Raw genomic sequence first — 72089 nt, forward strand, 5'->3', positions numbered from 1 at the left:
AGACACCATACCTCTATTCTGGGTCTGTGGCATGCCTTCCAGCTCATGGCAATTCTACGTTTGGCCAAAATGTAGGCCAAGTCTTTGAGTTTGCACACGTGTTACAGATTGTGTGGTCTGGTAAATCCTCCCACCATACATGCCCACACGGATTACACTTCTAGTTTAATTCCCTTCTCGGATAGACATTGTTTGGCTTCCTCCCAGAATTTGCTCACCTCTGGGCATGCCCAGAACATGTGAATCATCCCCGCGTCCACCTCCCCACACTTGGGACATTTCTGTTTTTCTCTGCTCCCAAATCTGGCAATATTCCTGTGGGTCATATATGCCTTGTGAGTTACATATAGCTGTATCTGTTGCAGCTTTGCATTCCTGGACACTTTTTTATGGTGCTCTCTGTGCTCTTTCCCATTGCCCATCCTGCATTGGTGCTCCCGCATCCTCCTCCCAGTCCTGTCTCAGCTGGGGCAACTCCTTACCCACCCTAGACATTACCAGTTTGTAGATCCTAGATACCTCATGCCCTCCTTCCAAAATATCATATAATGTTTCTATTGCGGTGTCTGGTTGTTCTGCTAGTGCTATTTCGGACCATGTCTCTTTCATCCATTTAACCATTCTGGTTTAGGTGATGTATTGCCCTGGGTGAACCCCAGTTTCCACGACTAGTTTTTGGAAATCCACTACTTCCCCTTCTTGCCATATATCCCCCAGGGTTGCTACTCCCACTGTCTCCCAATGTTTATGGATCCCCTTCCTTAATTGCTCGTCCACCCCGCATAGCGCCACTAGTGGCGCCTGCGGGGACCATGGGGTCGGGTTTCCCATGACTCGGCACGCTTTGTGCCATGTCTGCCAGCCCAGTTCCAGCAATCTTGATTGCCCTTTTAACTCTGATTTGGGTAGCCATACCATTTCTTTCAAGAAATACGGGTCACATTCGTCTTTTAGCAATCTAGATTCTGCTGTCGCTTCCTCCAACAGCCATCTAGCGACGTATTGTACTTGCCCAGCCAAATGGTATATCTCGAAGTTCGGTAGGTTTATTCCCCCTCTGTCATATGTGTTCTGTAGTTTCCATAAGGCAATTCTGTTTCTGGTGTTTTGCCACAGGAAATCTCTACATATGCTCTGGAGTTTGATAAAAAAGCGTCTGGCAGCATGTGTGGAATGTTTACAAAAAAGTGTAGGTGCCTGGGCAAGACCAACATTTTCAGCAAAGCCGCTCTCCCCACCATGGCTAGTGGGAGCTTCGCCCAAAACCCCATGCTGTTTCTTATTTTCTCTATCGCTTTTTCCATGTTATGTTTATGTTCGTCTCCTGTCGTGTGATATATATTGATCCGCAGGTATCTAAACGTCCTGGTCTCTCAGGCTATCTGCAAGACTGGTACATTTTCCTATGGGACTCCTCTGTATCTTCCAAGGGGAACAAGCAAGATTTTTTGTGGTTGACAGTTATGCCGGAGAGTGTCACGTAACGCTCCATCACCTCCAAGATATATTGCAAGTTTTCTTCAGGGTATCGCAGGTACAGTAGCACGTCATCTGCGTATAATGAAATCAAGTGCGATACTCCCTTCGTGTGGACCCCTATCTCTTCATATTGTTGTCTTAAGTAGATCGCTAGGGGTTCCAGTGCTAGGATGTACAGCATCGGGGACCATGGGCAGCCCTGTCTCGTGCCCCTGCTGAGTTGACATTTGCTCCCATTTTAACCCTAGCTAGCGGGGAGCTAGCGGGGAGCTATATACTAGTTTCACCCACCTTAGATTCCCAGGTCCCATTCCGTATTCCTTCAAGGCTGCCATCAGCCATGGCCATTTTACAGAATCGAAGGCTCTCACTGCATCTAGCGAGACTATTGCTATTTCAGTTGGGTCACACTCCGCCTGTTCTATGACGCGGTGGGGCCTCCTGTGGTTATCAGATATGCTTCTGCCTGGGACATATCCATTTTGATCGGGGTGTATGAGTTTATTTATCACCCTTTTAAGTCTATTCGCTAGCACCGCTGTGAGTATTTTACTTTCCTGATCTAACATGGATAACGGTGTGTATGACCCACAATCTGTGCTAGGCTTATTAGGTTTTAAGAGCAGAATAATTATCGCCTCCCTCAGGTATTCAGGCAGTCTCCCTTTATCAAAAGCCTCGTTTAGCATTCCTAGTAGTGAGGAGAGCACCTCCTGCCCATATATTTTGTAGAATTCACTCGGGAGCCTGTCTGTTCTGGGGGCTTTGCAGGTGGGCAGGCTTTTGACCACTGTCTCTATTTCCTCTATTGTGATAGGGGCATCTAGGTTCTCCCTTTCTTCTGCACTCAATTTAGATAGACCTATATCCTCTAACATCTCCTGAGTCTCCTGCTCTGCCTTCTCCCCAACATCTTCATATAGGTGTTGGTAGAATTTGAGGAATCCTTCATTTACACTCTCCTGGGTGTTCCGCCATTCGCCTGTTTCTCCCTGTATCTCTCTGATTGCTGTTCTGGGCGACTCGTTTTGTATAGACATGTTAGCAGCCTCCCCAGTTTGTCTCCCCATGCATGTTGTCTCTCAAAGTATTTTTTGTAATTCAGGTTGCATAGCCTTTCCCAGAGCCTGCCACATTCTTGTTGTAATTGGCTCATGGTCTCAGCCCCCTCCTGTGTGGTACTCCCTCTTTGCATGATTGTTTCTATTTTCCTTTCTGTCTCTTGTAATTTCTGCGTTATGCCCCTTTGGAGTCCTTTGGACTTAGATATGGCCGCTCCCCTCACCACCACCTTAAAAGCCTCCCACTGAGTACCCTCCGATTCCACACTGCCAGTGTTGTTCTTGAAATATTCGATTATCTCTTCCCTTAGGTCCTCTCGGAATGCAATGTCTTTCAGCGCTTCGGCTCCGAGCCTCCACGTTGGGATCTTGGCTCTGGGCGGCTGGTGTTGCTACGCCAAAACCAGGGGGGAGTGGTCTGATAATATTCTCGCTTTATATTCTGATCCCATCTTCTCCCCAATGAGTTCCGGAGTGATGATCACATAGTCCAGTCTTGTGTATAGCTTTTGTGGGGCGGCGTAATGCGAGAAGTGCCTATCATGCAGTTGTTGATGCCTCCATATGTCTTCCAATCGGAAATCTCTCATCGGGGCCTGTAGGGCCCTAGCTGTGGGAGTATATCTGTTTAATTTTGTGTCTGATCTGTCCATTTTGGGATCTAGCGTGCAGTTGAAGTCCCCCCCCATATGACCGCACCCTCCATGTGGGGGATGAGTTTGTTGCATAGTGTCTTGTAGTAGGCCACTGGGTCCTGATTTGGGGCGTATGTGTTTATGATGTGCAGTTCTCTGTTTTCAAGCAACCCACGCACTATCACCATCCTTCCGTCTGGCTCCACTATGGTTTGCAACATTTGGAAGGGTACATGTGGCGCCACCCAGGTAAGCACTCCCCTGACATATGCTAAATATGTTGCCCCAATGGGGATCCCTCTACATTTTTCCTTTATCACCTTCTGTTTCTCCTTTGTGAGGTGGGTATCTTGCAATAAGGCTATGTCTATTTTTTGCCTTCTCCGGTACATCATTACCTTATTCCTCTTCAAATAACTATTGAGCCCCCTGACATTCCAGGTCACTATTTTGAGGTCTCCCATTTTCGTCCATATCCCACCTAGTCCCTGTCTCCCCTTGTCCTTGTCTCTTCTGTACTTCTGCGCGGGTATAAGCTCACTCTCCAACTAATTCCTCTACAAACCCCTCAACACCTCCCCACAACCCTCCCTCCCCATCCCCAACTGTTGCCCAGCTCCGTCCCTGGATCTCAGGCTTTCCCACATTTAGTTTTATCCTGGCTATGCCGGTATTAGGTACAGAGCAGGGTGTTGCCTCTCTATAGGCAACCGCATCTAACTATCTGTTGGGGTATGATTGTGGGTTCTCAGTGTCTCCTATATTTATGCTTCTATGCGCTAGCCCGCCCATGTTTTAACATCATCTGCCAGTTATTGTTTATGCATATGTTTGTAGCCCGCCTCTCGCAGTCGTCTTTTCACTGTCCCGTAGTTTAGCTGTCGTCTCTGCACCTGGAATGTATAATCCGGGTATGCTGTTATAGATGCTGAAGCTCTCTGTATTGTCCCCCCCCTTCCTGAAGTGTTCTAGGATTTTCTCTCTGTCTCTATAGTTCAGTATCTTGGCAATAATTGGCCTCGGGGGTTATCCAGGTGCAGGCCTCTTAGTTAGTGCCCGGTGTGCTCTTTCCACCACGAACCCTTGGGTCAAAGCTCCTCCGGTAATTTCTTGCAGCAGCATGGTTTCCACATAGTCTGTGGGGTTTGCCCCCTCCTTGCCTTCAGGCAGCCCTACAATACAAATGTTATTTCTTTGGGCCCGCCCTTCGGGCTCCTCAGCCCTGTTTTCCAGGTTGTTCACTTGTTGGCGCAACGTGTGGCTCTCCTATGCGTGCGTTGTGCAGGCAGTTGTATTTGATTTGACTTTCTTCTCCAGCTCCCCCGTGCGTTCAGCTATCTTCCGCAGGTCTTGTCGCCATAGATTCACATCCATTTGTACTGCATCGATTTTGAATTCGAGTGATGTTTTTAGGGTGGCCATGGTTGCCTCCAGTTTGGATTCCCATGAGGCCTTCAGGTCTGCGATTGCGTCCAAGATCTGTTGGTCGCTGAATTCGGGTGTAGCCTCAGGCAGCGTGTTTTTTCCTTTGCTTCTGGCACCTTCCGCTGTTTGCGGCGTCTTGGCATAGTCTTCTATGGTGGGTTGCTTCCCTTTAGATTTAGGCAGTTTGGATGCCATCGCCACGACTTCAGGTTTTTCTGCCTTAGATGGTTTATGCCTGAAGGTCCAGCCCGCTAATGGCTATCCCCTGGTGCAGCTCTGCAGTCTGTATTTGGAGATGCTTGGTTAGGTCTGCCGTCAGTCGTGTTCTCCGCTTCTTTAAAGAGTGCCTCCTCTTGAAGATGTTCATGTTTGCCCTCCTCTTGTCTTGCTGGGTGTGGTTCCTTGCCCCGCTAGCCATTGCTATTCCATTCCTGGGGGGGCCTTTATTCTGTTGCTTGCATCACTTTTCCCTTCCAATGCCAGGCCCTCTTCGTGTGGTAGCTGGGGAAGGCCCAAATGTGTCCGAGGCTCAGGACCTACTTTCTTGCATGCTCCTCTTTACATGCCATAGTTTGACTATCTAGCCATTCCAGGACCTGGCCTCCTGTGGTGTCCCTTCTTCTTCCGGTTGTCGTGTCCCAGGAGCAGTATCGCCCACTTTGTTCCTCGGGATCCAGTGTGCGTTGTGATGGAGTGTGCTTGGAGGTGTTAAGAGTTATCGACTGCCTCTGGTTATTCCGCTATTTAGTTACTCTCCCACTCGAGATTTTTTAGGGCTGGGGAAGTCGGAGAGGTGAAATGAAGCCCCCTGGTATCAGTGGGGCCCATGTGCCCCGATGCATCTGTTTGGGGAGCCAGCCCTGTCCACCCCTTGAGCTGGTTCTGCTCATATTTTATTGAGGGGCCGCTTACCCTGGTATGCTTATATTGTTTCGTTGTGCGGTCTAGATTCCTCTGGGATGTTAGGTTCAGGGTCACTGGGCCCAAGGATGTGCCTCTCTCCTTGCGCAATGGGGAAGAGAGGCCACGTTGCCTGCTATTTCGTGCCGTTATTTCTACATCGATGAAGGATTGGCAGCAGGCCTCAATTCTTCTGTCTGGATGTTTCCACGCGGATCCCAGACAAGACCTGTTGCATTGTGTGGAGCACTATGCTTAGGGTCCAAGTTCCCAGCTCTGTGGGGGCAGACCCACTCTCTCACGTATCAGGCCTCCCTCATGGGCTGCCTGCTTTGGTTTCACAGTGGCCCCATCTCACCTCCACCAGGGTGGGCTGCGTTGCTTCCAGGTGCCTGGGGCTTTGGGTCCTCTGGAATCCCTCTATTTTTTATTTGCTTTTCATGCGTTTATACAGTGTGAGGGGCCTTCGGCATCCTCTCGTCATTCTCCATCCACGCCTCTGTGCCAGTCTCATTCGATCCCTCCGTGGTCTTCCGTTTTCCGCTTAGTTGCACCGTTTCTGGAGGGCTCGGGATCACTGAGTGCTTCAGGTGTTGATTTCTCAGTGTCTCTCTCTGCGATCGCAGTGTTGGTAGGTCTGCGCCACTCATAATAAGTACAAAATCTTACCTTATTATGTACTCTTTCTGACAATCAGTGCGGAAAACAAAGCAATGGTCTGACACCCTGGACACAAACGAGCACTAACCAGCTAGTTGCGAACGGGCAGGTGCGAACGTGCCAGAGGGCTGATAAAATGCGAGCTGCAACTACAAATACAAAGGGAAATGTAGTTCCACGCTGCAGTCTTCATCAATTGACTAAGTCAATAAAATCAGTTTTTGGGCTGTCTTCATCAATCTTCTTCCACCATTCCCTCTGATTTTTGTATCTGTTGAGGAATAAAAGAAACACTACTCATCATATTTGTTAAATAATCATGCATTTCATCCCCTAATGTTCTCGCTATACTATGAGCATCAGTTTTTACTCGAGTCAGAAGAGCAAGAGGTACTCTCATACGGCATCCATTCACCAACTCATGAGGAGTTAGGTGGTGATCTGAACCAGGCTGGTGTCCGAGGGCAAACAAAGCAAGGGGTAGGCAATGCAGCCATCCCTTCTTCAGAACAATTTTAATTTTTGCTATCCTTTCTTTGAGAATTTCATTTAACCTCTCACAGACACCATTCACCTGTGGGTAATAGGCGGAGGAAAACTCGTGTTTATTTATTTATTTGTCATGCTCATTTCATAATAAGAGTCAGTTTACTACAAGTACCAAAGCATGTATACGTCAAGACAATGTAGCAGAGTTATTAATATTTGTGAAAAATAACATTCAGAAACAGCAATGTACACAACACATTCAAGGGATGTTTCTTTAATAATAACAGGTTCATTTAGAAATAACAAAGTACACTGAGGACCACTTCATAGTAACAGTCCATTTACTTTATTAAAGTACAAGCCCATATAGTCAAGGGAAATTCTTGGGTCAGTGTTGTTTTTACCTGAAAATAACATTACAAAAACGCACTGGGTAAATGGGGAATGCTACTCTTGCTTTGATGATTTAATTGCCTGCATCGACTTGTCACTATTCTGTGCTGCTTTTGTCTTGACTTTCTTGTGACTCTCTGTCCAACAAAACCATGCAGCGAGCAATCGTGACACTGTTCTTGCAATCCACTGTCCCCACACCTGATTTACATGAGCTTAGTGCTCTGTGATTGGCGAATGCTAAAATGGGCTATTATGGCTATTATGGGGCCAATGACAGCATACAGACAGACTCAGCACGAAAGGTGTATTTTGCTGTACAACCTGCAGTAATTCGGATTCTTCCCATGTGAATTAAGGTGTGTGGTGTGTCACTCTTTCTGTGGAACGACAAAGAGAATTGTCACAGGCCGACTCTCCCAATTCTGCTTTGAGAGTAGATGTTTCACTTGTGCAGTAAGCAATTTTTGGGCATATCAATGCGCAGAATCGGATTACCATAGTAAATAATCTTGGACCTAGTAACCGGACTGAGTCAAAGAATATGGCAAAGTGCTACTTTATTATCAATTCTATAAAGTAGGGCAATCTATTGAACAACTAAATGCAGTTCACGCACTCACGATTACATTTTAGGTACACAAAGACTTTATACCTCAATGTGCGTCAGCTATAATGTCATCATATGTGGCAGATAATAAAACCTATCGGACAAGAGGATTGGTTATGGAAACATGTCTACTTATAGAGCCTATAAGTGTTAGTAACTTAATTGGCTTCCCATTGTCTGTCAGGCAAGCCTCGATCTTCCCTCTAAGTACTTATACTAGAGATTGTAGCAGCATAACAGTAGTGTATTGGCTCATGCAACATTGTATTCTCATTGCTGCATAGGCCCTCATGATAGGTTGGCATCTTCTCCCAACCTTGGACCGACTGTTCCTTAAGACTTTTTCCGGTGCATTTCTCTTTGGAGAGCAGAGGTAGGTTCCCCTTTATTATGATCGGAGGATTCGTTCTCGGACTCTACTGCAAAGGAGAACTGGACAGCACAATTAGTCAGGAGTTTAGTTTTGCGTGTGCAGTTTAAATTTTCTTTCTCCCTTGCGAGATGAGCACTGGTAGGGACGTTCACTACAGAAGCATTACTGGTTGACGCATTGGCCAAGGCTTCACCAGCAATAGGTTGTTTGAAAGAACTTTACTTCCCTTTTGAGAACTTTTGATGTCTGTATACATTCTGGCTTGTAATATAACATTCTGCTTTTTCCTGGCAAACCAAGCAACAGAATCAGCCGCTGGATGTTGGTCAAGTGGAAGGGAGGTCGGCACAGTGGTGGATTGGTTCAGAGAAGGGGAACAGACCTTAGAGACAGATTGTGATGACAGTAATTCCATGCTTGCTCCAATCTTCTCTATAGAGTAAGTATGAGCTTGAAGAGGTCTGTAATGCTGTCAAGATTCCAGTATGGTTATTGATAACTTGTTCCTGGCTTTTCAATTGAGATGAAATAGCCTCAGATTTGGTAAGAAGTTGTAATAATAGATTTGCAAGGAGCCCAAACATCGTTTCAGAGTCACCACTTAAATTGCTTGTGTTGCCAGCAGTAGATAGATTTAGGGAGTCTGTTTTTTTCTGGAATGTCTTTAGGAGATATGATAGAATTTTTCAAAAGCTCTGGCATATCTAAGTTGCTAAAAGTAGTGCATTCACTATGCTCATTTGCGGTGTGCTGTCAAAGAAAGACTTAATTTTCAACATCACCTTTTTGCATTTGAAATTCTTAAACTATACCAACAAGTCAATGGGCCTCATTACGAGTCAGGCGGTAACCGCGGCTGTAAAACTGCCTGGTTACCGCCGGACTCGTATTACCATTCCGCCTCTGTGATTCCCGGAATTACCGGGGCATTACAACCCCGGTTTTCCAGGAATCACGGAGGCGGAATGGTGTTAATCCCCATTTCCATTGAGTCCTATGGGACTCGATGGGAATGAGGATCATGGAAACACAGGCAGCATCTCGTAATGCTGCCGGTGTTTCCTCGTCCGCCTGCAGGCGGCGGGCGGTGTTAAACCCGCCAGGTCAGACCTGGCGGGAACATCACCTCCCGTCTGCAGGAGTCGGGATCAGGCGGTCCGGAAACAACGGTGGCGGCGGGAGGAGGCCCAATGTTTTTTTTTAACTTACGAATAGTCCGGCAGACTTTTCCAGGTGCAGCCAGGTAACATTTTGTATCTGGCCTCCTCACATATTTAACCAACCCTCCAGGAATCTAAGAAGGCTACAGAATTGGTCTTTCATGGCAATCCCTCGCTGATTGCCTCGAGTGAAAGAGTGACTAGTGGAAGTGTTAAAAATTCACAACATTTTAGCCATGAGCTTGCTGCTCGGTCACAGGTCCTCACTTTGAAAACCAGCCTGAGGCCTGCAATTTATTATCTAAAATATTTTGGAACCAAGGGAGATAGGTCTCATGAACCATCGGCATGATCAGTCATAAGTTTGTTTTGGTAATGCTTCATCCAATTAATGAGAGGAAGTTACTCACAGGAGCTGTGAGCCCAAGGCATTGTGGATTATTTGTTGTTGTACAATTGTGAAACCCAACACAAACTAATCAAAATAAGTTGCATATCAAATCGCCATAGTTTGTTTACCATTGGTCTGGTGTATTATCAAGGTCTGGTGTCTCAGCGTCACCATGACAATGTAACACTAAAAGGACAGCATTTGATGGGCGCTGCTGATTTCTTTCTTGATTCTTGCAATACATGCTCATTTACCCTCTTAAAGATGTTGGCACAAAAAATAACATTTGAAAATAACAACGTTAAAATACATAAGAGCACAAATATGTCCTACAGCACCACCTCATCCCAGCCACATTATGACCGTATTCCCCAGGTCTGCGCGCATTAGGACCCTTGTGATGTGATTTGAGAAGGAGAATGCTTTCATGGGTGGTGTCACAAATTGAGAATAGACCCGAGAAAACTCTCTCAACCCCATTGCTCTAGATACTTCATATTGAGTGCAGAATCTGTCCTGCCCACTTGAGTCTAGCGCCATATGCAGAGGTAAGGTGAAGGATAGAGGAAAGCAACAATAAATCTAGTGCCAGTGTGCAAATATGCATGAAGGACAGTCGGAGTAGGGGGCCGGGGGGAATTTTGCTTTAATTACTAGCAGGCTGCATCGAAAGGCCCAGTATCCATGCCACACTTTACAGAGTTCTCACGTTTTTCATGGCAATGCACGATAAGGCCATGTACCCATCCCCTTTTGCATTCTGGGACTTATAGTTCCCCATCTTTATATGGTTAACAACTACAAATCCGAGAACTGCACACAAAAACAGAGTTGGCTGTTTTTCACAACATGCACAGCCAAAGTAAGAGATGTTGCAAAGTGTGTTTACTCAGTGCAGCAGAAACTTTACCAACTAAACCAACAACACATGCTGCCGGGCCAGGCTGAATCAATACATTTCTACTCCTGCAGGCCGAGTGGTTGCTAAGGATGGATCAGAGACATAGATGGTGTCAAGAGACTCGTTGATCCTCATCTTGTATTGTTTGGGTTTGAAAGAGAAGAGGATGAATGGAGAAAAGTACAGGGCTTGGCCCCACACCTATTGCCTGCCGCCCGAGCGCTTCAAACAATAAAATGGAAATCCGCCGCAATCCCTTCCGAAAAAGAATGTGTCAACGTGGAAATGAACATGTGCACCATGGAGAAAATAACGGCATCATTACATGGTAAATCGACACAATGCGATTCTATATGGGCAGATTTCCTGAACAAATACGCACCCGACGTAGCGCCCGGGGAAGACATTACCCAAGCTTAGTTTAAAATACATACACTCACAGCGAAGTAATAACACTTTCTCAGACCCTAACAATACATACCGGATGATTCAGAGAAAGACCAAAGAAATTGAATGAAAGACATAGGAGCGCCCCCCAACATAGGAGACCCCAGATAAACCAAAACACCAAGTAAAAACACGTTGACATATAGAATCAAGAATGAATGCGCAGACCCACGCCACTACAGTGAGTTATAGACCTAGCCCGGGGGGGGGAGAGGGAGGGGGAAGGGGGAACGGACAGAAGGGGAACGAGAGAAGAAACTTGTTGTGTTCTGTCAAACTTAATTGCTAGATCGAACTGTGAAAGCATGAAACTATGTTATGGTACCATTAGGGACAATACTTTCCTGTTCTCTCACTGTTTAATTCTTAATTTCTTGTTTATTTGTCATTTTTGATGCACAGATAAGCACAGAGAATTGTTTTTTTTTGTATGTAAAAATCAATAAAACCAAATAAAAAATAAAACATGTATGCTAACTTTCAAATAAATGAGCCACATCAAAATACCTTTGTTCTGGATTGAGCATACATTTCATGTGCGGCACAAATCTATGAACGGAAGCCTCAGGTATGCTTGCAGAGCCAGTCAACTTTTTTTCAGCTCTTCTTTGTATGCACTCAGTGGGGTATTCAATCAAAGGCACAGGCTTTGAGCACAATTTGGGCAGAGTCGGCTGGTCTTTGGCCAGACTACTGAGCATAGAAAAAGAGTGATCACAGCAGCGAAACTGCGTTTGATAATGTGGCTGGCCTCTCTTTCTCTCTGCTCGTGTCTTCAAAACAAGGCACCCTGGGTAGACTCCACATCCCACAGTGCGAGAGCTGGACTGCACAGCACTTGCTTACTGGAGCCTCTCCAAATCAAATTGAAAAGCTCTCTTAATCGCTGCAGGCCCTCATACGGTAAACCAGTATAAAGAAGGTGAGGGTGATTATGGTTCAATGAAGTGGCTCATGATATTTATACTGGTATACCGGTGCACTGTTACATCCCTAATTCACTGACACAAACACTTCACATACGCTCTCTACACTTTCTCGCTTAACAACACTTGTTCACTTTCATGCACACTGACATCACAGTACCACTTACACTCACTATTCAATACCTCACCTGCTCCAGAAATTGCCTCCAAACTCTTCTTCTCCTTCCTTCCTCCTGCTGGTGTCTTCCTCTACCACCTCCTTCTCCTGCAACCTCACCTGAACAACCCACGACTTGCTGCTTACTGTGATCAGTCTTATTCCTCTCCATACCTCCTTATTTGCTCTTTCCCCCTGGACAAACTGGCTCTGTCTTCTCCACCTGGGGGAGGTCAAATTACAGAAGGTTTCAAACATTGGTCCAAGCCCTGCCCCCTTTCTCCACACAGGGCTACAGTGTAGCAGAGATGTTGGCCTCAGCTGTACCATGTACAAGTTTGGGTTAGGGAATTAGCTTCTCCTAAGGTAATCATCTTTGGGGAGCCACTTTGGCTTTATTTTCATTTCCAGTCAGTCTAAGGCAGCCACAGTGGTTCATCGTACGTGTGCCATGGCTTATATTTGCTGTGTAGCTTTGACTAAAGCCATGTAGAAGCTTCAGCTCCTCATGTATGAGCAGTGTCACTTTACAGACAGGGGAGTTTGTGCATTGTATATGTACTTTAAATTTTGATTGATAGTCTAAAGTAGGGCTTGACTCTGGTGTGTATGGAGTCTGGTGCTCTCTTCTTTGTCTCTCTCTTCCCAACTGGATTTGTCTGGGGCATTGATGGGTTGTTGTCCTGAAAGTGGTATCCCCTCTCATTGCTAGGTGCTATGGCATCTAAAAAAAGGTAGAGAGATCTTACCAAGTATTTCTGCTTACCTAGTATTTCTGTTCTGAAGTATGGTGTGACGAAAACTGGTACTACACAGATATAAGCTGGCACTTGGGGGAATGGAAACTGGGGCCCACTCAAATACCATCATTCCCATCTGGGGTAGAACTGGCAGTGATTTACTCCTTGGAAGGCCTTCCACAAGAGGCTTAGATGAGTTACCACACCTTCTTGATAAATTCAACAGCCTCATTATAAGTTTGGCGGTAGGCTGCTGTCAAAATTGTGAAAAATGCTAGCACCCGCGAATGGGCAATTACTGGGTCATTACGGCCTTGCCAGACCCGGTATTTTCCCATTTGCGGGCGCTGGAATGAATACTGCTCAATGGGAATGGGGAGGTTGGATGCACCGGCACCATTCAGAATGGTGCCGGTGCATGCGACATGCTCTGCTCGCGGGTGACGGAACGCCCGCCAGGTCAGACCTGGCTGGCAGAAAGGCACCCGCGAGCAGAACTCATAGTTTGCTGGTCCTGGAACTATGGTACCGTCAAGCTTACCAGTACCATAGTTCCCGAACCGGCAAACTTGTAATAACCCCCAATGTATGACTTATATCACCATAGTGAAATTATTTTTCTGTTTAAAAATCTATAAAAGTATGCAGCACAGGCACTAGAAGGGCAATTAGAGAAGGCAGGAAGTGGGTGTTGGGTTTGCTGGAGGGAACATACTAAGATAGTGAACTAAGTGGAGTAAGCTCGAGTGGAGGCATGAACACAGTATTTAAGATGCAGTATTATTTGTAGAGGTTGTTAAGCTTGGTTTGGAAGCGGCTTTCTTTCCTGCATGAAGGATGCTGCTGTTCTATTTGTATGTGCTGTGCATAACTTTGTAAGCAGGGTAGTACTGCCCTGTTTGTGTATATGTACTGAAAGTCTCTGTGCTGGTTGATGGATCACTGTTTCCTTGTTGAGTCCTATGCTTTGTACATGGGGTGTTGCTTTGCTGTTTATCTAAAAGGGTTGTGCTCTTTGCAGGTAGTACTGCATTGTATTGAGAAGTGTGACCTACTCTGTTTGCATCTATGGAACTGCCACTCTGCATGTACTATTCTGAAACTATGTTTGAATGATTTGTATCGTGCTGCGTTTGCATGTTGGGTAAGACATTTTCATCTGCAGCCCTGCTTCTGTTAATGTTTTGTCACAGCTGGTGCAAAGAATACTGCAAATTCCAGAGATGATTCAAAGGTTTTTAGTAAAGCTTTTGGCATGTTGCTAGAGCCATCCTGCTCTCTGTCTCTCTGTCTCTCTGTCTCTCTGTCTCTCTGTATCTCTCTCTCTCTCTCTCTCTCTCTCTCTCTAACACTTTCTCTTTCTCTCTCTCTCTCTCTCTCTCTCTCCCACTCTCTCTTCCATCTTAATGAAGAGTTTTCCACCGTACCGCATGTGTTAATTTTTCATCAGTCAGAAGATAGAGACTATTGACCACTTCTGTCTATTATATTATTTAGATGGCTGGTCACGTGAGCCTAAAGGCAATTTTGCTATCTCTCTCTCTAGCCTCAGTCAGGGACTTCAAAGACTCACTCTACTCTATCAGTTGGTTGGTGTTTACCAGGTAATCTGTGATGGACTTCAGACATTCTATGCAACATAGTCTGTATAAGATGTATAGGCAAGAAATTATTTTTAAATATTTGTATATGAATGTGGTGATCAGATACATGTTGCCAAGTTGAGCAATCTGATGGTATGGATAAGTGTTTGATACTGAACGTATATGTATTTTTTAATATCTATATATATAAAACAAAGTCGTGTTTGTTTGTGGGTTTGTATGTGGCGTTCCTAATGACGTAACTCCCCATGAACGGTGAGATCTGGTGTCATGAATTTTGCATGGCATATTCTTCATTTAATTGCTGAATTATTTTGTATTAAGTATTTCCTGCTCGGTACTTTATTCCATTCCTGAGATAATTCATCTTTTTGGCTTTTCGGCTTTGTTTTTCAGCATTACGTTTTCTGGTGTTAGACTGCCATCTATAGGTCATTTGTAGAACGTGATCATCAGCATGCATCGAAGCTGAAACGTGATCAATACCTGATTAATTTCTATCGCAAAATGTTGTAAAGGACAGGTACTTCACCCTCATGACATCAAATGGAATTTTGCTACAATTTGAAGATGACATAGTTTAACCCTTTAAGTGCCAAGGACGAGGTATCTCGTCCTTGACAGTGCACACGCAGTGCCAAGGACGAGATAGCTCGTCCTTTTCGGCACCTTGTTTTGAGCGATCCCTGCAAAGCAGGGATCGCTCAAAACTGTAATCCAACCCCCGGGCTATGTGAGGGGGAGGTCCCCCCTCACTGCCAGGGGGCTGGATTACCTTCAGTTTCACGTCGGCGTGCGTAACGCACGTCGGCGTGAAACTCAAAGTAAATTCCCTGCAGCAGCCATTTTCGGCTGCTGCGGGGAAGAGAGAAGGTAAGAGACCTTCTTTGTCCGCCTCGATCTCCAGCTGTATTTCAAGCCGGAGATCGAGGCAGGTATCGTTGGAAAGGGGAGATTCTCCCCTTTCCAATGATACCCATTGTGTGGCATTGCTGCCCGCGGATCGGCGCAGGGCGCGCGATCCGCGGGCAGCAATGCCAGTGGATCAATGAAGATCCATTTGTGACGCAGGGGGAGGGGGGGCTGCTTACTAGGTAAGCGGCCCCTCTCCCCCAGTGGCCCCAAGGCATGGGGCAACAGTGCCAGAGACCCCTGGGGGCAGATAATCACTGCCCCCAGGGGTGAAAATAAAAAAAAAAACACCAAAAAAAAATCGAGGGATGGAGGGAGGTGGGAGGGGTTTTGGGGCCTTGGGGTCCACTGGACCACCAGGGATGGAACAAAAGTGGTGTCCCTGGAAAGGGGACTTTCTCCCCTTTCCAAGGACACCACATATGAGGCATTGCTGCCCGCGGATCGGGCGCAGGGCGCGCGATCCGCAGGCAGCAATGCCAGTGGATCAATGAAGATCCATTTGTGACGCAGGGGGAGGGTGGGCTGCTTACTAAGGGGCGTGTTTCGATGGGTGCGTCGAGCAAAATGTGCAGAAAAAGCGGTTTTTTCCCCACATTTCGGACTTTGCAGGGGTGTCTGGGTAAAAAAATCTGGGGCGATGTGCGCAAATCATACCTCTGCGGATTCCCACGGGTGTCCTCCTTTCTGAAATGCATGGGGTTCCCTGTTTTCCTCGGTGGCTTGGACACCCGAGGCCCATATCTGTACGTTGTGCCGGTCGGCAGAATGTCTGAGATTTCCCTCTGAAAACAGACTTGGGGTTACTTGTGTTTTAGGCTTGCCCCTTGGCGGCGAGGTAGGTGCACCCACACATGTGAGGTACCGTTTTCATCGGGACACCTGTGGGAACACGTGACGGTAGGCCATGTGTTGTTGGGGGCGTGTTTCGATGGGTGCGTCGAGCGAAATGTGCGGAAAAAGCGTTTTTTTCCCCACATTTCGGACTTTGCAGGGGTGTCTGGGTAAAAAAATCTGGGGCGATGTGCGCAAATCATACCTCTGCGGATTCCCACGGGTGTCCTCTTTTCGGAAATGCATGGGGTTCCCTGTTTTCCTTGCTGGCTTGGACACCCGAGGCCCATATCTGTACGTTGTGCCGGTCGGCAGAATGTCTGAGATTTCCCTCTGAAAACAGACTTGGGGTTACTTGTGTTTTAGGCTTTCCCCTTGGCGGCCAGGTAGGTGCACCCACACATGTGAGGTACCGTTTTCATCGGGACACCTGTGGGAACGCGTGACGGTAGGCCATGTGTTGTTGGGGGCGTGTTTCGATGGGTGCGTTGAGCAAAATGTGCGGAAAAAGCGTTTTTTTCCCCACATTTCGGACTTTGCAGGGGTGTCTGGGTAAAACAATCTGGGGCGATGTGTGCAAATCATACCTCTGCGGATTCCCACGGGTGTCCTCTTTTCGGAAATGCATGGGGTTCCCTGTTTTCCTTGGTGGCTTGGACACCCGAGGCCCATATCTGTACGTTGTGCCGGTCGGCAGAATGTCTGAGATTTCCCTCTGAAAACAGACTTGGGGTTACTTGTGTTTTAGGCTTTCCCCTTGGCGGCCAGGTAGGTGCACCCACACATGTAAGGTACCATTTTCATCGGGACACCTGTGGGAACACGTGACGGTAGGCCATGTGTTGTTGGGGGCGTGTTTCGATGGGTGAGCCGAGCGAAATGTGCGGAAATTGCGTATTTTTTCCCACATTTCGGACTTTGCGGGGGTGTCTGGGTAATACATTCTGGGGCGATTTGGGCATATCATACCTCTGCGCATTCCCACGGGTGTCCTCTTTTCGGAAATGCATGGGGTTCCCTGTTTTCCTTGGTGGCTTGGACACCCGAGGCCCATATCTGTATGATGTGAGAGTGTGACATTTCCGGTGTGAAAACAGACTTGGGGTTACTTGTGTTTTCGGCTTTCTCCTTGGCGACCAGGTAGGTGCACCCACACATGTGAGGTACCGTTTTCATCAGGACACCTGTGGGAATGCGGGACGGTAGGCCATGTGTTGTTGGGGGCGTGTTTCGATGGGTGAGTTGAGCAAAATGTGCGGAAAAGGCGTATTTTTTCCCACATTTCGGACTTTGCGGGGGTGTCTGGGTAATAAATTCTGGGGCGATTTGGGCATATCATACCTCTGCGGATTCCCACAGGTGTCCTCTTTTCGGAAATGCATGGGGTTCCCTGTTTTCCTCGGTGGCTTGGACACCCAAGGCCCATATCTGTACGTTGTGCCGGTCGGCAGAATGTCTGAGATTTCCCTCTGAAAACAGACTTGGGGTTACTTGTGTTTTAGGCTTTCTCCTTGGCGGCCAGGTAGGTGCACCCACACATGTGAGGTACCGTTTTCATCGGGACACCTGTGGGAGCGCGTGACGGTAGACCATGTGTTGTTGGGGGCGTGTTTCGATGGGTGCATCGAGCGAAATGTGCAGAAAAAGCGTTTTTTTCCCGACATTTCGGACTTTGAGGGGCTGTGTGGATAAAAAATTCTGGGGCGATGTGTGCAAATCATACCTCTGCGGATTCCCACAGGTGTCCTCTTTTCGGAAATGCATGGGGTTCCCTGTTTTCCTCGGTGGCTTGGACACCCGAGGCCCATATCTGTACGTTGTGCCGGTCGGCAGAATGTCTGAGATTTCGCTCTGAAAACAGACTTGGGGTTACTTGTGTTTTAGGCTTTCCCCTTGGCGGCCAGGTAGGTGCACCCACACATGTGGGGTACTGTTTTCATCGGGACACCTGTGGGAACGCGTGACGGTAGGCCATGTGTTGTTGGGGGTGTGTTTCGATGGGTGCGTCGAGCGAAATGTGCGGAAAAAGCGTTTTTTTCCCCACATTTCGGACTTTGCAGGGGTGTCTGGGTAAAGAAATCTGGGGCGATGTGCGCAAATCATACCTCTGCGGATTCCCACGGGTGTCCTCTTTTCGGAAATGCATGGGGTTCCCTGTTTTCCTCGGTGGCTTGGACACCCGAGGCCCATATCTGTACGTTGTGCCGGTCGGCAGAATGTCTGAGATTTCCCTCTGAAAACAGACTTGGGGTTACTTGTGTTTTAGGCTTTCCCCTTGGTGGCCAGGTAGGTGCACCCACACATGTGAGGTACCATTTTCATCGGGACACCTGTGGGAACGCGTGACGGTAGGCCATGTAATGTTGGGGGCGTGTTTCGATGGGTGAGCCGAGCGAAATGTGCGGAAAAGGCGTATTTTTTCCCCACATTTCGGACTTTGCGGGGGTGTCTGGGTAATAAATTCTGGGGCGATTTGGGCATATCATACCTCTGCGGATTCCCACGGGTGTACCCTTTTCGGAACTGCATGGGGTTCCCTGTTTTCCTTGGTGGCTTGGACACCCGAGGCCCATATCTGTATGATGTGAGAGTGTGACATTTCCGGTGTGAAAACAGACTTGGGGTTACTTGTGTTTTCGGCTTTCCCCTTGGCGACCAGGTAGGTGCACCCACACATGTGAGGTACCGTTTTCATCAGGACACCTGTGGGAATGCGGGACGGTAGGCCATGTGTTGTTGGGGGCGTGTTTCGATGGGTGAGCCGAGCGAAATGTGCGGAAAAGGCGTATTTTTTCCCCACATTTCGGACTTTGCGGGGGTGTCTGGGTAATAAATTCTGGGGCGATTTGGGCATATCATACCTCTGCGGATTCCCACGGGTGTACCCTTTTCGGAACTGCATGGGGTTCCCTGTTTTCCTCGGTGGCTTGGACACCCGAGGCCCATATCTGTACGTTGTGCCGGTCGGCAGAATGTCTGAGATTTCCCTCTGAAAACAGACTTGGGGTTACTTGTGTTTTAGGCTTTCCCCTTGGCGGCCAGGTAGGTGCACCCACACATGTGAGGTACCGTTTTAATCGGGACACCTGTGGGAACGCGTGACGGTAGACCATGTGTTGTTGGGGTCGTGTTTCGATGGGTGCATCGAGCGAAATGTGCAGAAAAAGTGTTTTTTTCCCAACATTTTGGACTTTGCGGGGCTGTCTGGGTAAAAAATTCTGGGGCGATGTGCGCAAATCATACCTCTGCGGATTCCCACGGGTGTCCTCTTTTCGGAAATGCATGGGGTTCCCTGTTTTCCTCGGTGGCTTGGACACCCGAGGCCCATATCTGTACGTTGTGCCGGTCGGCAGAATGTCTGAGATTTCGCTCTGAAAACAGATTTGGGGTTACTTGTGTTTTAGGCTTTCCCCTTGGCGGCCAGGTAGGTGCACCCACACATGTGGGGTACCGTTTTCATCGGGACACCTGTGGGAACGCGGGACGGTAGGCCATGTGTTGTGTTTGTGTGGTTTTAATAACGTTTTGACCCATTTGCTGGTGCCCTTTTTCTCACAACCCTTTCTTTTCCCAAATGTGACCTACATTTAGTCGCTGCTTTAGCCACCATACACTTTTGTAACCTGCACAAGTCACCTACCCTTGAAAAGGTCTGCCTGTGCTCTTTCAAAAAATGTATGGCTGCCGTTCCTCACCACATTGGTTTTCCCAATTTACACATGCTAAGTGCGTCTGGTCAGGCCGTGAGCATAAAACTCCTGTGTACCATAGCTCAGTGTTTGGCTTGTGGTATTGCTTGATTTGTAAAAACACTACAAAAATGGTATGCTCTCCTAACTGCAAGAGTCGGGGGAATGTAGCGGAGCATTGCTTTTCTCAAAATTCATAGAAGCCATTGCCGTACCAAGCCAACCATGTCCAACACATAGCTTTTTTTTCAGTCATTTTCCCGCTTTTCCCCCATTCGATGGCAGTTTCCCTTACCTAGTTGTTGCCTGACCTATGCAAATCACCCCTTCCTAAACTTGGAATTTTGTCTACTTTTCAGAAATATATGCCTTTCTGTCCTCCAATTTGGCTTTCCTGCCCTTTTCTTCCATTCCGTCCATGCATGTCCAATTGGCAAAAATGGCAAAAATCGCCTACCTCCCACAAAACGGTTGATAACCCCATCAAAATAATTTTTTTCCATTTCCACTCAACCTGTTCCTGAAAGCCAACACATTGGGGAACTCAGCACAGCAAACCATTTGTTCCTAGCTCTTACAAGGAAAAAACCACAGGCTTCTTTGTACATCATTTTATTGGCATTTTTTGAAAAAACCCGAAATGTTCGCACTTTTTTCTTATTTTCTCTCACCCCCCTACAGCAACCTGGGATTCCTGGGTGGCGTTACGACCGCATACATGTGGGAAAAAAGGAGCCAATTTTGGCCGAGATATCTCATGTAACAAAAAAGTTACAAGCCATTGAATGGCCACATACCAAAATCACCAAAAAAGGCTCTGGCACTGGGGAGAAATACCCATGGCACTTAAAGGGTTAAATGACTGGATGCCTGTATACTTGAATTTCCATCGGAAAAAAATAAACAATCAATCTCTTTATGTAAGCTCAAAAAGCAATGAGCCAATCGTGGTGTGGGCTTCCCAGATAAAAAAAATATAATTTGCCTTTTGTTTTACGACACGCACAGTTAGGGTTCACTCCTATTAATCCTAATGTGCCCAGTTAGCTTCTTTTGGAGAGAGCAATGGTTTCCCCCTACACTCTTGCATATTGCCCCAATATCAAGAGAATAGATTGTTTACCAGTGCTAGCATTAATATTTCTGTACAATATCTTCGATCCTATTTATGTCCTTCCATTGCTAAACATCTCAGTTTATTTCGCAATTCATTTGGATGAATCCCCTAATAAAAGTCAACAAAAGATTTATCTGTTGGAAACCCTGGGTCTAGGTATTAAATATGTTGAACAATTGTTTATTGAAGGTGCTCCACTTGCTTTTGATGACATTTTAACTAAATTCCATATGCCAATGGCATGTATCCAGCAATATTTGAGTCTGATTGATGCCTTTATGGAAAATGACAATCTTTTAATATCTAAAGCTATCACTCCTCAGGTTGTAAGATTACAACATTTGTCAAACTCTAGCTCTACGGCTTCCATGTTTTATAAGACACTGGGCCTCATTACGAGCATGAGGTAATGAAAATAGGAAGGCGGAATGGTATTACCGGCATCGTTAATGGGTCCGGGCCATTACGACCCGACAACCCGCCAATACCGTCACCGCCCGTACCGTGCCCCTTCATACCGGCATGCGCGCATATACGTGCCCCTTCGCGGCGGAAATACCGGGATGCCGCTAATAGGAGGACATCACAAGTTACGCGGGCATGAACTTACCGGCATCCCGAAGGCGGTTATTAGGGCCTGCACGATGGCGGCAATACAGGCATTGCGGACCACCCGTAAATAGCAACCTGCAGTGTAGGCAACTGCTACAGGTGCACACAATCACCACAGGTGGAGTCAATGGAGCCTGTCCCAGTACACAAGGAGTACACCCACACACCACACCTCTTCCCACACCAAAATGATACCACTATCCGTTGCAATCATGGGGCTGGAGGACATGCCTGTACTGCTACAACTACAGCAACAACAGCAACAACAACAACTACAGCCACAACAAAAGGCAGCACAGAGGAGATGCAGGAGGAGAAGGAGGGTGAGACAGGCCCAGCAAGTTCCACTAGTGCAGTCAGCGGTACCACGTAGGCAGCCACCAATCCTTCGCATCAGACCCAGTCCATTCAATCTAACCCCAGAGCAGATCCACACCCTGTACCGGTTGGACCGGGACACCATCACCACCATAGTGGACATGATACATGACGACATTGTCAGCCTCAAAGAAATATGCACTGCCATCCCCCTGCTACTAAAGGTGGTATCTGTGCTCCACTTCCTGGCCACGGGCACCTACCAGCACACAGTGGGCCAGCTGCATGGCATATCACAACCAGTCTTTTCACGCATGCTGACGCAAGTGCTGGATGCCATCCCGAAGCACGCTAGCACTCACATATCCCTATCACGGACTGCCCAGGAGCTTGCCGACACTAAAGTAGGCTTCTGTGCACTGGCAGGCATGCCTAATTGCGTTGGTGCCCTCGACTGCACCCATATAGAATTGTTTGTCCCTCATGCAACGGAGGCGGTGTACCGCAATCGCAAGCAATACCACTCCATCAATGTGCAGATGGTATGTGACTCCAGCAAGATCATCACACATTGTTGCGTCCGATATCCCGGATCTTCACATGATGCCATAGTGCTGCGTAACTCCGCGCTACCCCGCCACATGGCGCAGCATGCTGGACGACGTGCCTGGCTGCTTGGTGAGTTGCCTGACTGGCCCATGGCTGTGCATTGGGGTTGTGAGGTGGGGGGATGCATACTCCACCTGGGTGGAAATGGGGGGTATGCATACTTTACCTGGGTGGGAATGGGGGGGTGCATCCTCCACCTGGGTGGGAATGGGGGGATGCATACTCCACCTGGGTGGGAATGGGGGGGATGCATACTCCACCTGGGTGGGAATGGGCGGTGAGTGGACAATGCACTCAGAGCTAAACACTTCTGACCTGAACCTCCCAACCCGAGCATGACACTTCAATGCCATACATAAGACCAATGCTGTACATCAATGACAACATGCAAGACGCACAAGCAGGCCACCATAGGTATGTCAAGCGATGCATGACTAAACATGATTACAACTGTGCCAATGTCGCTGGTGTGATTAGGCACAGAGTAGCATACACTGCAATTATGGGAGGCAAGACATCGTTCGGCATCCACATTACATCCGCATCAGCATGCAAGTGAACACCCTGCATCATCTGTACAACCCAATCCACACTAGCAGACCATATTGCAGTACACAATGCATCCAATTAATCTGTGTGCATACGTACAGGGACATGTGCAAGTCAACAGCAAATAGCTGTGGCCATGGCCGTGATTCCTAAAGTTGGCAGCTCAGAATGACTCACACACATCTTTTTGTGCTCCAATGCAGGTGATGGAGGCTATCCCTTGAAGCCATGGCTACTTACCCTTGTGCGGAACCCGCGTAACAGGCATGAAGAGGAGTACAATCGGGTTCATACCCGTACCCATGTCGTGATTGAGCAGACCTTTGGCCTGTTGAAGGCGCAGTTCCGCTGCCTAAGCAGATGTGGTGGAGCACTACTTTATGGCCCTGAGAAGATGGCAAAGATCACCATGGCCTGTGTCATGCTGCACAACATGTGCATCCGGAGAAATGTACCACTGCCACCTGACGTTGACATGCATGCACCGGGTGAGGATGATGAGGATGATGATGTAGGAGAAGAAGCACCCCTGCTAGTCCGTGATGTTCAAGATGGCCGTGCTGTACGCCAATCACTGATTGACAAATACTTCTGAACCACAGGGGCGTTGATGGATATGTGTAAGTGCTACACTGAGCACTGGGTCCATGTGGACATGCACACAGGGTATGTTGGGAGTTGGGCACTGTGCACTGTCTTTAATAGAATGAACACACACAAAATGAACAATGTCCAGGCATTAAATGATTTTGCACACAACAGGGGTATTAATGAAATAAAGATATATAGGCATGACCACTAGGCCAGCCCGCACACACATGATCGATCACAGATCATGCATCAGAACAAACAACCTCACTGCGCCCTCAGTGTCACATTTTTCAGCTGAGGGACACATCGTGGACCAATTGAAATGGACCATCATAGAAAAAATCACAGCACCCCGAAGAGGCGGGAACTACCACAACATTTTGTTTAGGAGAGAACAGATGTGGATCTTTAGGCTAAGAACGTGCTCCGAAGGCCTAAACGAAAATATCAAGTGGCATGACCTAGCAGTGCTGGCATAACTTTTCCTTTGCCCAGATGTGTGGTCTCCACCCAGCATCTGTGTAGGGTATTGCCCCTCCATCTTGCTGTACATGAGCGGCACTCACTCACATGCCCACCTCCTACCTCACGTGTTTATTCATTTCCCATATTTTTTTAGGGTGCATCAACCCCTCTCTACCTACCACCTTGGAACCTCTCTCTGGTTCTCAAATAGCTTGCTGGAGGCTCCACCTACCATGGTCATGTTTTCCCAGTTTTCCCTCCCCCCTCTCCTCCCTCCCCCCCACCACCCCTTCATTGTTTCCATCATTGGTAGACCCTGGGCAGGACCCACATGCCAGGCTCATGCCCAGCTGTGTGACCGCACTCTGGGTGGTTTTGAGTGGCGATTGGGCTTCTTTTTCTGAATAACAAGCATACCGCTCATAACAGGCAGTTACCAAGACGCCCACTCGCGTCACTATGACGCTCACGCGAGCGCGCTCTCACCTTGTTTTGAGAGATGATCGGGCCTCCTTTTGTGTACAGGGTGTTTCCAAGACGCCCGCTTGCGTCAAACTGACGCTATCGCGAGCGTGCGTGAGCATTGTGTTTATAGGCGATTGGGGACTTTTTGAATTTGTACGCCCTCAGAGCTGTACACTACTGTACAGCATCCAGCACGCACGGAGCAGGCAGCTACATGCAGCAGGTACAGTTGACCCAGCCTGTTGTTGTAACACTCACTGGCATCAGTCCACAACAGATTTACATGCCATTATTATTTATTATTCTGTATTTTTTGTTATCTGTGTAGTTGCACCTACCTTTGACAAGAGCTGTGCTCCGGTTCCTCTTGTTCTTCATTAAAGAGGTCTTTTTTCTTGCTCATTCACTCTCACTGCACAGCATACTCCACCTCCATTTTGAAGCCACTGTACCAACACTTCCTGCCCACTAGCTTTTCTCTACAAGCCAAGTGCCTCAATACCACCACCCAGGGGCGTTGGTCCACCACTTGCACCATCCTTCCTTCCTACTCCCAATTTGTGATGGCCAGACCCATTTTTTACTGGTGTCCAGGCACCTTTAACCACCCCTGTAATCTTTAGCCAATCCAATTGGTTTCTATGTTGCTCACTCGGATGAAGGCTAACCACCACACTCCCCCATAGGCAGTTACTAGTTGTTGCCGAGTGGTCCTTAACTCCCTCACTCTCTCTCCCTCCCTCCCCCCCTTTTTTGTCTCCCCACAGGAGACAACAGTACTTCCCAATGGTATCTTCAGTTCAGCAAATCTGAACTCCGACAATTCAGTTGGCAGCTCGAATAATGGTCCTGATGAAGATGGCTCTATCCACCAATGGCATTGAAACCGGTCGACCAATCATATCTCATGACCAACTATTGATATCTCCCACATTAACATAGAGATTCTACCTGAATAGTTATTTGCTTGCACTCTCACATCCACTGAGTGAGCTGTTTTTTTTATAAGAGCCACTTTTAGCCCTTCAGCTCTTCTGCTGTTTTAAGCATAGTTTTTGCTACTGGGTTTTCCATTTGTACTTTTTACATTCCAACTACTGTGACCTAAGGGCTAGATTCAAGTTGTACACTCCGGATGGAATACAATTAGTTGACCTGGTCCCCAGGTTGTCTCCACTTAGACCAAGCAGCTACAGAATCTAATTCACAGTTCTGTCCTTCACTGCAACAACCATTTGGAAAACATCATCAATATTCATTATTTCTGTATATTTTGTCTGCCACCAGACACAGCCATTAGTATAGAAGGTTAGGGACAGTCCTCTCCTCTATTACTATTAGATAGGTGATACACCACACGCCACCCAGGGACAGGCACCCCCAATAGGGACAGGGTGTTCTTCCCCAGGGTGAGTTACGCTGAGCCGGGTGGCCCTTCATTTGAGTCTGAGCGTTCAATTTCCTTAGCTTTGCATTCAGCAATGTCTCTGGAGGAGAAGTAAAACAGAGGAAAGCATGGGAGGTGGATAAAGAACATTCTAAAGAGGTAGTAGAAATAGTGAGAGGTGGTGAAGGAAGGCAAGGCAGAGAAATGAGCATGTGAGAGAGAAGAGAACAAGAGATGAGGTATTAGGGAAAGAAAGAGAAATGGAGAAGGAAAAAGGACAGAGAGAAAGGGAGTGCTACACATCAGCAAGAAGGTAAGAAGAGGGAGAGAAAGCCAAGGAGAGAATCAAGAGAAAAACAAAGTGTAAGGAGAATAGCAGGATAGGATGATTAGAAAGAGAAGAGGGAGAGAGAAGAAATGAGGGAAAAAATGTAATTCAGATGGTGTAATCAGACACTCAATCCTCACCTAAGTAAAGAAATGGTCTCCAAGCCTCCTGATAGTTCTGAAAGCTCGGGAGAAACACCTGAAGAGAAGCCACAAGTGACAAAGGGGGGAAGCCTGACAATGCTGGGTTCAATGGCTGTGTACAATTCTGATACCCAACCTCTGATATAGATTACTGAAGGCTCCAGGGGTTTTGGTGGCATGTAATGAACACACCCACAAGAACCACAGCAAAATCATGAGAAAGCCAAGTGTAGCCAATGAAGACTCTACAACAATACAAGAAAGATGTGCATGGAAACATAAACTCCAGATACAGTGAGTGACTTTTTTATGTGAATAAAGACCCAAACCTTATTTAATGGACACAGTCCAGAAAAGAACAGGGTAATAAAAAAACAGTATACATATGTAAGGAAGAATGCTGCATATGCAAAATAGGTGCTATCAGTGGGAGGTTTCACAAATGCAAAGGGCTAGGTTGTAATGAACTAAATGGACTCTGCAATGAACAACTGCCATTGACAATCGCATACACTGAAATCCCTTTCCAATTGGAAGGCAACTTACGTGGATAGTGATTTTCCAACCTTCCTAGAAATGTACAAATGGTTTCTGTCTGCACAGGCAAGACATAAGTCAAGAATAAGCATGAGGTAAGTGGACTCCATCTCCCTACTATTTTTAAAGAGTGGACTCCCTCCCTTATAAACCAAACATGGGAGAGGGCTCTCCCCGAGAGGCAGACAGGATTGGGTCAGAGCTAATCACACAGAGGATAGTCTGATTTCCTCCTGCTACCAATTTAACCAATAGAGCATACTTTCTTTTCTATATTCACGAAAGACTCCTGACACCTACCTCTCTGTAATCCTTCAGGCAGACTGACCCACAGATGATCTGAACAGATTTTCCAACATGAGGTTCCTCAGAGGCCTCTTTGGTTGGGGCATGTCACTCTGCCTGACATATAACTGACCATCCCAGTTGCACTTGTCTCCACTACCTGTTATCAATTCGGGTTTCTCCATTGGCATTTCCATAGGAATAAACCATGCTCAACCATCCCTCATCCTCACCACTCCACTACATAAACATATGCACCTTATATGTATTCAGGTAGGTTTTCAGACATCATTAAATTCCATTCCCTTTGATAATCTGCTTCCCATAGGTGTCACTCTGAATTGTTATACTGCATTAAAATATGAAGACAAAGTATTTGGCTGGAGCAAATAGCCAGAAAGTATTTGGCCAGAGTCAAATAGCGATTTTTCAGCTGGAATGTGTCCAAATATTTACTCAGAGCTGTTGTTCGGTACAACAGTAACTACAATATGATTCTTCTTAACAGAGCACCCACCAAGAGTCAGTGGTCACCCACCTGCATTGGGAGAACTTGAGTTACAAATGGTACAGTACATTTTGCATTCCTAATAGTCTACTACTGTAAAATATGGTACGCACGTTTAAATGGCACATCTCCATCTCTCTCTTACTGTCTCTCTTTCTCGCGACAGTATGCCTCCCTCTAACTTCTGACATTTACAATAATTACATGTTTTGCAGCATCCACCTGTGCTCATTATGTTCTGTTACTATATGAACTGTCCAGTGTGTTCTGCACACGGCTGATATTGCCAATCACATGGTCTCTCTTGCTTTCTCTACCTCAAATCAGTGTCTGTCAGCCACTTCCTCTCTCGTTTCTGTTTCTCCCTACCTCTCCCTCTCTGTGTCTCTCATTCCTTTAGTAGGAAATGGGCCAGAGAGACTGCAAAGACAAGATTGCAGTTTTATTGGAAAGTTCATCATATACCCCAGCCCTAAAACTCTAGTTTGTCACTGCCAACACACTGCTCCTCATCATCCTGGATCCATGACACCTCATTGTCCGGCCTCCCAGCAGGCACATGCGTGCTGCACCTGAGCATTGTAGAGTGAGCTTTGAGGCCTGCCAACCAGCATGATAAGCAAGGCAAAAGGGGTGACTGCTGCCTCAAAGTTCAAGTTGCTCTTTCTCTGAACCAAAGATAAACCTTTCCTGTAGCATATGGAAAATGACTGGAGGTTACAGACAGAACTTCTTCCTCATCTGGCAACTCAGAAATGCTTGTTAGTGGCACATTTGACATTTGATACAATGTATCCGAGAACAAGAGAGAGAGAGAGAGAGAGAGAGGGAGAGAGAGAGGAAGAGAGAGAGGAAGAGAGAGAGAGAGAGAGAGAGAGAGAGAGAGAGAGAGAGAGAGAGAGAGAGAGTGTTAGCTGGTGAAATAGGACCTGCTTGTAAGAAACCAGTGGTGGGAGCGCAGGGTCACAGTTTGTTTTGCCTTGTGAGACCAACTCCCCCATTCCCCGGACTAACCGTTTCACCTCTAAGATCTCCTAACATCTTACACTACACACAAAGCACACACAGATGGCCACAGCAGGCCTAGCACATCAACACTAACTGAGCCATGATTAAGCTCTCCTCTTTAGCCCTGTTGCACTCTCCCACATCAGTGGCTAACCAGAACCAAAGTGCTGCAGTGTATTAGATCTTGGGCTTCTTGATATGGTTCACCTACGCCGGGGTTTCTCTGCCAAACCCATCGAAAGTAGATAGATAGTCACTCAGGAACTGGGCACTTCTGAACTGCACCCATCAACAACACAGGTTTCGCATCTGCCTTTCCCACTATCCTGCTAATGAAGCCCTGCACCCCTTTTTTCTTACAGATCCTAGTGCAGCAAGGCCACGAATAGTGCCCAGATAGGCGCTGTAAAAGACCACTTACATCATAGTGCATACCACACAATGCTGATACTGCCAATCTCATAGTCTCCCTCTCTCGCTCCCTCTCTTCCTCTGTCTATTTCTCTCCAAAGTATGCTTCTGCCTCCCTTTCTCTACTGAGTTGTTCTCTCTCATCCTTTTTCTCTTTCTTTCTCTCTCTCTTTCTCTCTCCCTTTCTATTGAAGCATGTGTTCTGCAATGTGGTGATGTGCTAAAATATAAAAAAAAATGTGATCATAATAAGAGGCCCACAAGAGACGCTGAAGCTCAGTCGCTTTTATAGCTGTATTTTCATGAATCCAACATGCACTGCTCATGTTTTCACACAATCTGTTATAATGAATCCCATCTCTAATACCGATGAACTTAAACAGTGCTCTAAACATTTCTGATGTATTTCATTCAAGGTTTACTGGATTTTACTATAAATAAGTTGTAAATATGAGAAATCATAACAGCAATTCGGGGTTACTTTAAGAAATGATTAACAATAAGTAAAATGTTTTTTTTTTATTACTTGAAGATTACTGTGTTGTGTTATCTGAACGCATAGGCACAGCTTGTGATCTAGTAGAACTTCAATAACATACGCTGTCCCCAATAAGACCATTTACTATTTCCATTTTTCTAAAGGCAAGAGCAGTACCTAGACTGTTAGCTGTAGCTCGATCGAAGGCAAAGGCCGTGTGCAGCACATGCAACAAAAACAGAGCATCAAAGAATCCCTCCTAGTGCGAGCTTCAGAAACAGAAATGTACCCTTTTGACTTTGGGGTTCAGGGGACTCCAGGGTAATATGGAAGGTCGAGGCAGGGAGCTGGGAACGCTTTCAGATCACAGGTGATGCAGCTCCCCTTGCTATGCATGTGCAAGTCCTAGAGCTGTATTCTGTGCAGCTTCCTAACCGCTCCATCTCTGCAGAGACCCAGCCATTTTCTCACAGCATACAATGCTGCTACCACGGGATGATGCAGCCATCCAGCAGACAAAAGTGTATCAAAAATGACTTACTCGGTCTGTGCTTTAAATAACATATTCATCGATCCAATGAAATGGACCTTAATAATTGTGGACTACGTATGCAATGTGCCATGTGCGCACTTCTATGAACCAATGCTTCATAACTTAAATAAGGAAATATATTTACGAGGGAGGGTCGTACGAAAAGACACATCAGGATTAGGACTGCAAGAGACATTGAGCCTCATTACGAGGCTGGCGGCCGCGGAATGAAAGGTGCCGGTAAGGGACCGGCACCGTTCATTCCGGGCCTCCACATTAGGAGGTGTGCAGCGGGTCCCACTCTGGATGCCTGGCCAGACCAGATGTGCAGAGGGGTACAGGATGCTAACAATGGGCCCGTCATTAACAGGCCCGTTGTTAGCATCCTCCCCATTCCCATTGAGTCCTATGGGGGCTCAAATGGGAATGGGGACGTACCGGGTGCGGGTCCAGCGAAAGGGAATTACCGGGCCCTCCATGGTCGGAATGGCCCAGTAAGTCCCCTTTTGCAGGACCCGAACCCAAGTTTGGGGGAAGCCATGCCACTAAAAACGGCATGGCTACCTACCTCCAAACTCGTAATGAGGCCCATTGTATAACAATGGAGGCTTACCAATGCACTGGTAGGTCACGTTCTTGATATTTTGAACAATAACATGCTATTGTGTTTCTATCTTTCTATCTACTGCTGCCAATTGCACGGTCTCATGGTCCTATTAGAATTGTAAGAAAGGCTTGGTTAGTATCCACAGAGGGAAAATGCAAGATAGCTTTGCTGTTCAGTGATTAGCCAAATTGATGGGATTGCTGGTGTGTTTTGCTCCTGCAAACATCTGGAACATTGCTGGTGATTCGTTCAGAAAGGTTTGACAACATCCAGGGGTAGAAATTAGAGTTCAGCAAGGGAGTCCAGTCTTCTGCCATGCATTACATGGACCCATAAAATTCCCCATTGGGCCATGGCAGTACACTGCAGAGCAGTGATGCAAGTTAAACGTGTTTGCTATTTCCAGCTCTTTTGCATAGGCAATAGACCAATGCCAGTGTGGCCCGCCACTAACGGTGGGGGTGGGCGCTGCCCCCGACCTGAGCAGCAGGCCGCCGCCTTGCCTGAGTGACAGGCAGCACAGTCCCCAATTTCTTTTTATTTTAATGGGCGACTGTGATGCCTGCCTCTCTGCAGTGATGCGCACCCATGCGCACCCCGCTACACCATTATTTTGTTGTTGCTTGTTGCAGAGCCCAGCAAAAGTTGCTGGGAATAATGGGAGCGGGAGCAGAAGACTGGACCCGCCGGCTCTCAGTATTATGTCAGCAGCGTAGCCACACTGACTGACAGGAGAGGCTCCACTCCTGTCAGGCGGCAAGTCTACGTCCACAGAGGAAAGGAGAGCTACCCGGTTCTCTGTGTAACTGAAAGGGTGATGTGGATGCATGCAGGCATGGTAAGTGTATTTTTATTTTTATTGTGTGTGTATGTATGCATGCATTTATGGATTGCATGCATGTATGTATGTAATTTGGCATTTGTTGTGTGTGAATGGTGTGTGAATGTGCGGGTCGAAGTGTTTCTGTGCGTTGTGTGTGTCAGCCCCACCCCTAAATGTATACCCCCACCAGGGGAGTTGCTAGGTCTGGAAAAGACCCGGGGCTAAGCTGATGTCAGAACTGTTGTGACTGGGGGCTAGCTAGTCTTTTGGCTTAGCTCCTGAGATTCTATCCGGGGCTACAACCAAAAGATCAGGGGCTATAGCCCCCTTAGCCCTCCCCTAGCAACGCCCCTGACCCCCACTGATCAGAGTCCCTTACATTTAGGTGTGGGGGCTGCTTTGGGTATGGCATTCTTTTTTGCTTTACCCTGGAAGTACATAGTACTGTACATCCAGGGTAAAATAAAAATGATGAGTGAAATATTACATGGATAGGCTGACCAAATTTGACTTTAGGCAAGTCTATTAACATAATGTCTTGGGAGTATAGCTCAGTGGCAACATGCTCACCTTGGAAGCAAGACGACACAGAGCAACATAGGTTCGATCCCCGGTCCGCACTTAACAACCTCTGGGTATTAAGTGAATTATAAATAACCTACCATACTATCATATCATAATAGCACTTATGATTGCTTCACAAATGATGTACATTTACTGTCCACCAACGGTAAAGCAAACATGATTTGGCTAGTCTCTCCTCCATTAAATTTAGGACAGTAAATCCATGCAATAACAAACTGTACCGTTCATCATGGGTAAAGCAAAAATGGTAAGTGTAGTGTTATCACATAGATAGGCTGGCCTACATTGAACGTAGGCCTGACTATCCACGTAATCACACTTATCTTTGCTTTGCCCGTGATGCACAATTACTGTCCATCAAGGGTAAAGCAAACATGATTTGGCTAGACTGACCTACAATTAGGGCTGGCCTTAGGCATGGTGGAGCCTTTAAAAAGCTCTTATGTGCTGGCACGGCAACAGCTGTGATTCTATGTAAAATAAAGGCTTCCCCATGCTGGCACTCCAGTGGTGCCCTACATAGGTGAAAAGCACCCACCCCCATCCTTGGGAGGAGCTTTTCACGTACTTTGGGTGCCAGCATTGGGGGTGTTGGGATGCATGTACAGCTCCCACACACGGCCAAACGATTCAGGCTAAGAAAAATCTATTAGCGCACAAGAAAGTGTAGGTGCGCTGGTGTAGAAGGGTGGGGAGCACAGTTGGGAGCAACAAATGTATGTTTAAAGTTATTATAGAGGTTAGGTAGGCCCAGGTATAGAGCCTGGGTGATATGGTGTAGCCGTAGGGAATTATAATGTGTAACAATGAAGATGTAAATACAGGGCCTGCATGCGGGAAATACTGAAGCATCATCAAATTGGAATTGAGGCCCAGCATTTTGTTTTCCCTGTTGGGGTCTAGCAGCGTGGTATAATGAAGAGTTCAAATCATTATCCCCTTATTACAAGCTTGCCGGTCTGGTAATAAGAGTACTGGTAAGCTTGCCGGAACCATTCTTACCGGACCAGCAAACTGCGAGTTCTGCTTGCAGGTGCCTTCCCGCCAGCCAGGACTGACCTGGTGGGCGTACCGGCACTCGCAGGCAGACCGTGCTGGATGCACCAGCACCATTCCCGAATGCTGCTGTTGCATCCAGCCTCCCATTCCCATTGAGCCCTATGGGGCTAAAATGGGAATGGGGAGTAATTATTACCGGCACTCTGCAAAGGGGAACTACCAGGTCCAATGGGGCTGGAATGGGGGAGCTTTTCATTTGAATCAGGTGCCGCTGTCATGCCAGCACAGGGCAGCCTTTAAAAAGCTCCACAGAACGGGCATGCTGACATCACCCTATTTACGTGAAAAGTTCCTTGCTCCAGTGCTGCAGCAGGAAGCTTTTCACTTTAATAGCAGACCGCTGTCACACCAGTACAGTGCAGCCTTTAAAAGGCTTCCCCGAGCTGGCCTGGTGTCGGTGCCCTATTTAAGTGAGCAGCTCTCCAGCTGCAGTGCACTTTAATAGGAATCTGCTGCCACCCCAGCATGGGTCAGCCAAGCTAGCATGGTTGTGGCTACCTATTTAAATGAAAAGCTCCCTGCACGTTTATTGGAGAAGAGAGCTTTTCACTGAAATAGGGAGCCGGCGCCCTAACACAAAATACTCTGGGCTCCCCGTTCTTCTTGGGTAAGGTGGAGGGTGGGACCAAGGGTTGTGGACTACCTGACATTTTGCTCAAAAGCAAATATCATTTTCGAAACATATGTTCCCAATATGCTCTTTGCTTTTATGCAAAATGCATGTTTACAATTTAAAATTGTGACATTCTTATTAAGAATGCCTACAATTTAAAATTTAAAATATGTCTGTGATAGTGATTCAGCAAGAAATCCTTTTGAGTGAGTAATGGTAGTTGGACTGTGGTTTTCCCATTGGTCACAATACTCAACCAAACAAAAACATGCCTCTAAACTGCAAGACATATATACCAATTCTGACATCTTTTGGACAGTGAGGCTGGCTGTTTCTTCTTTCAGTCTTGTCCCAAGTGATTGGTGTTGAAGGGTCTTTATGGGTCAGTATCTGCAGTGGGTCGTAACTGTCACTCGCTAGTATGAGGACACCTAGGCTGATATTGTGTACACGTTTGTGGAAGAGATGTAGAGTTCTGATGGTATGAGAGTGCATTGGTAATGATTTGGGTTTGAGAGTCTGTTGGGAGTTATGTTTAATGTGTGTAGCATACTATGGAAATCCGAATTTAAAAGGGTTAGTGAAGGGAACCGAAAGATGAACCTTCAATAAGCATTTGATGTATATTTAAGCAACAAACAAAATGTGTGTGTTCTTTATGGGGACAAGTAATAATACCCAGGCCAATTAGAACCCCCTCCCCCTACATAGGAGTGTATTGCTATTAGCATCACAGCATGTTTACCGTGATACCAATCGTTGTTTATTTTTAGTTGAGAAATGGCACGGGTTCTCATTTAAAAAGAAAAAATACAAACCAATATGGCCAGCATAGATTAGGGAGAATGGAACTACACTTAGTCCCTTCTCGCTTTACATGGGGCCCATTGCAGCGACGTAGATGTGCTGGCGAGGGACAACGGAGTGAAAAGTAGTGATGGACTTGGAAATTGGGTTGCAGAGTAGGGGAATGGAGGGGAAGGGGAGCTTGGCCCGGAGGCGCACTTACCTTCATTCCCGGTGGGGGAGATCGTGGGCTGCCGCTTCCTAGGAGGCTCGGATCATTTACCATGGGGTAAAAAACGTATCCCGAGCCTCCTGATTGGCTGAGAGGCTGCCACCTCCTCATCCCCCGCCGGGTGCTAATATCCAATATAGATTTGCAGACATTTTAGTGGGGAAAAGCTAGGCGCAGGTCTGCAGTGGGAAATCTCTGACAGTAAATCACAGTCAGAGTACACCTTGGAGCATTCACAAAGAGGGCACAACACAGAGGAAAACCGCATCTTCCAAGTATCTTAATTGCACTGCTCTCACCAGTGATGTGTCGCTTAGCTTACAACAGCATGCTTGCGTAGCAATTATCGCAAAACGATGCAGGTATCTCAACATCCTTTTTTTCTATACCTATTCCAACAGGCACAGCAAATGAAGCGTTTAAGAATTCACTTTGCAAAACCATATGCTTAAATAAAACGTGTGCACAGAAGTTGCTCATTTTCTATAACATTTTCTATGTTCTGTAATTGCCAGAGCATTTCTTGTCAAACACCAGAACATTTACTGTAAATGTCAGCCACTATTTCTGATGACCATTGTCTGATCCGACTGCCCTATTGGTGCCAAGACTTCAAACTAATCTTATGATCGCCCTAATGCATTTCCCAGACAATGGATTCAGGTGTCATGCTTTAGCAAGTAAGCAATATGCCTTTACACAGCGTAGCAACATTGGTCAATTTGTATTGATCAAAAAGGCATTTGTGAGGGGGCCATCCATTTCTTGAGAAAACCCCTCCCTCTCTTGGCAAAGTGTATACTACATACATCTATTCAAGAGAGGTTATCACAGACAGTCCACTAAATGGAGCTCCTTATGTCGCTCACTTAGATAGAACAATATTACATTTATTTTGAACAATCGGTCGAATAATATGAAGGATTTATTTTGAACATACATAGTCAAATAATGTTTTCACAATTTTACTTACCGAATTATCAGAGCTAAATCTTCACAAGGGTACAGTGCCGGTCATATGCATGTTACCTGGGGTTGTCAGCTCGGACAGGCAGGGGTCAAAAGGTCATGTTCCAGCGAAGGGACAGTCCAATGCCAGACACCTCAGGCCGAGTACAGCTGCTTCAATCATCAAAATGGTGGCCATGTTTACATGCTTTAACAACTTGGAGTAACAGCTCCGTGCCTATCAATAGCACCACCGACAATGTGAATTAAAACATAGTACACGTACGTTACACTTAGAACATGTTTGGCGTGTTTAGTGAAGGAAACCGCAGCTGGTAGACTGGGGAGAGATACGACGCTCCTTATGTAACTAGTAATCTCCTGCAAAGGGTGGACTATACTTTAACCTTAAATAATGAATAGAATAGCCACCTTCATTGCGCTTCAGAAGATGTACAGATTCCAATGTCAGCAACCACGTGTTTTATGTGTTCCACATGCAGGTAACTGATACAAATTTCAGAAAACGAATAAGTACCATATGCTGTACTATCACAACTGAATTGTGCTCAATGTCAACATTCCTGCTTTTTATTGACAGTTGGGCCTAGAACACGAAACACGGTATCATATCCTTAAACACGCTTCCACAGAAAAGGCTTTTCTAGCGAAAGACCTTAGCTTCCAAAGTTATCAGAAAAAAGGCACTCTTCCCTTGAACCATCTAGGACTAAGGCACATGATATGGGAAGGCAGGGACTTTAGGGGTCAGAACTGTCTGCAAGCCAGACCACGTGGCTTTGGGAGGTGCTGTAAGTGGGTACCTCAATACCTCACACAGCCCAGTACATCAGGAAGTCATTCTTTTCCCAATATGAATTGTATCTCTTATGGAAGAAGAGAATGATGCATTGTTTAGGCATATTGTGATCTGAGGCATTGGGGCTTATGGAGTTGCAGCACTACCAAGATATTGTCAATACGGCTGATGTATCTGGAATTGTAGACGTTTGTTTGGAACATCATGAACAGTCTTGCTTTCAAATGCCTTATTTAATTTATACAAAACTTTCACCATCACCAAGGAAGTTAAAAAGTGACCCACGCATGTGCTGCTGACTTAAATAATACAATGTTACTTGGATTTTGCAGTTAAATCAGTTGTCAGGAAATGGGAGGGTTTGGATGCCTGAGACTGTACATGAATCCGTGTCGTCTTGCTTCCAAGGTGAACACGTTGCCCCTGAGCTTTCCTCCCGAGACGCATGCCTTCTGTCGATAGATCACTGGAAATGTCCTGATTTGCCCTCTTTATTGTCATTCTGCAAAGTTTTGTCTCCAGCCATTCTGATAAAAAGCAAGGCCCATGAGGTCTGGGACGGGCTGTTATGGGCCAAAGAAACGACCTCCACTGTGATCACTTTTGATGTTGCCTCACTCCGGGCATTAGTATGATTAATGTGTGTGTCTAGACTGGCGTGTGGGAACCAACCCAATAGAGGAATGGCTAATACTCGTACAATGGGTGCTCTTGGGATTTCCATATGAATGGACATTCAGAAGTTTTCACAATAAGTATTGTTGTATGAGAATCTCAGGGAATTGTGAACATTAAAATGTGATATGTTCGTCCTCATCATTTAGATTAGATTTCAATGATTCAGCGGCATATTGTTATTATTATTTGAATTTATTTTACATTGTTTTAATGTTATTGTTTTTTTGTATGTACCAATTAAAGAAGTTGAACATGAAGAGTCAGAAGGCAGGGCTGACTGTAAATCCTCACCAGTCTAGACACAAAAGGAAGTTTATTTTTTGTATATATGCTGTATATTTTTGTAACTTCTGTAACTACTGCTTTTTGTAACATGTTTAAGAGTATGCACCCGGTTGCCCCTGGGCCTGTTTTTTTTTGCGCTTTATAAATCAAATCAAATCAAATCAAAGTGATATCCATAGTGCATTGTCCAACGTCCTAAACGTGTGCGCAAGTATATGCTGAAAAAACTAGCCATGTTTAAAGGCTGCAGATTGCTCCATTTGAGTGTGCTAAGCCACATTTTTGAGATATGGTCATTTAATTAAATTTTATTTCTGCTGTTGGGCAGAATGCTTCAAGAAGCCAAGGTCAGGGTGGAAAGGGATTCAGAACAGATTTCAGCTCATTTCTGCAAGGGAGGACGTTCTCAGGGGCCTGAAATCAGACTTGAGACAGCAGGTGCCTTCCCAAAAGATAGACACATGAATACACAATAGTTGTGAAAGACACAGTGAGATATGTGACAAGGCTCCAAACAGCAGCATTGCCAAAATTAAGAACCAGGTTGTGAGCACAGTACTCCCACTGAACATTAAGGCCCTTTGTCCATTGGTCCATTGGTAAAGTGGCTTGGTAAAACAAATAAATAGGAGAAATTATTTTCCCAGAGCAGGGCCTCAGACACGTTTTTTCATGCAGTTAATCATTGTGAGAAGATAACTAGGCGTTGCTTCCAGAGTTGGCAACATGTATCAAAGTTGGTGCAAGAGGCAGGAAGCCAGGAGGGCCAATTATGGCAAAGAGATTGTGGTGTTCCATGGGTTGCAACAACATTTTGACCTTGCTGATTTCCACTCAATACATGATTGGTCCTTCTAAGTGGGATGCTACAACCCAATCGGCCTCAGTTGTCATTGTCCAACTAGGGTAGATCTTTTTTCATCAATTATAACATGAAGGGTGTCAGCCAATTAAAATGATGCATTTATGCTGATTATGAAATTGTCATGTTTGAGGGGTGGTATGTTGATGGTCACAAGAAAGGAAACCTCCAATTACATTGTTTAATTTATACTGTTCTTTAGGGGCTTAATGATGAATAGACAATGACAATGTAAGAATTAGAATTAATGTTACATTTGTAGAAACTGTTCATTCTACTTAAATATTATAGCCCAGAGTGGGAGTGTGGAGATAGTGCTCAGTTCAGTTCCACAGAGCTTTCAGATTCTCCCAGCCATATTATTGAAATAAACAGCTGTTTTTCCTTGCAATTTATGGACTCTATTTGGATTACTTTTGCATTAACTTTGGATTATTTTGGGGTCCTTTGCCTTTACAGCATCATATGGCCCAGCATTCTCTATTTAAGCTTAAATACTGACATAACCAAACACATGGCAACCATTTCTTTAGTTCAAACTCCAACCCATTATCTCCCACATGTTCTGCTCTGCTGGGACCAAACATTGTGGGTGCAGATAGTAAGCACCAGCACAATAACTGTAAAAGTCTATTGAGCAACCCACTTCAGCCCTCAGTGCAGCGCTTGCAAACTGGCAGCCCAAACTTTCTCATGATGGAGAGCAAGGCAGCTTGGTGGGGGAAAGACACTGCAGAAGCCGAACATTACACTGCCAATATCTGCGCTGACATACTCTATTTTGTGCTGCTTTAAGGTTATGACTGGGGTTTTTGAACCTTCAACCCTTGTGGAGCAGACACTAATTCAAATTAGTCATTAAAGTGTAATAGAGTCGGAGGGGAAAAGGGCCCCTTCTGAACCTGAGGCAGGAACCAGCCCAGCACCACCAATGCTGATTCCTGGCAGAACCAGCCGTGCCCAGCTATGTTAAGTGGGAGGTAGGAACTCCACAGTTCCTGGAAGATCCCCTATGTGCCACAAATGCCATCCCTGGTACCACTTAGTGTCTTTCAATGCCTCCCAAGATAGTTGAAGGTCCCTGTTCTCTCTTTTCTTTTGCTAAACTGCCACCCCCAGAATTTACCTAGGAGCGACACAGAAAACCCAGACTGGATTTAAATGAGGCAGAGGCATGCACCATGACAACCTAGGCAAAACAGGAAACTTCACCTCTTCCCTTAAGCAACCAGCACCCCAGGAAAACAGCAAATTCGTCACAATAGAAGAAAGACTACCTGCCAGACACCAAGCACGCAACAGCAACAGCATGAAAACCCTCCAAGATTGTCAGGAATATCATGCTACAAATTAAGGGGGGCTTAGAACGGTTTTAAGGCCCTAGAGGAAATACAGACATTGATTGCTGCAGGGTGTCATGTGAGGGCTCCAGCCAAAGGGAAGGTAAGGGAGACACCAAACCATCATTTCCACACTATGAAAGCAGACAGCAGAACAGGCAGGGTGTGGGCTTTATGGGTGAGTTCACAGGAGAAGCTGAAGGTGGACTGAGAGACCAGGTGTCGGCTGATGAAGTGTGGAGAGTTGGTGGCAGAGCTTAGCTAAGGTGAGGTATTTGTGAGAGAGAGTCCTACCAGTTGTTTTTTGTATAGTGTAGTGTAGTTGAGGGAATGGTAAACAAGGGTGTATAGAAGATGTATGAGAGAGAGAGAGAGAGAGAGAGAGAGGGAGAGAGAGAGAGAGAGAAAGAGAGAGAGGGAGAGGGATATATTATTATTATTATTTTCATTAGGGTGTTTATTAAGCACAGACCTAGCTTTGGGAAGTAACAGAGTGCTTTACATATCATAGGGGGAAGGACACAGTGAGGATGTGGAGATGCAAGGGAGCAGGGAGAGGAAGAGTGGGTAATTTGGCAGCAAGGCATCTACAAGCAACCAGGGGAGGAAACAATGGGCAGCATATCACTCAGTTTCAGAGGTAGTGTTGGAGACAGGAGTAGGAGAGTGGAATATTAGTAGTAGTTAGAGTGGGAGGGAGTGAGTGGTGGGAGAGAATGAGGCTAGTAGAGAGGGGTGTAGGAGTGAGGTATGACAAGAATGGTTAGGAGGGAAGTGGGGATCGGGTGAGAGTAGTGAGAGTGAATGTAGTAGAATGGTGAGCAGGGCACCATATCCCTGAGTTTGGGAGAGACACAAGCAGAAGTAGTGCAGAGGGTGTGGTAGAAATAGGACAGAGGAGTAACATCGAAGGCTGGAGGTGTGGACTTGTGGTGTGAAAGTCATTGGAAGAAAGGGCGGAGAAGGGAGAGCGAAAGCAGTAAGAGCCATAGTAGTGGGATTAGCAGTAGTGGTAGTGCAGGCGTGTAGTAGCAGAAGTGTGTTGAAGGGAGAGTATTAGTACTGCAGAGAAGCTAGAGTAGTATTAGTGTGGAGAGGGGATATCAGTAGAAAAGAAGGTAATAACATTGGAGGACAGACATACGTGCAAGGAGAGAGGTGAACATAGGAGAGAAAGAGGAGAAGGACATGGAGAGGAGAGAATGTTGGAGGAGTTAGTAGAACAGAGGAGAGTAGCGCTAGGTGGAGTATTGTAAGGAGATAACGAGGTTTTGAAGATCAAATGGCAGACTTATACCACCCTTTAGAACTAACCACCACCAGTGTAGAGACAGGTATTAAGACCCTGAAGGAGTTAGTGAGCCTTCGTATAGGGAAAACATAATTAATTCAAGAACAGTGTTTGGACAGTAGGGGCCACTGGTCTGTAGCACTAACTGGGGGCTACAGATGTCTGGGCTAGGGGGGAATTCCACCATGAGGTGAGAGAGAGAGGGATGCCCTAATGCCACTTACCCAAACCCACTTTCCAGCTGGTGTCTCAAATCAAACAACTTGTCTGCTGACCATCATTGCTCTAATGAACTAAGCATCCATGTGGCATAAGTGAACACCCTCTTTGAGGTAAAGGTGCAAAAATAGTCAGTTGTGTTTCAAAATAATTTGGCTGCAGAGGAAGAAACACAACCCTGACACAAGGTTGGATATCAAAGGCAACAGGAAGGTGTCCAAGGGTATTGGACACTCCCGTCCCCTGCACACCTTGATGCTGCGTAAATAAGAAAAAATTACGTAAACAATTTCAAACTTTCACGATAAATAAATATCATTCAACCATATTATACTGTAGTAGTATTAATGCAATTGGAGGTTAATTCAGTATTCAAATAATTTTTATGTGCAAGGTCATCAGCACAACGTGTTTCGGGATACAGGCTCCCTTCATCTTCATCAGGTGCATTTAATTAATCTACAATGTAATTGATAGACTGCCAGTCTTCAAGTGCATAGTAAATTCCAAATGTTAACACTGTGGTACTATTTAATGTATAACCCTAGGTACATACACTCCATAAAGAGAACCAACTGGCGAAAAACTAGGGTTGTGTTTTATTTGTATCATGTAATTTAAATCTTAGGTGATATAGTATGAAGATAGACAAAGGAAGGTCTGGGAGTCCCTCTACATGCACGAACACAGCCCATTGACCAGTTCTTGGGTGGATGAGCCTATGGAGAGTTCAACCACGCTTTAGCTCAATGCACTTTTCACAGAGGAGAAATTTCCATAAGCATATCAGTCTTTGGCCCACCCAAAGGCAGTTCAGCACTAAAATGCTAGGCAAATCTCCTCTGATCTAGAGTACAAACAGAAATCCCAGACATGTGTTTCAGCTTAGTCGGGCCTCATCAGTGATGTGGAGCTGTGCCTCTCTGAGCACAGTCAGCAAGGGTTCCACGTCTGGATTACCCTGGTAATTTATGGTGGGACTTCAAGTACCTCAAAATATGCAAAAGAAGGTCTGGGAGTCCCTTTACTGGCACAAACACAGCCCATTGACCTGTTCTTGGGTGAATGGCACACGGGAGAGTCTCAACCATGCTTTAGCTCACTGCACTTTTCACAGAGGAGAAATGTCCATATGCATATCAGTCTTTGTCCCACCCAAAGGCAGTTCAGCACTGAATACTATGCAAATCTCCTCTGAACAAGAGTAACAACAACCCTAGGCATGTGTTTCGGCCCAGTCGGGCCTCATCAGTGAGGTGGAGCTGTGCCTACATATGGAAAAAACAATGAATGAAAAATGAAGATAGAATTACCTCACGTGTCACAATGATTCAAACATTCTTTGGAAAAGAGGATGATTGACAGCCTGCACAAAATGAAACTGACATAACCCTACCGATACTGGGAAGAGTGATAAAAGATAAATTCAGTAGAAACTGATCCATTGCAAAGGTTGAAAGTAAGTTCATGTTGGTGTGACATAGATCTTACCCATGGTCCAATGTGGATAAGATGTGAACAGGGGGTCAGTTCGGCAAATCAGTGAACCTGTGTCAGATCAGAAATCTGTAGAGACTCTGTGGAAGCACCGATCAGCGCATCAGTATGAAGCTGAAAGCACAAATCCAAAGAGATTTATCATGTCGAGGAAACAACAGACTGACAAATGCCAGCAAAATAATATGGTGGACAGATCACTTTGTGGTGATCGTGGTATGGATAGAATCTTACCTGTAACTGAAGGAAATATTCTAAAGAATCAGGTCTGCTGATGCAAACAGAGGACATGAGGTGTGCCTACAGTTTTAAGAAGAGAATGTTTGGATTACATCCAAAACCAAGGAATTTCTTACAAACCCATTTCCAATAACTCTTGTCTTTTAGGCCGTACCTAAAATTCATAAACATGCTACCACACTGCCCTTTAGATCGATTGTGGAAGGCACAGAGATTATCTTTGACACACTGGCTATCTATATTGATAAAGTGCTACAACCTTTAGTCGAATCTGCAGACACGTACCTACGGGACACTACTGATTTTCTCAATCATTTGGAAAATCTAGAATCAATTTCCACCACCCACATACTATTTTCATTAGATTTAAGTAGTTTATACACATCAATACCCCATCAGCATGGTCTAGAAGTGGTTGGATGGCTCATACTTAAAGATGACGCTGTGAGAGCTAACAGACAATTCATCATTTAATTATTATACGTCATTCTACACAATAGCTACTGTAGGTTTGATAACAAATATGATGCCCAAATCTCAGGCACCGCTATGGTACTCAGCGATGGCACCTACCTACGCTAATATTTTCATGTACTATTTGGAAAAAATACTTATTTTGGAGGATGGCAACTGGTTAAAATACCTTCCCATCTGGAAGAGGTACATAGATGACATTTTTGGGATATGGTGTGGTTCCAAATCCCAACTATTGGAATTCTATAAATATCTCAATATGATATATGATATTGCATTTATAACGTGCCTTTGCACAAGTGTTCCAAGGCGCGACGAGGCAAGGAATGGGGTACAAAGACAACGATGTTACTAGGCCTGGTGACATTGAGTTCATGCCAGTGCAGCAGAGGGGGGAGAGGGTAAGTGCAGGGGGGGCAGAGAGGGGGCAGTGCAATACATAGGATCAACAGTGAGAATAAATAAAATAAATAAAATAGAGGTAAAAGTGTGGCAAGCTAGTGGCAAGTGCAGGAGTAACTGCAGACATCAAGTGTTAGGGGCTGGTGGGGACTGTAGCGATACAGAAACAGCTGGCAAGTGTAGGGGTTGCCTGGGAGGAAGTGCAGTTGTGCAGCTGGCGGGGAGTGGACCTGGGCCCGAGATCAGAGGGTAGCCGGGTGACCAGTGCAGTTTCAGTGTGGAATTCAGCAGGAGAGAAAGCAGAAGCAAAGAGGAAGGTCTTGAGGTGCTTCCGTAATCGTAGATGGTTCTCCTCAAGTTTCAGGGAGGCAGGGAGGCTGTTCCAGAGGGAGGCCCCAGCCAAAGAAAGAGATCTACCACCAACTTGTTGCTTGGAGATGCAACTGACTCTAAGGGAGTTGGAGGGGGATGAGCGAAGATGAGGTTCACCATCGCATCAAATTCACCCTGGAGACAGGAGAACCCTACTTGCATTTTTTAGATGTGGAGCTAAAGATTACGGAGACCAATTTGGAAATCAATATATACCAAAAGCCCATAGATGTTAACAATCTTTTGCATTATGCCAGCTTTCATCCCAGACAAATGATGCAGAGTATCCCATACAGCCAATTGTTGTGTATTAAAATAATAACTACAAATAGCATATCCTTGGAAAAGGAATGTACAGACCAGAAAGAGAAATTAATTAAAAGAGGTTACCCTATGGAGGTAGTAGAACTAGCCAAGCTAGTGTCATTCCTGATGACAATTGTCATCAAGAATGACAATTTCTGAGGTATTCAATTGTTTCTAATTCTTTTTTATTACTTAATAGTCTGCTCCACTAGCATGTTTGCTTATTTATTGTGAGATTTCCTAGCTCTAATTTACTATAACATATATATAGATTGATAAAGGGACGTAACACTGAAAAAACCTCAGAAATTCAACAGTTATGGTAAGTGAAGCAACAATAACTCACGCCACCACCGTGCACTGCTGAGACTAACACCCAAGACATGGAAGATGGCATCACACATGTCATTGATGACATCACTGATGACATCAAATATTAAATTAATTTTAATAAACAGTCCCTACAAGGTTTTGAGATTAGAAGATTACTGCAATAGTTGGGACCATAACAAATATTTTTCATTTTACACAGCGATGAAAAAATTTAATTCAATCCACAAAAAATTATTAAACTTTTTCCAACACAGTTCATAGCTAACAAAATTTGCATCGTTCTCATTTTTAGTGTAATTGTCAACGGTGATCTTCTAATGCCAAATCCGATCAACGATAGATTAATCCAGTCTTTGCGTTATTCCCCAAAAATTATCTTCCATGACAGACGAGTAATCTCCTCGCATGGCGCTCTATTACAGAGGGGAAATGAGTCTGTTAAAATTGAAATAAAGCCAACATTTTCACATATGCATGTTTCTAGAACCTATATGTTCCCATGTTGCTCCTTGTTACTTCAACCGCGAAAAGGACAGATTGTTGTCTGGCGATCGTCCCAGATGATCGTTATCACAGATCCATTGTTGATAATTATTGTCCAAATACTGTTGAAGAAGCCGTCTGCCGGTAGACTGTACACATGACACAGGCACATCAGTATTATATAACTATTTAAAATCGAGACTGCAAAAACATATTTCAGTAACCACTTTATAGGTAAATATAGACAGTACATTCTTATTTTGACTATAAATTTAAGTTACAATTAATACCTACAATGCCAATTCTTTGCGTCAAATTGAACATTCATCTGTCAGAATGTTCATCATATGGCATACAGCGTACACTTTCAATCCAAACTTTCATAAATATTTAAAATCTTGCTTACATTGCGTTTTGTGAATCCATTCTTCTGATGTAGTGAGGACCATCTGCTTCAAAACTCAGTTTTCTGAAATAGAATCTTTCCTTTCCGAAGTAACATTTTCATATAGTGAATCGTATAATTTCTTTGTGGATTTTCGACACATATAGTCCTTCAAATTCTTTTTGCAGTGTATTCAAGGACACATAACAATGAGACCCTTCATCTAGCGTTCACAGTGTGCCCAAGTTAGCAAGTTAGTTTTGTTTTTGGAAACACTTGGCACAAAAATGAACAATATTACTCACAATAAGTTTACTGAAAAACAACAAAATATTTCAGGTAAACCACATATCAGAATATTTACTTCCATTTTACCAGTATCAACGCACTTGATCCCAATACATTTGTGTTTTCTTTCAAACATAACTTCGGGCAGGGTCCACATAGGCACGGATTTCCCTATACATCAATCGTGATCTGCCCCCTGCTCTCTGCTATGAGAAGTGTTTCCCAAGCAGAGAGTTGGAGCACCAGGAGCAAAGGTGTCATGAAGAAGAGTAGTTTGTCAGAAAGAGCTTCAGGTAGTGTGTTGCCACGCCCTAGACAGCCTTGTGGATAATGCAAGGCTCTTGAATGTCCTCCTTAAAGCAACCACAAAGGCATCAGAGTTTGTCCAGCATAATTGCTGGAACCTGAAGGGATAATAGTGAACGAACAAGAAGTACCGTGATCTCATAAAAGTGTAGAGACACAAACAGTGGAGCACAGGCTTACTAGGTTCTGTGTACATCTATGTGCGCAATCATATCCATTTCTGAATTCATTCACATGCCCCTAGTTGCCCTCCACAGTAAGATGTAAATTTGCAAAGGCCAAAGGCGCATTTTCATAATGTACATTGGCAATAAAAATTCCTTTGCCCATTATTTTAATGTTGGCTAACACTGTGGCACATAAGCATTTGCTCTATTGCAATCTGCAGCCACTTCTCATGGTATGTACTTTCCAGCGTGTCCTGACTTCATTTACTTCTTGGTTAATTGTAAAGTGCCTACACCCAATAAAAAAATGTCCACGTCAACACAAGACCAAAAAAATGGCGGGGGGACCAGGGAACAAAACAACAATGAAATTAAATGATAAACCATTTATAATTAGCCTGTACAGAGGTGTTTCTAGGCGTGTCAAGAAAATGAAGGGAAACAGAATAAATAATCTTACTAGGCCTTGTGTCATTAGTACCGTGCAAGTACAAGGGGAAATGAGAGGAGAAGTGCCAGGGGGATGGAAGGGGAGAGTGCAATAAGCAATCGCCAGTAAAAAGACGCCAGGGTGGCCTGCTCTGACTAAGTGCAAATAGGCATGGCACTATGGGGTTGCATATACAGTCCATAGTCCATGGTGGGCCCCGGGGCAGTGCATGGTGCTACTGGTCATGAGGGAACCTGGTCCCCATAAGGTTTAGTGGGTGTCCGGGTAACAAGTTAGTGCAGCAGAACAAGAACATCAGCAGGGGAGAGAGAGAGAAAGAGCAGAAGCATAAAGGAAAGTCTTCAATTACTTCCAGAACTTGAGCTGTTCCTGCTGAAGTTTGAGAGAGGCAGGGAAGCTGTTCCAGAGGGAGTCACCAGCCAAGGAGAGGAATCTACTCCTCCCCACTCTCTACCTAGAAGCGTCTAACCCTCAGAGAGTTGGAGATGGATGAGCAAAGGGCTCAAGATGGAAAATGCTTAGGAAGATAAAGTTGCATGTAATGTGGTCCCTGGTCCCAGAAAGCCTTGTGAAAAATACAGAGGGTCTTGAACTTGATCCTTGCAGCTACCAATTGGAGCAATTGCAGAGATGTCAGGACTGGAGATATATGATCCCTTGGCTTAAGGCCAAGGACAAGTCTTGCAGTCCTGTTCTGGATAAGTTGCAGAGGTCGAAGAGTAGAGGCAGGAAGATTTAGAAAGAGGCTGTTAAAATAGTCCAACCTACAGAGAACTAGGGCTCTTTAGACACTGAGCTTCTGGAGGAAAGTGACAAAATCAACAATACCTCTCAGTAGGTGCAGCTGGTACTGAGACTTCTTAAAGAAGTCTGTAATGTGGGGACACACTTAATTCCCTGAGATTTCTGCTAATGTTTTTACCTCCCCTGCATCATCTGGTCTTCTATCTACATTATTTCACCCATTGTTAAGGATACTGGTCCTCCACTCTGTAAACCAATGTTAAAAATAAATGTGCCAAAAATGAATTTTTCCCCTAGTAATTGTCAAATAAAATAAATACGTTGCCACAAAAGAAATATTCAATACTTGTCAACCATTTAGTGATACAGGTGCATGGATGGTTAATTGGGAGGGAATCAAGTCTTCATTAAAAGTAAAGTAGCCACCAAACTCTTGTTTCTGCTTATACCCAGCAAAAGGATTTTCAGCGAGGATTTCAGGACAGAAGGAAATGACACCCAGGTTTTTTCCTCACCGGAATGCGCAGGTATAGGACCCAAGGAGAACAGCTGGAGTGAAAGAGGGAAAGCAGTAGCAGGGGTCCAGTAAGAATGATCTCAGTCTTACTGGCATTAAAGCAGACATTGTTGGGAGCAGACCATCCTGATTCGCAGATACACAGTCAGGAATAAGCAAGAGAGGAGACGATGCGGCACACAACTTGAAGGAGAGCTGACTGTCATCCACATAACACTGAAAGTTAGAAAATAATGTAGAGATTAGGTGCACCAGAAGTGCCAAGTAAAGGTTGAAGAGCCACAGTGTGATAAACGGTCCCTGGCCTTGAGGCCAATGAGAAGTCTTGCAGCCTCATTTTGAATTAGCTGGAGGGGGCAGATAGAGAAATTGGGTAGATTAAGGAAGAGGCTGTTGCAATAGTACAGCCTAGAATGTACTCGAGCTCTACAGACATTGAGTTCTAGGTAAAAGTGAGAGGGGGAGGATGAGGATGGGGCAAGCATGATAGACCTGAGGCAATGTTCAAGGGACACATACATATGTTAATTGCCAGAACAGGGTCTTCAAAGGGGAATCTGGAGACACCAGGACTGTGGTGGCCATTTGGACAATAGTCACAGTGCGTAAGATGCCTTTGAGGTGCACATGGTGTACCGTACCTTGAGCGTTCCCATCCACCCAGCGCCCTTGTGAACGCACGATCACAGGTACCAACTGCCATTGATACTGGAGGGGGGTATATGAGGATGAGGCGAGCACCATAGGCCAATGCATGTGTTATTGCACACCAATATGTAACAATACTCTTATATATTTCAATGTGTAGTGCACTTACAAAACTTTCTCAGAACTGTTTAGCTTGAATTATTTTTAATATTTGTATTTAGCTTGGTAAGGTGCATATCAATGACACTACAAATTATGCTGCTGCGGTTGAGATATTGGCTGTATCAATCCACGGTATTGTCCGCTGTCACTGGGGAAATCATCCATATGGCCCTTCGGATGCACAATCCCAGTCTTCCATGAATCTAACATGTAGAGACGGGATATGCCACAAACCTGCACCACCTGTATAACAGATACAGACATAAATGACTGGAATGAAGGCAATAATTGCATTTTTTTATTGTACTACCTTGTAAAATGTACAACATTGTTTTCATTTATAAGTTACCTTTTCAAACAACGTATTGACAGTACCTGTGTTTTGCGATCCACAAGCAGAACTCTCTGGTCCATTTAAATTCAGTACCTCAAATGGAATACACTGTTATGCTAATGTGAATATGAATCTTCTCTTTCAATTGACACCAATAGTTCAAAGCATTTACTTAAATGACTCGGACCAGTTATATTTGCAAATGCTTGTCCTTCATTGAAATGCCACAAACTATCCTGACAAGATTTACAGTGGCTCAGGTTTAAAGCAACGGTTGGAATACTGTGCAGTAATGGTAACATTTACCATAAACACACAAGAAAATGCACAAGAATTCCTAATGTACTTTAGAAGTACTGGAAACCAAACCCTATAAATGAAATTGTCCACATTTCATACACGTGTAAACATAGATGCACTCTCTGCAACCATGTTTCACAAGAACACATTCCCCAATGAATGATGTGTGTATGTATCCATACCAAATTCTGAATCCATTGCATTTCACCAGCTTCTGCAGAATGCAAATCATGGCATATTATGCCTTTCTTGCAATTCAGACAAAGGTTCCACCATACAAATAAACTCACATAGCCAATATGTCATACTAATGCTTCTAAGGTACAATGCAGATGGCATCAAAAATAACTGTAAGCTTACATGCTTCACACATGGCCAAGTATCTCTTAGAAAGAAAACCTTCACAACAGTACCTATAGTATACCATACTCGTGCCACAACAACTTCAGGGCACTACACTGCATATGTCAAAAAAATAAGTGGTTGGATTGAATGTAACAATACCTCCATTACTCCAAAACATAGCTTACCAGCAAATCTAACAAATGCCTACTTAATATTCCTACAACCCAAATTTAGTCACTAAACTATAGCACAATTAACAGTTAGAATATGACAGCAGGTATCTAACTGCAATCATAATACTACAATAGTACTTTTGAAATCTAGTTAGAATACACCAACAGGTATCTAACTCCTTGAAAAATACCCTTCATTCCAAAACACTTCAAATACGCAATCTCAATTCTTATATGACAAAACATCTTCTGTACTTTAATGGAGTTAGAATACGCCAACATGTATCCAACTACTTCATTCCCTTAATCACAACTTACTTCAAACAAACATACTATCGCCCTTACACTCCCGTAACTGTAAACAGGTGTTTTTTTGTATCCAGTACAGATTTATTTTCCCAAGGTCCCAATGATTATTTAATGTCAAAACAACAGCAGTGTGTCATACACTAATGTTCTACCAAACATAGTACTTAGAATGTACTGTTTAGGAGGATCTTTTAAAAATGTATTTGAAAAAATTGCAAACTAAAAATATATAACTTTAATATTGTCATCATAAACAGGCAACAATTAAAAAAAAAAAACATCCTCTTGGTTGTTAAAGATAAACCAAAGACGTTATTCAATTTATTATTATCCACAAAAGAGATTTTTGGGTGAGGTTAGTACGTGACTTGTGTTTTAAACATAGCATAGGTCAAATACTTATAAGGTTTTAGCGTACATGACAAATTCAGGTAACACTACCTTTTTCTTCAAGGACACCTATGGTATTCAAAATAGTGGCATAGATACACAATAAATTGTCAACAAATCACAGAGTCAATTTTTTCATATATGGAAGACCATAAAGATGTGGCCTACTGCATAATAAGGTGCTCTATTTGGGCCTTATAGATGGACATATGTTTAAACCTCGGGTGTATTAGGCGTTATCTCTAATGCTTATTGACAAGGTTTTTGGGTCTTCTTCAGGACGCGAATATTTGTTAGGTGTGACTCAACCACATTCAGTTCATCTGTGTTTTGACACTACAATATGAATAAACAAAAATAATTACAAACTATTAAAACCGGTGTGTGCTTGTGTTTGAGATATTAACTCATAGTGGTGAACACTAACCTTATTTTTAGTGTATAGTCAAAACGCTTTTCCCGACTCGACGGGACAGAACTCTTCTTTACTGTTTATCTGTCAGGATAGTAGCACTTATTACTACCTCACATGGATTAGTGTCTTTGCTTTTTTAACACAAATGTTCTTATTCCACACTGACCTGGTTTTTGTATTGCATCACGACCAGAATGTTGGTCTGTTAATCACACTGTTACGAATTTTTTTGTGATGATAATTCTGCAGGGAAATTACAGCCTTATTTATATGTATTTGTATTCATTCCTCTGAGGTGGCGTCAGCTGCTATGTTTTACTTTAGCAATCTATCTCGCTTTTTTTATGATTAGCTGCCAGGTTGTATTTCCAATTTGCGTAATTCAGAAGTAACAGGCATATCCCTAAGTTTCGAAAGGCTAATTTTGGTTACTGAGTCATTTAGTATTCATACCTTTGCATGTCTATGCGCGTGTATGCACTTTTAATCCTAAATAGTTTTAATTGTCTATACGTCACTAAATTGTTTGCTTTTTTTTTGGGCTTAACTTACTATTTATCCACTTATTTGCAAAAGGTATGACCCGATTCAGACCGCAGCCTGTGTCTGACTGCTATGGCCCGCTCTGTGTTTCCGCGTCTATTCTCGCGGGGGATTACGTGGTCTAAAGTCACGTGTTATGTTTGACTCTGACCTACGTGTGACTGGTGCAATTCAATTTTTACTTTATGTGTTATTTAGCGCCATGTTATGAAGGTGCGCGAAGGAAACTATTTCTTGGTTTATTTAATTTATTCACGCAGAGAGTGTAATAGAGATGTACTATATATGTTTCATACAAACATTCCCATAGTTGTCTTATCTTATCATAAATGGTAAAATGGTGGAAACACGCTCATGGTACTGGAACTTGCCTATAAATTGATGTGAAACATCAAATTCTCTCTCATTATTTGGATTTTTTGCAGTTTATAAACTTGCCTTTATTGATTTTACAAGGGATATGTGAAGGAAATTATATCCTAAGTGTGTTTGCTGGTTCATACTTCTAAAGAGCACGTTCTGCTCCCACTATAACAGTGTTAGTGAGCCAGAACAAATACATCAGTTATATGTCATCAACCCCACTTTATTATGGGATCTTCCTGTACTCATTTCAATGGGAACATCTATTATTTCCTAAGGTTTTAAATGGTGTTGAACCTAACACGGTTGCTTCTCTTAGTATTCCATGTTCTGTGATTGTTCCAGTCATCCATAATGAAAGGATGAATTCTGTGTTTTTTCATCTTCTGTTCTTATGTGAATAGACTCCACTCTATGGAAGTATTAAGGCCATTCTTTACTGTGTCTAAGTTATAGGTCCAGTGTCGTTCAGATTTTCTCCGTGCCAAGTCTCAGTTACCTCCTCTTGTGGGTGGTTTTATCACTTCAATCACAAACCAGAAAATATCTGTTGGTTTGTGATGGTGTTGAGAAAAATGTGCTACTAAAGGTTTGTTTTCTATTTTATTTTTCACACATGGCCAGTGCTCACAAATTCGTTGTTTGTTTTGCTATTTGGTCTTATCGATGTAGAGGAGATTGCAGGGGCACTTTATCCCATAGATAGCCCACTGGGCATTACAATTTGTGAAACTCTTAAATTGCCATTCTCTTCCCTGTAGGTCTATAGATTTGATGTTTTGTGTTGGGGGCATACAGAACATTTGCCACACCTAAAGTGTCCCAGATTAATTCATCTGTTTACATTTCCTAATTCACCCTCACTGTGATGGGACTTCATATCCTCCCTTTGGTATACAAGATGTGCGATGTGTACACATCTGGTTTCTCTATAAGCAGTGAAATGTTTAATTTATACAACAAACAACAATACCCACCAATTCTGCCCTTACACTAATGACCTCTTGATGTTTGCCATTTTATAACATCTCATTCCAAACAGTTTGTTTTTTTGTTTCTCCTGATGACGCCTTATACTACTATTGTGTTGATTATATTTATTTAGCTATTTAAGTGAATCTGATCTCTCGATTCACGATTGTTATTCCTACCTACCACAATCTTTATTTGGACTCACCTGTTTACTTCACCTTAGAACGTTTCCATAGCAACTACCTTTGCTACAGCTAGTCCTTTATTTGTGTGTCTAACAGATGCCATGGTTAAATATAAAAATGTAGCCACGCTTCAGGTCCTCCGTTTGCATCGGAGGACCTGATTTTTTAGACTATTTCCTCCACATACAGGTAAGATTCTATCCTTACCACGATCACCAGAAAGCAATCTGTCCACCATATTATTTTTCAGGCATTTGTCAGTCTATCGCTTCCCCGACATGATGAATCCCTTTGTATTTGTTATTTCCACTTTATACTGATGTGCTGAAAGCTGGCCCCACAGAGTTTCTACAGATTTCTGATCCTACTCGGTTTACTGCTTTGCTTAACGGAGCCTCTGTTCTCATTTTATCCTCATCAGTCTATGGGTAAGATCTATGGCACACCAATATGGACTTGCTTTGAACATTTGCAATGGATCATTTTCTATTGAATTTATCTTTTACCATTCTTCCCAGTATTGGTAGGGTTACATCCGTTTCTTTTTTGCAGGCTGACAATCACCCCCTTCCATTGGATTTCTGAATTATTGTGACTAGTATTAGGAACTCATGGTGGCAACAGTAAAGACAGACACAAGTGATCACAGTTCAAGGGTCTTTATTAACCCTTATACATGGGTTGGAAAACACCTAATCTAAACCTAAACCTAAGATGGGAACATCAAATATTAATAAGGCAGCCCTAGTGGCATTTTGTCAAATAAAAGGGCCTATACTAAAACAAAACGATTGCAAATCCTTACAGCTAACTTCACAAAGAGGGGGGATAATGTTCACAAAAAAAGAAAGACGTGTTCACAAATGATGAGCCAGGATGTTATAGCCGGGGTCTCCCTTCCCCATGTTTTTAGAACGGGACAAGGCAGGACCTTTGAGCACAGCACACTCCTGGGCCATGCCAGCACAAGGTTACAGTTCTTTCAACAATGCAGGAACCTTCTGGGGCCAAGTCTCTTTCCCGAAAAGTCTCATGCCTTAGAAGGCCTTCTGAACCATAAACAATAAACAAAACTAAAGTTCAGGTGGTAATCTTTCATGCTGGGTGATTGCTCCTCCCCCGCTGGATCTTCCTGATATGGGCTGAGATCCTTCTTGGAAAGTTGGAGTTATCTTGTCACGAGAGTGAAGGACGGCACCACGACAGCAAGCACTTCTCCCCGCTTTGACTATCAGAGTGGGAGTGCCCTGTGTGACGCTTACACCTGTCACACCACATGCCAGCTCGACCTCCCGGTCTTATCCTTTCCCTTTCAGAGGCTTTGCAGATCTGAGTTGCAAAGGGCAAGTGCAATTCCCTCTTCGTCATCCCTCCAGGTCTCTCTGCCTGTCTCCTTCGCTTGAACTGCCGGTCCGGAATGGCTGCTTCCTTGTGCGTTCAGCCTTGCTCGAAGTGTGCTTTTATGCTATGCCTTTTATCTCTGTGGGGAAGGGAATCGGTGTTTATAATTATTGTTAATTGCCTGCCTCTGCCTGACCCTTGTGTTGGGAAATGTAAGGTAAATGGCCCTGGTGTTGGGCTGTTGTCTGTCTCGGTGTAGGAAAGTGTTTTGTTGGAAAAGGGGGAGGGGTAGAACTTCGGAGCATTGTACGAGGTAAGATGGGGAAAAGGTGTTATAAGAAAGGGGGCACTGCGTCTCACTCGTTGGAGTCCCATTTCACCCGCGGAGGACCCCTCATCCAGGAGATCCTCCTGCACTGGTCCACACCCAGGAACTGGATCCAATAGCGATGGCCATGTCCTGACCACCTGGATGACAGATCCCTGGTGACTAGCAAGTGAGACACCATCAGGTTTCTCACATACCCTTCCCCTCTGCAAGGTGGATATACCTGTTCTTTGTGCAGGTTCCCCATGGTTAAGACCTGGAGGAGAACAAGGACGAGAGATGTCTAGGAACTCTCACATACTCCACTGATGGACTTTAGTCGTTGTAGGTAGAAGTGGAGTGGTTTCACCGGTTTCTTCACAATAACCTATGAGTTGGGTTTCAAGGGCTGTTTTGGGTTTCATTGCTTCAGTTTTTTCCAAGTACCATATTGGAGAGTTTTGGGAGTAGTGGTTTGTCTGCCAGGATCTCTGGGGTAGAACATCTCTGAAGGGAGGTGGAGATTCCTGTAAGGGAGTAGAGAAGATGGGCAAGTCCCGCCCCAGAATAACTTCTTTGGGGTCGCTCGGGAATTATGGCTGCTGATATTTCACAGGATTCAATGTGCACTGCTATTTAAGAGTACACTTCATTGTCTCCATGTACTCTCATATCACTCTAACTAGGGCCGCGTTGTCTAGGTCTTTTGTTGTAACTAAATCGGCCCGTATAGCAGTTTGCTTACTACCTGTGTCGATTAAGGCCCTTACTTGTCTCCCATTCACCAAAGCCTTCTCATATTTGAATTCAGTAGGAGTTTGACACAGACAGATGCTAAAGGTCTCTAGCTCTGCCTTAGGTTCTTCCCACTTTTCATGCTTCAAACAGCCTATTTCCATAGGTTTGTCTTTTATATTCTTTGGACATTATCTATCTAAATGTCCTGTTTTTCAACAGGAATAACAAACTAGAGGAGGTGGTCTACTTGCTTTTAATTCCTCTCTTCAGCTTTCATCCTTAGCCTTCTGATCAGTTTTTGCTGATTTCTACTCTCTCTCATGGCATCCCTTCCTTTACCCTATGTGACCCCCCTTCCCATCGATGGGCCAAGTGGTAGTGTTTAGCCGCATCTGAATGGTCAATTGCCATGGCTAGGGTTCGTTGATTTAACTGAAGGATGGATTTTTACAAAAAAAGGGGGAAAGGAATTAATACATTGTTCTAGGGTTCTTCTAAAGATGTGTTACTAGTCCACATGGCTACCGTGTTTTTTACATGTTCACCTAGTTCTAAAGGAGTTTCACCCAGGTTTTACCTAATGTCTCGTAATTTCTGCCAATAAAAATTGCAGGTCAGCCCCACTCTTTTTAACAACCCTTGCTTGACGGATAGAAAGGTGGCCCCCTGTGCAAGGTTGAGTAGCTGATACAAAGTTTGGAGTTCACCTTTCAACAACAGACCCAAATAGCATCTTTTATGGTTCTGTTCCAACCCCAGTTGCTCGGCCAGGTGTTCGAAATTTAGGAGCAAATTTCCTAAATCTTTGCCTTCAAGATATGGTTGAAGTACGCTCTGTGGTAGTAAGGGCTTCACTTGCAATTCAATTAATCTAGTGAGATTTTCTTGGAGTCTGTTTTCAGCCTGTATCTGATGGGCTGCCAATTGGCCGAGAATATTGGCTAGGTCAGCCATTTCCTCTGGGGGTGTATGGGTTCCCTCTGTGGTGTCCGAATCAGAAAAGAAACAAGTCTCGACTCCCTTGGATAAGGTTTCAAAATCCTCAGACTCTTCTTATGCTGACTCTGTCAAAGGAATGGACTCGGGTAATTTAATCTTTAACCCCAATAGTCCCGCGACAGATGATGACTGGGTACCATGGGGAAAAAAAAGGTCGAAGGAAGGAGGATTCCGATCACTGGGTCTGATAAAAGAAAAGACAGGCAAACTTTTATAATTATCCTGTCCCACGATTGTATGTTATAATTGGAGAGGGAAAGGGTATCTAGCAACACTGTGTTTTAAAGAACAAATCATGTTGACCAGGGGGGACAAGTAGTTGCGAGGATAACACCTCTTTCAATGTGGATACGCGGTCAGAGTCTAGGAGATCAACTATTTTATTTTCCCCTTTTGGTGGTACAACAATTATTAACATGGGTTTCAATTTTGATCAGTTGAATCACATCCAACTCCTGAACCATATGTAAGGAACTCATGGTGGCAACAGTAAAGACAGACACAGTTCAACAGTGTTTATTAAACTGTATAAATGGGTTGGAAAAAGCCTAATCTAAACCTAAATCTAAGATAGGATCAGGTACGACCATAAAATAATGATAAGGTAGTCCTAGTGGCGTCTTGTGAAATAAAAGGGCCTAAACTGAAGAAAAAAAACTATTGCCAATATTGCCAATCCTTACAGCTAACTTCACAAAAGTGTCGGATAATGTTCACAAGAAAAGAAAGAAATGTTCACAAATGATACGTCAAAATCCTATAGACGGGGGTCTTCCTTTCCCACGTTTTTAGCATGGGTCTATGCAGGACCTTTGAGCACAGCACAGTCCTGGGCTTTGCCAGCACGAGATTACAGTTCCTTTCAACAATGCTAGGACCTTCTAGGGCCAAATCCCTTTTCGGCAAAGTCGCTTGCCTTAGAAGGCCTGCTGAACAATAAACAATAAACAAAACAAAAGTTTTGTTCATGACCTTTGCCCCTTGGATCCCCCTCAGTCGGGCTCCGATCCTTCTTGCAACATTGGCCTCCCTCAATCGGTTCACTACGGCCTTTCACACAAAACGTAACACGCAAGTCTCACTGTCTTTTCCAACAACTATTCATTGCAGGCATCCCTCAGCCGGGTTAAAACTTGTCACCACAATGTTCAACAAGTATATCACTGTACACTCCCAATTTATAGGGTTTCATTACAGTTCAATTTGCACAAGTTCATTGTTCAACAAGGTTACCACCTGGAACTTTGGGCTCGGCACAGTTCTGTTTTTATTATCTGTCTTCTAGGACTCACCGGCTGTGCTGAACTGTTGGAATGTTCTCGTCTCGGGAATCAAGCGCCTCTCCACGGCGGCAAGCGCTTCTCCCCGATTTGACTATCAGCGCAGGTGGACCCTGTGTGCCACTGACACCTGTCACACCACATGCCAGCTGGGCTTCCCGATCTTATGCTTTCGCTTTCGGAGGATTTGTGCATCTGAGTTGCAAAGGACAAGGGCAATTCCCTCTTCATTGTCCCTGCAGGTCTCTCCGCCTTTCTCCTCTGCTTAAATTGCCGGTCCAGAATGGCTGTTTCCTTGTGCGTTCGGCCTTACTCAAAGTGTGCTGTCATGCTCCACCTTTTATCTCTTTGGGGAAGGGAAAGAGCCATCAGGACTGCATAATTCGTGTTAATTGCCTGACTCTGCCTGACCCTTGCGTTGGGACATGTCATGTAAACGGCCCTAGAGTTGGTCCATTGTCTGTCTCGGTGTAGGAAAGTGTTTGTGTTGGAAAAAGAGGGGGGTATAACTTCTGAGCATCCTACGAGGTAAGATGGGGAACATGTGTTATAAGAAAGGGGGTACTGTGTCTCACCCATCAATGTCCCACTTCTACTCCCCAAAGATCTCTCATCCAGGTGATCCTCCGACACTGGTCCACCCACAGGAACTGGAACATGTAGGGGTGGCTGTGTCCTGGCCACCTGGATGACAGATCCCCAGCGACTAGCAAGTGACACCCCGTCAGGATTGTCACACTAGTGTGGTAATTCTGTCCTCATTTATCATTAATTGGTTTTTTTCCATACGTAGTGACATTGATGTCTATTTACTCACTATTTTTGACAACTATTTCCACAGCCATATTTACACTACTAGATGCCTGTGGTCTGGCTCTACATACAAGAGGATCCTTCCTGGTTGTTCTTATGTAGTTCTCTATATCCATGAACAGTCTGTAACTTATGAGGTGCTGAATTCACTTATCTTGCTTTCAATAGACTACACGGTGCACTACCTTGGTTAAGGTTTTATGCCCATGGCTACTAATCCAGCATATTGACACTATTTTAATAGTACAGTCAGTTGGAACAAACTTTGTACACACTAAATATCACCTGATATTTAAATGACATGATACAGATAAAACATAACCATGGATTTTGGCCAGTTGGTACTCTGTATGGAGTGTATGCACTTTTATTCTTTAATTATTACCACACATAATAATAATAATAATGTTAGCATTTGGAATTTACGATAAACTTAAATAATACAGCCTCTTCATATACTGACAGTCTGTCAATTACATTGTATATTAATGAAATGCACCTGATGAAGGGAGCCTGTATCCCGAAATAAGTTGTGCTGACGACCTTGAATATGAAGAAAGATGTGAACACTAAATTGACCTCGAATTGCATTATTACTACTGCAGTATAATATTGTTGAACGATATTTATTTATTTTGGAAGTTTGAAATTGTTTACCTAATTTTGGCTGATTTACTGAGCATCAAGGTGTGCAGGGAATGGGAGTGTCCGATACCCATGGACACTCTACTGTTGTCATCATTGCTGTAATGAACAGGAAATATTTTCTATATTTGTAATAAAACCCTTGAACTATCCTTCAGAGTCTGGGAATTATGTAAGCCCTCTGTGACAAAGGGAAGGGACAGAACTACGGCCATCAAGTTATACCAATAGTGGGCGATAGATCATCTAAAAGGGAATGCCTTGCAATTGGTTTAAAACAATCCCTGAGTAGGAATACAATGAGGCTTAGGATAGCGAATCAAAGACATGCTTCCTTAACCAAAAACCTAATAAGGGATATATGAGCACATAGCTGGATGCAGAAAGTGTCATAGAGAGAGAGGAGAGAGAGAAGTCTGCTGAGAGCTGGATCCAAAACATTGAAAAATACACAGAAGCAAGCTCGAAGGAAAGGTACATGCCTTATGAGGTCTACAATTCAGACAATGGCTGAACCCAAAACTCAAGGACAACATGGTGCTGCCAATCCCAACCTACGGACGGCTTCAACTCAGACCCTCTTACAAGCCATAAAGAAAGATGGAGAACCAAGATTGTAAAGGATTTTCATTTGGCAAGGCTGAAGAAACACTGGCTTTTTTATTTTTATAAAAAATAAAATGATGCAGGTCATTCTACTTCAAAAATTGTGGTTTGCTACCCAGACCCCAATTTCCATAAACTCCATGCCAAAAGCATAGTGTGCACCTGTGCCCTGCTGCATCAGTATCCTCATCTGCAGCACCTGTTCTCCATTGGCACAGAGCAGGTTCATAGATTATAGGTTCCCACTTGACAGCTGCAGTGACAGCCATCATATCAGCACAGTTTGTGCATTTAAAATATACACCTCTGTTCCCACACCACATACATATAATAAATCATCATCCTGGTAGCTGTTTACATCTTTTAACATAACACATACTCAAGTTTGGGGTATGGTGGCTGGTAGGTCATACTTATTAAAGCACCCCCTGAATCTGTAGCACACGTGTCAACACTGTGAGCAGGCCAACAGTGGTGTGTATTATGCTCAGACTGGCTGTCAGTGCTGCCCACAGCAGTACTATAGCCAAATCGTGTGGCCTTCATTTGATCTTTTTTTGTGGTCAGTTAACCTATCTCTATAGCAAGACAGACCCTCAGCAGGAGCTGTGATGGGAAACAGGAATCAAAGGGCACACCCTACACAAAAGGATTAGCCTCACACCAGGAAGTTGCATAGAAAAGGGCATTTGATGTTGTGGGGTGAGAAAGGGACATAGTTAGGGTAGACGGCGGTAGCTCAGCCCAGTTGGGGAAAAAGTTCTCCATATGAACTTCTCCTTACTTCCTGTCCTTTACACTTCCTACAGCACATATTACTTGGGTAACAATGCAAGAACCCCTTAAAATAGGTTTGCTTTTTCCCAATCATGTGTGAACTTTTTCCTATTTAAAAGGGGTCTGCTAATCCTGTTTTTATTCACTGTTGGGCCATCCAGGACTTAATTAGGCAACATAAGCCTCAGTGTGGGGCATTACCGATAGGGTAATGCCCCCAGGGCCATAGTTAGAATTCTGAGCATAGCAGGGTCTTTAATGAAGCCCAGGGGGCATTACACTACCAGTAATGCTCCCCCTCCAAGGATTATTTTGCCATTAGTATGCCTGCATGTTGTACCATGGTACAAAGAGTAATTTTTCTCAAGTCAAGAAATGCCACTGTGACTGTTTGTCGGCTTGAGAAAAAAAAAAGAAAATGGCCACCAGGGGGATTGGGGAGAAGGGGCTACATGTAGTCCATTCTCCCTTTCCATGGTGGCCATTAAACTAATGTAAAAAGAAGTAAACAAACAAAATGGCCACCATAAAAAGGGCGAAGGGGCTAAACATAGTCCTTTTTCCCTTCCCATGTTGGCCATTCATGGAAAGAACTCAGGGACGCTGCGGTGCTCTGAGCATTTTCCGGCAGTTAAGGCCCGGGCTAGAGCCAATGAGCTTGCTTTTTACAAGCTCATTAACCCTCACTGGGTACTATTGAAGAATTCATTTGGACCTCTTTTCGGAGAATTGATATTACCAAAGCCATCAACCATTGAGTTGAATTAGTATTCCAAGACAGGGGCAAACTCTTTTCCCTACCCAATTCCAGGCAACATTGGGGGTGACTTTTGCTGAGGACCATGACCTGTTGACTGGAGTAATGGGTGCCCCCGCGTACCCCACAATGCGGGGTCCCCACCACCACATTTCCTGGGAGGGGGTGCCCCTTGGACTTAAACAAATATATATATATATTTGTTTCTTTTTTTGTCACTCTGCATTCATAAAGAAATAATTTCTGTTAAAGCGTAACAGAAATAATTTCTTTATGAAGGCAGAGTGACGACAAAAATAAACTATTTTTTCATGTCTGAGGGCTCCCCCGACTCCATGACATGGAAGCCTCTGGGTTGGAGGCATCCATGTCATGGGGTGGGAGGAGCTCCATGAAGTCAGAAAGACAGTCAGTCTTGCAACCATTTCTTTTTGAAGTAATAGGGCTCCACCCAACCACATGATGTGTGCGTGTGTGAGTGTATGGTGATAAATGGTGCACACTTAAATGTAGAGGTGGCTGCATATGTGATTGGATGTTGAATGGTTGGACAATTAAATGTATGGGTGGCTGGGTGTGTGTGTTGAGTGTATGGTGAAAGGTTGCACAATGAAATGTATGTGTGGCTGCCATGGTGTGCCTGAATGATGAAAGGATGCACACTTACATGTATAGGTGGCTTATGGTGTGAGTGTATGGTGAAGGGGTGCACACTTAAATGTATAGGTGGCTGCCTGTTTCAGTATAAGGTGAAAGGGTGCACAAGTAAATGTATGGTTGGCTGGGTGTGAGTGTGGAGTGTATGGTGAAAGGGTGCACACTTACATGTATGGGTGGCTGCCTGGGTGTGCCTGAATAATGAAAGGGTGCACTCTTACATGTATAGGTGGCTACCTGTGTGAGTGTATGGTGAAAGGGTGCACACTTAAACGTGGAGGTGGCTGACTGTGTGAGTGTATTTTGAAAGGGTGCATATATATGGATGGCTACCTGGGTGTGTGTGCCTGTGTGGTGAAAGGGTGCCCACTTAAACGTATGGGTGGCTGCTTGGGTGTGCCTGTATAGTGAATGGGTACACACTTAAATGTATGGGTGGCTGGGTGAGTGTGTGTGTATGGTTATTGGTGTGCGTGCTTGTGTTCAGGAGTGCAATGAAACCTACATTTCAGGACGGGGAGGTGCTAACCCTTCAAATGTTGGGAGAGGTGCTAACTTCACAGGCAGTGGTTGAGGGGAAAACCTATTTGTGTGGGGGCTTCTAACTTCTTTATGCATTCTAATGAGACTATTATAGTGCAGCTTCAATGTTAAAAGCAGTTAACTCTCTCCTTTAAGTCTGAAAGCACACACTTATGGACTGCTGGGAGAATAAGCTGTCTCCTGCCCCCTCTATACCCTTCCAATCACTTCCCTGGCATGCAAGTACTAAATCCGAATCAAGATTTCAATTGCTTAAACAATTATGCATTTGAATGCAGTTACTAACAGTGAAAAGCTTTACGTTAACAGCAAAATCGAGGTGCTGTTTAACATCTGTGTCCTGTCCTGTCCGGCAACGGCTCTGTAGGTCAGCCAGGTCAAGTCAACATAGCACATAGTCTCAGGAGGGGTTGCGGGGGAGGGCTGAATCCCAGTCAGCTCAATGGTGTTGTGCCATTACTTCTATTTAACCCCTTGGTTATTTATTGGTGTTCTTCATTATTCGTAGCCTTATTCTTCCTCGTCCCAGCACTTTGCCTCATGTACAAGTACTGGGATTAGGTTGAGGGGTATGTAGGTAATGCCTTTGTGAAAACAGAAAAAGAATATCGAGGCTGAGTACCCCAAAAGGAAATACACCGAACACGGGTTACAAAGGAACATACAAAGTACTTTATTCTATACTGAATCCAATTTCAAAAAACAGAGCAAAATCAGATAGCTATCGGCCCTCAGTATAACACAACGAACTCCAGCGTGGTTCAGTGTGTTCAGTGAGAGACGCTGTACATTAGAATGCATTAGCTTTTTATACATTTAGTAGGTGCGATGCCCAGCCCCACTTCGGGTTAATATTCCTTTTAATATATCACCGATCTAGGGTTCTTGCCAAGTCTCAAATAACCGCATATAACTGGTTTGCCTTTAATACATGTATCAACAAGCGTATGCAATAGCTGTGTAGTCTAAAGTTTTCCATGCAGGCCTTCTTAAACATTAATACAATGTAGTTAAACAGATGTTCTTTGTTCAGTATTTGAATACATTGTCTCAACATATGCTAGTGGATTAGTTTTCATTGCACGAGTAATCCTTCTACACATAGGTCAGTGAAGGACAAGGTCTAAGTTCATGAACTCAACAAGTGGCCTGCAGGCAAATTACACATTAGCTATGTACAGAGGTCAAGACGGCCATTTTGTATTCTGCAATGACATTGTCCAACATTTTAGCTCACAGGGTGACTTTTACACAATGAATCCTAAAATGGCGGTTTGACCTAAAATGGCGGCCTACATGGATTTAAGGTCAGGGCCTTGCAACACAGATTTCTTTCGCAAGTGACTTTCGAGCAGCTTGGCGTAGGCCAATATTAAATATATTTATTACAATAGGAGGCACAATATACTTTCTATTTCGACAAACCCTCCTTTTGGCCTATGTCAAGTGCTAAAAACTACTTTGGATCTCCTTACAAATAACTCCATGCATCATTGTCCAGGCACCCTGAATCACTATCAGAAATATCTATTGCCATTAGGTCTTTTGCTGAAATATCCTTCAATACGTATTCTTTGGAAGTCTTATCTGGGGCATATACTTTATGTCCTATCAAACCTATCGCTTGTGCGCAACATCCCCCTAGTATCGAACACAACAAAGAAACAACAGTATTCCCAAAATAACCAATAAGACCGAAAGCACCTTCCAACCCCAAGATCGCAAGAAGTCTCAGAACCAAGCGCTCAGATCCCAGTTTCCCTCGGGAATATGCACTTCGGAACTAAGGACGTGCAGATTCTGTATTGCCTTGAAGATAGTTGGGGAGGAATCTGGTTCGAAAACACAGCAAGCGCACCCCACTAATTTGCATACTCCACCACGCTCAGCTAGAATGACATCTAATGCCATTCAATTTTGAAGTGCTACTAATCTTATTGCCTTTTTTTCTAACGTCATATTATAGAGTATGTCCGTGGTCCGGTTGATGGTTCTCTCCAGTACTATCGCTAGTTTTCTGATATCTTCTGAATTCGCTATCTGCCCAAAAAATGGCACAACTGATTTTGCTATATCTCCCAATACTTGTGCTGCGGTGTCACCATTCTCATCCCGCCGTGGACGAGCCTTCATAACTTCTTTTGTACAAGCTATAAACACCCCAGGTAACAGGATGCCTAAATAACAGGTTCCCTGCCAATCCCTGGGCAACCAAGGGAATGCTACATTACCGTAGACAAAGTAGATATATTCGCCTACATACAAAGGTCTGTTCTCTCCAGTCAAATTTGCAACGTTGGCACAACCTAAAAATGTTGCCATTGACTGAGTTCCATTCCTCTGTATGCAAAAAGAAACTGAATCGGGGCTATGGTTAACAGTGTAAGAAGGAGGCATGGCATCCTTATTGCCTATCGGAGCCATTTTAAAGAAAATCAAAGATTGGAAAGGACGAGAGAGTTTGTCAGAAGGCCTAATAGAAGCAACATTCGGTTTACTCCTATTTGCAAAAAGCGAGCATCCCGCGGGAGTCAAAACACGTTTCTCAAAACTATTCGAATTGGTGCCATCAAAGTTCCCTGGGATGCTATCATTCAATAAGCCAAAGAACAGTGCTCTAAGAGAAGCATAGCAGGCAGTTGTCAACGGTAAGGGATGTATATGCCAACCTAGCCCCTTATCCCCGTGTTGTGGTAAATGTGAGCAGACCCAGAAGTTGGATTTATTAAAAATGGCATGTGTAGCATTCATGATAAGTAGTAGAGTGTTATTATGGTACCTTTGTCTGTGCTGGGAATCCCGAGGGGATAAAGTGTGCAAATGTACAAAGGGTATCAGGTAATATTTTCGCCACCAAAAATATCGCCGTACATATGGTCGTCGGGAACGGCCATAGGCGATATTTTTAGTGTCAAAAATATTAGGTGCAGGGGTTGCGGGGGTGTCCCCCGCACATAAAAAAATGATGCAAAGGTTGTGGGGGTGTCCCCCGCAGGGTCCATGTGTTATGGCAACATTTTTGTATGGCAATATTTTTGCGGCGAAAATATCACATGGAACCATACAAAGGGAGTAGGAACAATGGGTACACTTTCAGTAGGCAACAAAAGTTCTAAAGAGTGAGTTTCCTCAAGGTACCATAATCCTAAGGCAGCGACAATTAAAAAAACAAATATCATTACAAGAATACAGCAATACGTTTTCGGGGCCCAGGCATTTTGTCCATTGTCACCCCCTTATTTACAAGTCCCATACGAGCGGCGGCGGTAGCAGGCATTGTAGTCTTCGGATGGAAACCCCAATGTTCGTTGCTGGCGACCCCCCGGTCGCGGCTTCTTAGTCCTTCCACAACCCTTAGCCAACAGAATCCCCTTTCTCAAATTTGGGCAAAAGCAAGCCCTCGATGACTCTTTTCCTTCTCCGAATGCACAGCCAAACCGTGCCGTAAGTCTATCTTCGTGGGCGCCAGTTGTATCATACTTTTCCTGGTACCGATTGATCCGGAAACAATATGTCGGCACTTCCTGCTGGAAGCAACGTGTCAGAGGCAAGTGAAGAGGCTGAATTTGAAACAGCCGTTTCCGGGTGCAAAATTTGCGGAGAGTGTGGAGACAAAATGGCAGCTCCCCCAAGCCTCCTGGGCTCAGAGATATTCCCTGACACACTCTCAGTACTGCTTACTGTTTTGGGTTCGTTGGTTGCAGTATCAGCAAGGGATTCTGTTTCTTCTGTAGCATGTGGCACAAGGCGAGGAAGTTTCTTGATGTGTGACACGTGGATCCAGTTCTTTCGTCCAGCTACCCGAACCGCTGTCTGGGTGACCAACAGGACTTGGAATGGCCCACGCCAGCCAGGCGCGAGGCAGGAGGTGCGCTCAAATGATTTGACGAGCACCCAACTCCCAGGTCGTATGCCGTGGCCCGGGCCCTTGTATCGTACAGGTAAAGCTTTTCGTACCTAGTGGTAAATCAAATACAGGTTTTTAGTCAATTGGCTACAATAATCTGAAAGTAGTACATTTTCAACATTCTTTAAAGTTCAGCATTTTGGAAGATTCCAGATATTGGCAGGTCTCCCCATTACCACCTCAAATGGAGAGAGCCCAGTCTTAGTTTGAGGGGTTGTACGCATGCCTAGTAACACGGTCGGTAAGGCGTCCGGCCATTTTAGTTTGGTGCCGGCACACATCTTAGCGAGCTTGTTCTTGATGATACCGTTGTATCTTTCTACTAGTCCGGCGCTCTGAGGATGTCTGGCCGAATGGAACCATTTGTCAATTCGTAACACTGTACATATCTGTAGGATAACAGCGGCGACAAAATGTGGACAATTGTCCGACCAGATAACTCTCGGCAAACCGAACCTGGGGAAGTACTCCTTTAACATGGTTTTCGCAGTGGTCATGGCTGTAGCATCTTTAAAAGGGAAAGCCTCAACCCATTTACTAAAGGCACAAATGACCACAAGGACATACTTTAAATTGTTGCATCGTTCCATTTCAATGAAATCAAATGAATAACTTTGAAGGGGACAGAAGGTGGGCCAAATGTCCCCTTTCCCACATTGTGTTGTAGGCAAATCATGCAGTTCTGGACATAGTGCTGGGCAAATTTCGAAATCTTGTCATTTGCCCAAACTTTTTCTAACATTTTCGTAACCTGCTGGGCACAAACATGTGTAGGGCCGTGTGCCATGACAACCATCATCATGACATAGGCGTCAGGTAACAGCCATTTTCCTTCGACCATGTCCACCCAACACCCATCATCATCAAGTTTCCCCAATCCTTTAGCCCACCTCTTAGACTCTTCCATCGTGGCATCAGCTTGGATATCCCGTACAGACCCAACACCCTCATCCTTTACATAGGCATCTACAGTCTCCCTTGAAACATACATCTCGGTGAAGAGATCTGTGGCAGTTTGTCTAGCTATCTGATCAGCGAAAGCATTCACTTTTTCAATATCATCCACAATCTTTCGATGTGCTGCACATTTCATAACTGCTAACTGAGTAGGGAGCGCAAGCGCTGAGAGTAGTTGCACTATTAGGGAGCCATGTTGAATCTTGGTACCATGTGAAGTTAGGAACCCTCTTTCTGACCAAAGTCTCCCAAAGTTGTGAACCACCCCAAAGGCATACTGACTATAAGTATATATATTTACTGCAAGCCCTTCGGAGACTTCACAAGCTCGGGTCAATGCTATAATCTCTGCGGCCTGCGCAGAATTATGCGTAATTCTCTTAGTTTCCACAACTGTGCTCAATGTATTGATTGCATAAGCGGCTGTGGATGTACCGTCCGGAAGTTTAAAGCAAGAGCCGTCACAAAACAGCTCTCCTTGTGGATTATCCAAAAGTGTATCTTTCAAATCAATCCTGCCCTTTGTTTCTTGTTCGGTCGTATACAAACAATCATGTGACTCTTCATCGCTGCAAGTAGTATCTTGCGGAAAAGGTAGGAGTTCAGCCGGATTAAGGACACAACACCTCTTAATTTGAATATGGGGAGCAAACAAGATCAATTCATATCTTGTCAACCGTGCAGAAGTGAGGTGTTGCGTTTGAGTTCGGTTCAATAGAACATCTACAGAGTGAGGCACCATGAGGGTTAGATCATGGCCTAGGACCATTCCCTCACTCTGTTTTACAGACGCGGCAGCAGCAGGACAGCGCGCAAACATCTTGGCAAAGCGCATGCTACAGGATCAAGGGCGGAAGAATAGTAACCACACGGCCTATTCTTCCCTCCATGTTCCTGCGTTAATCCAGCCAAAGCACATTCATCACATTCATGCACAAACAATACAAAGGCCTTTTCATAGTTTGGTGTGCCCAAAACTGGTGCAGAGCATAATGCAGTCTTAAGCAAGTGAAACGACTGCTGGTGTACCGCGTTCCATCGCAATGTCAAAGAAATGCCCTTCTTTGTCAAAGCCGCCATCGGTTTGATCACTAGTGAGGAATTCGGGATCCACAACCTACAGTAAGAAGCCATACCTATCAAGGCCCTAACTTCCTTCTGTGTATTTGGGACAGACATGCCAGAAATGTGTTTTATTCTTTCAGGTGTCAATCTTCTTCCCTCCTTTGACAGGAGATAGCCTAAATAGGTGACCTCCTGACAACAATATTGACATTTTTTAAGCGAATCTTTGTGACCATGCTTAGCTAGATGAATAAGTAATAACACAGTGCCCTCCTTACAGGCACTCTCAGAGTCAGCAGCTAGAAGCAAATCATCAACGTACTGAAGCAAAGTACAGGTAGAGGGCAATTCAAGGGTATCAAGTTGTTCTTTGAAAGCCCTACTATAAATACCTTGAGGTGCACGAGTAAATGTAACCAAGCGTCCCCCTAAGGTGAACGCGAACAAATATCTACTATCCTTGTGTATAGGAATACTAAAGAACACATTCTTTAAGTCCACAACACTAAAGTAAGTAGCTGTAGCTGGAATCATGGTTAGGATCGTCATTACATCAGGCACAATTGGAAACTTTATTAATGGCACGTAAATCAATTATAAAACGGAATGGAATTACATTATCGCCTTTCTTGTACATGGGTAAAATCGGACTATTACACAAACTTCCTGAAATTTCTTCAATCACACCGTGATGCACAAAATCGGAAACAATACATTTCAAAGCTCGCTCGCCCTCAACCGAAATCTTATACTGGGGAATGCGTGGCAGCTCAATTCCATGTTTCAAAACTATCTTAACAGGCTCGATCTGTAAAACACCGACATCATTGTCGTCGACCGCCCACAAGCTCTCTGGTACATCAATGAATTCTGGAGGCAAAGGTCTAGTTAAAAATTGTGAGGCAGAAAATTGCTGTGGTGAAATCGTCAAGCGCACTCCATCAGAACAACAATAAATCACTGCATTTAATTATTTTAAACAATTCAACCCCAGCAAGTTCTCTCCACAATCCGAAGTCAACAGAAAAGGACACTGGTCCGTAAAGGGACCCAAAGAAATAGGTACCGGCATAGAAACCGGACAAACAACTGGTGTACCGGAAAACCCTACAGAAACATTTGTTTGCCCTGACAGTGGAATGTTTGGAACCCACGAATGATCAATGGAACACTTCTTGTGCTCCAGTGTCTATCAAAAACTGATGTTTCCTATTTCCCACCACCATTTCAACATAGGGACCTTTCTGATTGACGGGAATAGGTGTAGGTTCCAAACCCTGCTTCGGGCAATCCTAACGAAACAGAATATCATCAAAAGGAAGCTCTTCAGATAAATATGCAGCGGAAGGATGATCAAATATATTCCTAGTGTCCGCACTCAGAGTCGGATTGTCCTGCGAAAAAGGTTGTTGAGAGTCCTGTGTAAAATGACCTCTACCAGGGCCCCCTACGCCCGGGCGACCTCTGGATCGCCTACCCATATTACCAAATGTATTATTCGACCTTTGTTGAAGGACGGGGCATTGTGCTCGCCAATGACCCTCTCGACGACAATAAGCACACTGGTTAATATTCACAGGATCCAAGGGCACATTCCCCTGCGGGACATACTGACCTCTAACCTGAGAATTACCCCCTGTGGGGCCCCTAACAATTTGCTGCAATAGCACTTTATATTTTAAATCGCCTTTCCATTTTTCAATCCTATCTTTTTCATTATTGACACGGTTCTCATAGTACTGAGCCATGTGCAGTACTTCTGATTGTGATTTCGCCTGCCAAGCTCTCTCAGAAGACATAATCTGTGACTGGATGTCAGGGAGTAATCCACGTACAAATTTGTTCACAAATAATCTTTTCCCTGACTCTGTGCCTAAGTCTTGTCCACTGAAATCCGAGAATACCTGTTCGGACCGATAGAACTCGGTAGCACCTTCAGACTTTCCTTGGACACAGGTCGTAAGCTTGTTCCAAATAATTCTCTTTTCGGGAATTATGGTTTTTAATTTAGCAATGATTCTATCAGGAAGAGTTAATATCACCTGTTGCGGTCTTTCGCCAGCTGGCCTTTCCCTTCGAGTCTGGTTATTTTCGCCCATGTATCTCCCAACCCGGGTACATCGTCAATAGTTCTAACTTGTTTCCATAAATCTACGGGCAGGAGTACAGGAAACAACAAATCAATGTCACCTAAGGTGAACACTGAGGATTGAAAAACAGATTCCATCTGTTTATAGAACCCTGTTGGATTTTTCCTAATGTCAGGAATAGACTGTCTAATGGTGTTGACTTTCTGCTGTGAAAACGGGACGTGAACAAACTGTGATACATAATGTGCAGGAATGTTCACAGCGACTATATTATGTGCAGGATCAGCCGCAATCTCAACCTTTGGGACAAATGTCAGAGGAACCTCTCTCATAGGCAACTGAGATGTAGGCAACTCCGAACGCTTACTAAGCAACAAAGCCAAGTCGAGCGCTAAAGCAGTCGAAGAAGTTTCAAGTGAAAAAGCTCTCTTATAAATGCTCAATAACTCTGTGGGACAACTAATCTTCCTTTTTACACACTCATCCTGCAGGTACTCTACCATTACCTGTTTCACTTTCCTCTGTATTTCCAATGTATAGTCACTTCACTATGTCCTATACCTCAACTGGAGTTATCGATATGTCTGAAATCCATCTAATCGCGTCTTTCTTACAAATTCGCATTTCTTCCGATATCGATTTACGACACGGAAGGAACCGTTTCTGTACATACATATTCTCCTCTTCATCATCCTCTGTATCTTTTCTAACTCCTTTCTATACCCAAATAACCTCTCGACATGCTCATTTACCTTCTCCACAGTGTCTCTGGAAAGTGCTAGAGTATTTAGATCCCTTAACCCTTGAGGAACATCCGCATTATTTAATCTTCCCCACATTATACATAACTGAATCCCTAAACCTTCAATAAAAACATTTTTCTCAGGAAAATTATCCGTATTACAAAGTGTGGCAAAAACACTAGCTTGATCATCCTTCTCCATACAATGCTTAGCCCATGCAATTAACTCACGTTTCTTCTCCGGCAGCACAGTATTGCGAGTGACAACTTTTGTTCCCGTACCTCGATCGATTACAAGCGGCTCAGGACCACTTGGAAGAGAGGGAGCAGGCAAATTCGATGGAGGTACTATAACTGGTGCGATAAAAAGAAGCGGAGGAGCAGGTGAGGGACAAAAACCAGAGGAGTAGGAACAACAGGTTGAGCAGGAAGAGCAGGAAAACCAGCAGGAAGAGGTACAGCAGTGGGAAGAGGAACATACGGA

The sequence above is a fragment of the Ambystoma mexicanum genome, chromosome 4q (genome assembly GCF_040938575.1).
Source record: "Ambystoma mexicanum isolate Mex_15411 chromosome 4q, UKY_AmexF1_1, whole genome shotgun sequence".
NCBI classification, from domain to species: Eukaryota; Metazoa; Chordata; class Amphibia; order Caudata; family Ambystomatidae; genus Ambystoma; species Ambystoma mexicanum.